The sequence below is a fragment of the Arvicanthis niloticus genome, chromosome 5 (genome assembly GCF_011762505.2).
Source record: "Arvicanthis niloticus isolate mArvNil1 chromosome 5, mArvNil1.pat.X, whole genome shotgun sequence".
Lineage (NCBI taxonomy): Eukaryota > Metazoa > Chordata > Mammalia > Rodentia > Muridae > Arvicanthis > Arvicanthis niloticus.
Window position 1 is genome coordinate 44,510,405 of NC_047662.1, and position 72,089 is coordinate 44,582,493.

The following is a 72,089-nucleotide window of genomic DNA, read 5'->3' on the forward strand; positions in this document are numbered from 1 at the left end:
CTGGTGGTATCCCATCTGTCCCATCTTTCCTGGCCCACTGATCTTAGAAGGGAGTGGGGAGATGCCAGCTCTAGACTCTCAACTGGAATATTTACCTATCTATCTCAACAATGTCTCTCTGAGAGGAGCTCACTCCTGGGGTATAAACAGCCTTTAACTTTTGGGTGCATAGTTTTCATAGAACCAGGCTGTACCATTCTCAGACAGGCCAGATGACTGCATTCTACCCAGTATAATAAGCTGTTATCAATGCAATATTATCAAACTGGGGCATCTGTGAGAACATTCAAGCAACTAAACTTAAATATTTGTGGGTGGGTTAGCATTTGTCAGTCTGTAATTATTTCTGTTGAAAAACTGATTTCAAAATCAAAATTCTTAGAAAATAAGAATAATATCTCTTGAACTTGAAATCTCCATAATGGTTATGCACCTATTATAATTGTTTTTTATTACATTTAGTTATTTGTGTGTGTGTGTGTGTGTGTGTGTGTGAGAGAGAGAGAGAGAGAGAGAGAGAGAGAGAGAGAGAGAGAGAGAGAGAGACATATGGATGTCAGAGAACAACTTGGCGAAGTTGGTTCTCTCCTTATACTATGTGGGTGCCAAGGGCTGAATTCAGGATGGTGGCTTGGCAGCAAGTGCCTTTACTCACTGAACCACTTTGCTGGTCCTTATATGTTTTCTAAAACTTACACATGATAATTAAATGAACATACTTTAATCAGTTCCCTCATTGTAAACTTATTTATTTGTACTCATTATTTTTCAGTATGGTCTTATTTTTCTATAAAACAAGTTATATTATCCAAGTTGTACTTTTAAAACAATTTCAATTTCACATCTTAAAAAGCCCTTCATATTTTAATTGGGAAAGTTGTTCCTACGTGTATTTCACTAATCACAAGCTTCTGAGAAGTTCTGCAAAACTACTATATTTGTCTTTTTAAAAAAATCTCTTTTTGTATTAAACTGTAGGAAACCCAAACATTTTCATGGATATCATTCATCACTTTGCCTTAATTTAGAAAATTTTCATGTGAAGTTTTAAATGTTTATTTCTTATATTAAAGGCACAAGATAATTTACATTTTATATGCCCAACTGTGCTAATTCAACGCACAGCTAGGCTTTAGTAATCAAGTATTTTTATTGTTCATTTCCTCTTAAAATTTTAATTATTATTATATCAATATTGTAATGATCAAATTAGAAGGAACAATGTGATCACCACTGTGTGTATAGTGTGAAACAACCAAATTAGGGCAGTTAACACTTCCAACTCAAACATCTATTTTCAAGATTTGACTCACACATGATTATTTGATCAAATAATTATACATATTTATAAGATGCAATGTGGTGTTTAAACACACACACACACACACACACACACACTCCGTGTATGCTGTGTATGGATCAGTTCATGGTAATGAGCACTTTCTCCTCTGCCACTGCCTTATCTTTGGATAAGCTCCTCTCTTCTTGTTACTGACACACAGAGTAGATAAATGTGAAATATGGTCTCCCCACTGTTCTCAGAGCACCTGGCTGTATTATTTTTGTCTAACTATGCTTTAGTAACTGTTACCCAGCATCTCTCTGCGTTCTCTCTTCCCTGCTCTTCTCAGACTTTAGTAGCCTCTGTTCCACATTCACATGCACTATTAGATTCATAGATGAGAAAGAATGTGTGATAATTGTCTCGTATTGTGAATGAGTTATTTAACAAGATACTCTCTAGCTCTACATACAATTTTGGTGATAATTTTATGATGCCATTTTTCTGAATAATATTCTATTGTACATATATGGCACACTTTCTCAATCTATTTGTCCATTGACGAGAATCTAACTGGAATACATGTCTTATTGTGAATAATACTGTAACAACATAGCACAGATATCTTTAATAGATTAATACTGTTTCCTTCGGATATTACCCAGAAACGGGCAACCAAATCACATAATCAATGCTACAGAGTGTCTCTTTTAATGATGATTTGACTGCAACTTTCTTTCTTTAGAAAAGAGGAGTTTATTTGGCTTCCAGTGTCACAGGACACAGCCCATGATGGTGGGAAAGGCATGACAGGAGGAGCTTGCTGCCCCTACTTACATGGTTAGAGGCAAGAGGCGGAGAGCACATAGAAAGTGGGCTACAACTCAGTTTCCACTCTCACTGACCCACCTACTCCAGCGAGCCTCCAACTCCTAATGTTTTCACACACTTTCCCCAAAGCACTCCCAGCTACTGACCCATTGTCTAAACACATAGGCCTATTACAGACATTTCAAATTCAGGCCATGACTTTTCATTCTGTTTTCCACAGACTCATGGGCATCTCAATATCTATTCATTCTAACTCTATGAGTAAATAACCATAGTCTTTACTTGTTCCAAAAACAGTTCAGAACTCTAGAGTCCCTAGTTTCTCCTGAGACTCAGGGCAACCTTTTATTTGTGAACACATGTGAAGTAAAGCTCAAGTTACATACTTCTAACATACAATGGCACATAGAAAGCATGTGTAAATGTCTCTTTTATTCTCCTGTGGTAATTGTTGTTTTGCAGCTTACAGCCTTTGTCTGCTAATGTAAACCTAGTCCTGGAAGCTTCTAGCTCCACCGATCTAATGCAGGCCTAGAATGTTTTCAGCCTTTGAGACTTGCTGCTGAGTAAGATCACCCCTTCCTTGCTCTTTATGATCTCTTGTTGGCTGATCAACTCAGCTGTTTGGGCTCAAACTCCTCTCTGAGCTGATTGATTCAACCTGGCTTTTCTTGGCTTTTCCTGAATTGCTTTGCTTGGCCCCATACTAACTTTCACAATCTGTTCTAATCTTCTGGCTCCTTCTCATTCTCAGGCTTCTACTATCTTCACCTGTGTCTAGCTTGTTCTTTCTGTAACCTGTCTCTGTTAAAACTCTCCTGGTAAAACTGCCTTCTTTCTCCTTTTTTCCCCCTGTTCTCTTAAGTAGCTTCCTTTTTCTCTCTCTTCTTGTGAGAGTTGGGCATATCCCATTCTATCAACTCTTTCTCTGATTTGTCTGCTAGTCAACTAGACATCACTTTCAAACATGGATGCTTCCTTCTACAAACTAACTTCACCTTCATGATTTGGGATTAAGGACATGTCTGTATTCTAGCCAGAGGGATTAAAAGTGTGTACTAAGGGTGAGCCACACCACAACTAGAAATAGCGTTTTCCAGTAAACAACACATTTTCAGAGTCAAACTGTGATCAAATATCCTGCAACAAGCATGCCCATTCGAAAATGAAAGAGTGAGTGTTGGGTGGTCAGGAAGTCACCCCATAGACTACACAAACACTGATCTCAGACAGGAATAGTTTTTTGAACATTCACCCTGGAACTGATTAATCAGGGATGCAGACAAGACTCAGGAGCTGACTTCAATCCCCAGCCAGAATTCTACAGAGTTTTAAGCCTGAAATCCATAAAACATCTGTGCCAAGTTATTCTACCAATAAGGATTTAAGGGTAAGGGTTTTCCTTAGGAACATATCTTTGTTGTACACTTATCCTGTTCCCATTGGTTGGGGTATTGAACCATGGTGGTGAACTTGTCTTGCCTAACATTCATGTCTATCCAACCAAGATGTCAGTTACCCATGTACATGTCTTTTGCTATCAAGTAGAATGTCAATTCCCAGGGAGGTCTTGGGAACTTAAACTTTACTCAACCCCTACTCAAAATGGAAGGTTTACTCCAAATGGCTTTACATATTGGTGCAGGTGTCTTTCTGTCTCTCTTATGTTGGGGTCAATCCCAGGGGCGGCTTACAAAGGCAGACATTATAAAATAGGTGCAGGAAGTGCTGCCGGGGGGTGGTTGGATTGGTCCAAGCTTTTTGTGGCTATCTCTAAAAAGCAGTTCTGACTGACTTCTATTGTGATTGGCTTCCAAGACCACCAAAGCACAAAACATAACAGAATCAAGTCAGGCATGAGAATATTTCCCTGTAACAGTAGTAACAGCATAAAATGCCTGGCTGTACAGGCAGCAGATACCCATGCCTTAACAGTGAGCATAAAACAGCCTAAACCAAAGCAAACCCAAACCTAGCAGAACAAACATCAAGTCCTGAAGTTTCATATTTAGCATCTAGGGCTTGTTTGGCATCATCTCAACAACAAAGGGTTTGGTTAGCCCTAGGACTCCACCTCTGCTGCCTGCAGCACAAACAGCCTCTTTCTTGATCCAGATTCATTCCTCACCTGCAAATTTCACAATGGATGCCACATAGCTTTGAGTAACCCAACATCCTGAAGTCTAGTGAATATTTCAATCTCTCTCTCTCTCTCTCTTGTGTGTGTATACATATGTGTATGTGGGTATACATGCATGTGTATGTATATACGTGTGTGTGTGTGTGTGTGTGTGTGTGTGTGTGTGTGTACTCTGTCACTACTCTCCAGTACAAAGTACACACCAATCCACTCAGAAACAGTTTCATCAAGAGACACTCCCCTAGTTCAAGGTATCCTGATATGAATTGTAGAATTTCAAGAGTAAGTAGCATAAAATGTTAGTGTGCTCTGTTTAATTTGTTCAACTTCTCTCTTCCCCATACAGAAATATAGGTTTATGATCTAGTCCTTCCTCTCTCCCTCACTGCCTCCCTCCCTGCCTCCCTTCCTCTCCCTTCTTTTGGTGTTTTCTCCCTTCCCTCTTTCTCACCCTCCTTTCCTCCTCTCCCTCTTCTCCTGCTTTTTCTGCTGGTTTTCCTTCCTTGTTTAGAATAAGTTGGCCTAGAACTATTACAGTCTACAATTTAAATAGAATATACAGCTATCAACCTTTACTGTAAATAGCAATAGACATTTTAATAGCTTTCTGTGGCAGTTAATTGAGTCTTCCTGCCTCACTGTCCTGAGTGCTAGGATTATAGATATATAGCACCAGGTCTGACAGCAAGCTTTATTTTTTATCATTGCAGTTCACTAAAAGTATCCAAAGTTGAGCCTAAATGGTTTTTTTATTTATTATATTGAAAGATAATTATATTATTATGAATAAAATGCAATAAAAATATATAGAACTCACAAATGGCCCAGTTGATTTACACAGTTTTGTTATTCTAGGCTCTCTTGTTTCCAAAATTCAGCTGCTCTTGACAAGAGGCAGCAAAGAAAGCTGAGGCCCCTACATTAGTAGTGAACATGTGTAGCAGTCACCCCCACCCCGTGTTACAGTGACTTTCTATTGGCTCTGTGTTAAAGTGTCTCTCTCTTGGTATTCTCAATAATTTTTAATAGCTGCAGATTATATTTCAGCTGTATAATGTGTCAGTGAGGTAGTTATAAATGTAGACCATGTGTCTCACAATCAATTGCACATATATTTATATATTAACATATATTTCTGCATGCAATAAAGTTACTGTTTTTACCTCCATGAAATATCCTATCAAATTTTAATTCATATTGCTATTATAAAAAATTTATATCTTTAGTATTTAACTTTTGGATTAAAGAAAAGATAATACTAGATAGTTTACCCATTTTCCAACCATCAAACTTGCCCAGAATTTAGCTGGATCCTATGAATTTGATGAAAAACAACTCTAGCCTTTGAAATAATCCATTTTTCACACAACCTGCCTTATTGATGCACATGGTGGTGATATCCATAGTATCCTTTTCTTTTGTGCAAGCACAAGTGAACCTTGAATTTAAATTGGTCAAAATTCATTTACCAGAAGAGATACTTGGTTTAAACAGAATGCCATGCTTCACAGAACATAGTTTCCATAGCTTCCTATGTCTACCACAGGCAGAGATTTTAAAATATTTTCTTCAAAGAAAACTACATTTTTAATAATGTTACCAGGATCCCTCTAAGGTTCTTGTGGTCACTGATAACCAAGCTCCTCTGGTGCATGAATGCTGCAAAACTTCATGGAAACATGAATGTTCACCACTAATTTTTCTGAGATATAGGCATTTAATATTTACTTTTTCATTGCACATATATTTTCAATTTTTACATCTGCTGAAATATTTATTCTAAAATATAACACATGTGACTTACAAGACTAAGACTTGTTTTGGCTTATGGTCTGAGGGGATACAGTCTATTGTGGAAGAGGAGGCATGGCAGAAGAGATTGACTTCAGTTGGGCTGCTGGGAGCTCACAGTATGACTTTCTTATACCTTACTGTATCAGGAAGCAGAAAACTTACCACAAAGGGACACTTTCTTTATCTGTGTCCCCTTCCCCATCAAAATCTCCACAACCTCCCATAACAGCACTACTGGGTAGGTACCAAGTGTCCAAACCCAAGAGCCCATGGAGGACATTTAACCGGTAAACTAAGCAAAATTTAATAATGAGGGTTTTTTGAATGTCTGACCTTATAGTCAGGAATGACAAAAAGATGCCATTCTCAATAGTTCTATTCAGTGTTATTCTGGAGTTATTAGATATTGTAACAAGGTAAGAAAAACAAATAAAAGCACAAATACTAGAAAATGAACATAAAATGCCTCTTCATTTGTACTTGGCATGATTATTTGCTGCAGGATATTTTCCTGTTACATTGTATTTGCAGTGGAGCTCAGTGATTGGGCAGTAGAAGATGTAGACAGAGTGAAGAGTTGAGAAGAAAAAGGAAGAGAAAGAAAAGAGAGAAGAAAAATAAAGAGAGTAAGATGGTTTGAGTCTTAGTTTAACAACTAACTCCCCTTGGTTTACTACCTTGATTTCTACATTTTTAGAACCCCTGATAATTTTGTTCCTGCCTCTGACTTTTGGCCCTTACATTTTAAATTGCTTAGTTGCTTTTTATTAAAGATCACATAGATACACTACAGTTGATGGTCCTGAGACAAGGATATCAAGAGCTAAGTACAGAGGGCCAGGGAGCTGCAATAGCTTCAAGATTGAAGCTTGCACAAAGAAAAGGGGGGAATGAAGAAGTCCGCTCAGGAATGGAGAGGCTAATTAGCATTCCTGGTCAGCTCAGGAAAGAGAAGCTAATTAAAATTCCCAGTCAGCTCAGGAACAGCTCCTGAAGAAAGAGGCTAATCAACATTCCTCAGACAACAGGGGAGAGAACCAACCTGTGACCTTTGGGTTGGGGCACATTCCACAGTATGACTGTTGGCCGTCCACAGGCAAGAGAAGCCCCTGCCACCTCATTCCCTAAAGGTGAATCAGTTTAAAAATCACACTGTTCTGCCAATCATATTGTGCCTAGTTGCTGGTTCTCTAGAAACTGCATAAAAGCTCATTGAATGAGCTGCTCAGGGGTCGTTGCCCCTCCTTTTGGATACAGGATGACCCCAACATGCTGGAATAATAAAATGCCTCTTGCTTTTGCATCGATTCCCCAGGTCTGCGTTGTTCACTCAGGGGATCTCCCATAAACTAAGGCTCGTCAGAGTCTTACATTTGGTGTATTGGCCTGGAATCCAACCTCCTGTGGAGACATACCAGAGAGGTGAATCAGAGGTCTTGAGCAGGTACCATGGTTTATTTGTCTGTCTTCTGTCTGTCAAAGTCTGTAAGCCTGTCTGAACATTTGGTTTGCTTGCAAGTGTCTGTGGAGCTCGGAAAGCTCATGGTGTCTGGAGCGGTCAAGAGCGGTGGGTAGACATGCCTTGCTGTCAAAATCACAGGAGCCTGAAGAACGCTTCAGGTCCCCTGAGGGGGTCTGGAGAACCCCACTCCTTTTGGAACCTGTTTGATTTGGTCTGGAGCAAGTGAGCCAAATCATTTGAACCTGTTAGACTTGGCTCTGGCATAGCGAGGACTGTCTGTATAACCTGGTTTCTGCACCCGTGGCAGGGGTGAACTGTCTGTGTGTTGATTGTCATTCTCTGTATTCTTAGACTTGGACTGCCATTAGTTTTGGACTGAATCTACCCCATTAAGCATCCTAGTTAACCATTAGAGGGAAGTTAGAGAAAGAGGAAAAAAATGGAGGAAGATGCTTGGGTCGCTAGCAGGTTTGGGCAGCAATTCATATCAAAAAGTTAGATATTGAGTAACAATTCTAATTGTGTGGGCATCTTGTGTATTGAGCATTTCCAAATATATAAATCCATTAGATAATCTTAAAGCATTAAGAGTCTTCATTCTACCGGGTACCACAAGCATGGCAGTTATTGTCTGGGGCAGAGAACCATGAGGGTGGCAGGGTTTGCCCAAGGGCCATGTTTTGGGGCATGGACTCCATGGAGCTGTTTGTTGGAACCAGCCACCATGTTAAAGTCTCGTGGGTCTAGCTGAGGTGCATTTGACCTCTGACCACTTCTAGTGCAGGAACATGGCAAGTGGTCCAGGTAGCTGCTGGACCATGCTGTAGCTTTTCAAAATATCACCCATTTCAATTATTTATATAAAACATTGAATCTTATGTGCTTTGAAAAATCTAATTTATGAATTTAACATTTATCTGAAAGTTGGTTCTTGGCTCTTACATACACTGACTTTACTAGGCCCCTATGAAGAAACCTCAGAGTAGGGCTGATAGTCCATAAAAATGAAATAATTGCTCAATTTCTATAATTTGCAAAATGCATTTATTCCTATAATTTCACATGAACTTAAACATCTGTTGAATCAGATGGGCAGAGATATTATCCAGATAATTCAACAGTTACCCAAACTGGGGGGAAATAGAATGAGAATTGGGGATCTAGGCTAGGAAATTGAATCTAGATTAATGACCTTAGAGTTGTGAGAAAATATTAAATGGAAATTACTGTTAAAATCCTTAAATCTAAATAGATGTCTGACTATATTCTAAGCTATTAGGAAGACCATATTTGCATTTAAACAATAATAAAATATACATTACATCTAGGGATTTAACCCATAGTCAAGAATATGACTAGGGTTAAGTCCCTAGTCATAGTTCTTGAGGAAAGAGAGATGGAAATTGGTATAAGAACTCTTGGATTAGTTTATAAATATGCTATACCATATGGCTTGTATTTATGTAGACTCTATTTTTTTTTTTAATCAGAGTGGTGAGACAGGTAACTTGTGAGTCTTTTGAAAAAGTTATGATCTCAAATTTTAATATGAGTTTCCTTTTATGTAATCTGCTTCTGTTGTTTTTTATTTCCCTTTTAATTTTAAAGATGCAAATATAGATCAATTGATTAAAATACAATGGGATCTTATTTTACAAAATATCCAAGGTTGAGAATGTAGAGTTATGCAAGCTAATATATTTGTAAAGCTACAAAGTCAACAATTATAGGGAAAGAACAGGTGTACTGGAGTGAGATTTGGGTTTAAATTTGAACAAACTTTTCCCCCATGAACTTTTATTTTTCTTTTGTTTTTTATTCTTTTAATTAATTAATTTCTGAGACAAGGCCCCATGCATCCAAGTTGGCCTCAAACATGCCATGTATCAAAGCTGACTGATCCTTCATCCTTGTCTCCCATGTGCTGGAATTATGGGGAGTGTTACCACATCTAGATTAATTTTAATTATCTTAATTGCAAATTAACAATGTTAACATCTCATTTATAGATATATATGAATTATAATTCATTCTGATTTATACAAAATCAGAATGAATGTAAATAAAATAATTGTTTATTAAGTTCTTATAAGAGAGCTGCTGTGAACTAGATGTTAATGCCCCTTCCCTCAGTTCACATATGGAGACTCCTGTTTTAACAGCTGGAGGTGGGGCCTTCAGTAGACAGTGTCATGAATGTGGGGTCCGGCCACGACACTAGTGCTGTTGGTACTTTGTTTTTCTTTCTCTTCTTTGTCTAACCCCTTCTGGTCTTGATCTCATTCTATAATCCAGACTGGAATCAACTCCAATAATGCTCTTGTCTCAGCCTCTCATGCACTAGAATTGTAGGCCACTGTGCCTAGCCAAGATTAACATTGTTGTAAGAGAAGATCGGTGTTTATTTGCTTCCCATCATGTGACAGCATAGAAGGCAGCCATCTTTAAAGAAAGCCTCATCAGAAACTGAAATTGCCAGGCTCCACAACTGTGCAGAATAATTGTACGCTAAAGCCATCCAGTCTGTGGGATACACTATAGCAGCCTGCATGAGATAAATATGTGTGTGTGTGTGTGTGTGTGTGTGTGAGACAGAGAGAGAGAGAGAGAGAGAGAGAGAGAGAGAGAGAGAGAGAGAGAGAGGAGCAGGAGAGAGCACTAGACTAGAACTCAGCCTGCCTGACCTCCAGGCTCATGTTCAACATGCCAGGCTCTGCTTTCCTCGCCCTGTGATTGTGTGAAAGGAAGTTCTGTTGGATTACTGGAGGTGTCTGGGAAAAGACAAACCATCTCTATGTGCAACCATTTTCTCTTTCCACAATGTGGAAAATTTAAACCTTTCGGCAGACAGCTTGCCTGCACACTCTCAGGAGGCACAGAGATCCTGGCAGCCTATGTGCTCCCAAATCGCCCTTCTCCAGTTACACTCCCCCAGGTTCTTCGATTAGCAAGCCCCAGCAGCTTCACTTTGCTGAGCCAGTCTGGGGTTGTGGCCTAATGTATCACAGGTGGGTCCTGGCTCCAAACTCATTCCAGATGGCCTCAGTCTAAGCTTTCCAGCAACCCATTATATTTTGGCTATCCTGGGATCATTAATGATGTTGAAGGACCATGAGTCTTGAAGATGGCAGGGGCATTGAAACCAGGACCTTCAAGAGGCTGTATATTGAAGCACCCACCATAGTATATGCATTTACCAGGAACCTTGACTCTCAAAGGTCATGGTGAGGGGCCCATGAATTTGACATTGTGAATGGTCTGTCTGCTTGGGTCACAGAACAAGTATAAAGAGATCATCTGTGCTTTTACAGAAAATAGCTCCATTGCCTCTGGGCTCTAGAGAGAGTAAGGATATACCCTTGAACCCCAGTAATTGCTCCACCAGTTATTTCTTAGGAGGGGGGCATGCTGGGGCAATTATTTAGGGGCACAAGGTGAACCTCATGCTTTTTAACCCTTTAATAGACACATCACTGTGGGCAAATTGTAGCAGTTTGTAAATTGCATCTTTAGACTATATTAAAGAAAAGACTCTTACTCTGCAAGAGAATTTTCAGCTTCTTTGGGGACTGGAAATCTTCCCAAGGCAGATGCTGGGAGAGACAGAGCAAACATCAGGCCGCTATTCAAGAGAGTTTTAAATTTACAATATGCTTCACAAAAAAGAAAAGTACCTTTGGAATTATCCATATTTTGTGTTCTTAAAGGCCTGGGCCAAACCCGTCTAATAAGTCAAAGACACAGTGTTAAAGTCACTCACTCTAGGATTTAAAGTTTGAGCTCATTGCTTTCAAGGGTCCCTGGGGAGTCCACTCACTGGCTGGCTTGTGACAGTCATTATCTGTGAAATGGATACTTCCAACACAAAAAGTGTGTGGCTTTTGTTTGCTTCCTTGCATTTCTAGGTTCAGCCCTGGTGGACAGTCTTTCATTTGGTCCTTCCCCCATGTGTCTGGTCTAGACAAGGAGCCATGCTGGATGACACAAACAACTTGGCATAGGATATAAACCAGACTGGACTCAATTCAACAAATACCAAGAACAGCATACAAACTCATGTCTGTATTCCTGGGGATCAGAGCTCAGTGGCTCTCAGGTTAGATATGCTTCAGGGCAATTATTGACGCAGGACTATGTTTTGATAACATACTGCTATCTGGACCATGGCTGGCATGGCTGACTTTGACTGGCTTTCCAAGGCCACGAAGGAGAAAAGGATCTGAATTCTGGGGAAGCATGGCAGAAAGAAGGATGAAAGCATTAACTCCCATCAACAGATGAGCTCCTATAGTTCCTTCAAACACTGTATCATATTAGTAAGATTCTCAAAACACAATACATCACTGTACCTATTTCCTCTACTATACATGTGGTTGCTACCTGAAATAGCAATTTTTAACATTTGAAATTTTGTTTACTCCTGAAAAAGGACAATAATGAACCCAAAACACAAGCATCATTGAGGCCGAAGTTCCTTTCAAGGACTGTGGTAGAAATTTCGACATGAATCTCCGGATTCAGCTTCCTGGCCCTCCTTCATGAGTAGAGCACTGATTTAATTCTGGCTAAAAGAATGCATTTCTTGGCCTTCCTTTGGCTGAGGGAGATGGCTGGGTTAACAAACAACAGGGGTTTCTGGATTTGTGTAGCAGGAGAGCTATAAGGTTATAACTGTCTGACATTGGACATAGACCTAAATAAATAGAACATGATTCTACCAGGAGCCTGGGTCTGCAGTAAGTGTATGTGTCAACTCTACATGTGTTACATTTTCACCTCAAAGCAAGCTGCTTCCTGTTTCCTCTATTCACTCCTCTAAGGCCACACAGTTCATTAGTGACAGGGTGGAGATTTGGGCTGTATTCCTTCCACTTCAAATTGGGGCTGACAAGAGTTGAGGAGCAGGCCTAACAACAGAATGATGCTCTCTGAGTACAGTTGGTGACGACTCCGTGACCCTGTCCTTCTTTAGTTTCTGGACTCCAGAAGCGTCAGGACAAACTTGTTGACAGTCAGCATCAGTTCTTTGTAGAGTGTGTATTGGGGGGATGGTTGATAGTTACACAGGCGTGGGTTGAGGGAAAGCAGTGACTCCAAGAACTTCGTGTTGGTAATCCTGAGAAACAGTGCAGGCTCGAGTGTTTATTTGGACGGCAGCAGAGCATGTGCTAGCATCTCATCACCTGGCCTGGAGAGTGGACCCCTTGATTAGGACCTGGTTTCAATACTCATTACGAAATCCAGCTTGGCCTGTGAGCCAAGAATCTCTCTTTTCTCTCCATGTTTGTCTTTGCAGCCTCTCCAACATACCTCTGGGCTGTCTGGGCTGCTGTACAATGTAGAATTCATGATCAAAAAGAGGCCTGGGAGTCAGCTACTTAGGCAGGACTCAAACAAGCTGCATATGTGTGGGACCCACACACACTTACACATATGTGATGTAACATTGGTCTTCATACCAGTTCAAGGAAAAACAATGAATAGGGAAGATCTGGGTTGGTATAGTGGCTGCTAGGTTCATATCTGCCCACTCTCCTGTCACTGCCTGCCATCGCTGTCACCTGGTTTCCCTCCAACACCCACATCATTCTTTCTCTGCTTCTCTGCTCCAAAGTCTGTCATCCTTCTTTCTGGAACACTGCCTGTCTACCTCTACTCCCTTCAGGACTTGGTTGCAGCTAAATGACCTCTAGATGACCTCCAACAGAGGTTAGAGACAATAGAAATGGGTACACACATTAGTGACTGCAATTTCATACAACAAATCCCTCCAAAAGCCAAAGCCGTATTATAAATATTTAAAGATAATGATTTTAATTATTGACATATGAATGTTAATAACAGTATTTCATAAGTGTCTAAATATGAAATTGTTTAGGTAAAATGAAATATTTAATACATTTCAAATGAGATTTTATAAGCATGAGAAAAATCAAGTTAAACTTAAAAATGTGTCCAATATGACATTCTAATAAATCAGATAACAACTAAATACTTTATGTAAGTCTATTTATAGCAACTAAATACTTTACACAAGCCTATTTATTCATATAAAATTGAAAATAGATCTGCATTTTAAAATGTATGTAAAAACCAGACTCAGTTGATTAGTTAGAAAGCATTTGATGAGAAGGTGATTATCAGTCTTATTGGGTCTCACTCTGCTACATAAAAGTCTGTATGAAAGCCAAGGCCTGGATGGCTTTAAGGTAAAGAGCTATTTATAACTAAAGACATTCATAGAAAAAAAGCTTCCTCTGGGAAAGATAGTTCTGTATTTGATTTTAAAAAACGTGTTGGGACAAGCCCTCAGTCTTTCATGGCTGCCACCTGTATATTTCCTTTGTGTGGAATATTCAGCCCTTACTCCAGAAGGGTTTCATCTGGAGTAAGACCATTTCAGCCATGTTAGTAAGGGCTCTAAGAGAAGCAGTAGAAGTGGTGTGAGGAGAACAGGAAGGGAAGGGGAGAGAGAGGGAGGGAGGGGCAGTAATTCTTAATAATGAAACGGTTCTTGCAGTTGTGGAAAACTCCGAGTCCACAGTGGGTCAGCTAGCCATCATTCGAGGTATTAGACATTGTGAGTCCCTATCTCAGGCATGAGATTCTTGATGCTCCAGCACCAGCAGAGTCAGAAGACAATGTTTTCTGCCTCTGCCTACGAGTCTCTTCAGGGCCTAAGTGGGCTGGCTTATCCTTAATCAGGACAATCAATTTCATTCAGTCTGATGAGTTAAAAGCTAATATTATCCAGAAGCATCCAGATGTAGACACACCCAAGAATCATGCTTTGCCATATATGTAGGGCCCTCCAAGGTCTTCTGAAGCTGACTCATGCAGTTAACCATCACATCATGCAGCTAACCATCACACCTACCCTCCCTGATGCTCCCTCAGCCTCTCATATTCTTTTTCATGCAAAACATCCTCTAGATTAAGGAGTCAAAGTACATATTCTAACTGACCGCAACTTAGATTTGAAATTTAAATGTAATATATAAGTGAGAACTGGAACCAATAATATATACATAGAAAGAGATTTATTGTGTGGATTGGCTCACACAGTTGTGGAGGAAGTCTGTAAATCCAGGAGATCTATAATCTGCCATCTGCCAGCTGCAGAACGAAGGGACTGATGGTGTAATTCAGTCTGAGCTTAAAGGCGTATGAGTTATGGAGTAGATGCTGTAATTTCTGTCATTAAGTCTGGAGGAAAAGAAAGAACATCAGTGTCTGAGGACACAGGGAAACGCCTTCTTTCCAGAGGAGAAAACTAAATTGCTTGTCATCTGTCTTTTAATTCTGCTCAGGCCTTTGGTGGACTAGATGATGCCAATACGCAGTAAGGAGGGACATTACCGTGACTGAGGGTCACCCTACTCACAACCCTGAATGTTGATCTCTCTCTCTCTCTCTCTCTCTCTCTCTCTCTCTCTCTCTCTCTCTCCACACACACACACACACACACACACACACACACACACACACACACACATTACCACCACCACCACCACCATCTACTGTAGTTAGTTCTGTCAACTTGGCACAATATAGAATCACTTGAGAAGAGAGCCTTAGTAAGGGACTGTCTGGATCAGGTAACCTGTTAGGGCAGGAAGGCATGTGTGCCTCCTGTAGGTAGAGGATCCAGGATGTATAAGAATGGAGGAGGCGAGCTAAGTACCATCGAGCATGAGGATATCACTGATGTCTTCTGATTTCTGCTTCAAGTCCTGCCACTTTGACTCCTCCTCTGTATTATTTGACAATTCCTCTGTCTGGAATTGTGAGATAAATAAACCCTTTCTCTCTTAGGGTGTTTTTTTAATAAGGCTATTTTATCACAGAAACAGGAAATGAAATTAAGTTATTTCATTCATATAGAAATAACTGTGGCACAGATTTCCAAGAACCAATATTACAAGCCCTGATACCTTACCCTTCTCTGCACAGGACTTGGCAGACTCACTTATGTGGATATTTACTGGATATCTCCAGGACCCAGTATATGCTGGACCACATATACAACAGGGAAAGAGAGAGGCTCCTTTTGCCTTACACAGTTCCCGCTGTTAGAGAAACGGGTGCAATTACATAAATGTGTGTCTTTAATTGTATAAACCTGGATGTCTGGCTGTGGAAGAATGTGGCAGGACACCTAATACAGGTCAAGAAATTAGTGGGAGCCTCTTGAGAGAAAATCATATAAACAGAAACAGGAGAGAAGAGCTGGAGTTAGCAGATAGATGGAGATGTGGATTGGTGGAAAAGAAATCAAATTTCTGCTTCCATCCAGAAGAGCTAATCCCTTTGAAGGTCCTAGGCATGAAGATGTTGTTTAACTCCTGAGGGGTACTGAATAAGGGCAGTTTTTTCTCCTGTACAAAGGTCTGCTGGGAAAAATGTTGTAAAAAGAAGAAGGGAGAGATGCTGGGGCAGGACAGACTGTAGAGAGGTCTGTGGAGCTTCTTTGCAAACTAGAAAAGGCTCCTGATCTGGGCAAATCAACCCCTACCACAGGCATGGTTAGGCAGACTGGGCTCAGGCTTTGTGATAAGATTCACCAGATGTTGGCTAGCATATTCACCAGATCAGGATCTAGTAACTAATGTATTATATTTGCTGGATTAAATAGCAGACACATATTATTTTGTGATTGAGCAAACTGTGAAGTCCAATATCAAGGTGCTGTCCAGTGCAGTTTCTGGTAGGTAAGGGCATTTCTTGTTCCTCCTCCTCCTCCTCCTCCTCCTCCTCCTCCTCCTCCTCCTCCTCCTCCTCCTCCTCCTCCTCCTCCTCCTCCTCCTCCTCCTCTTCTTCTTCTTCTTCTTCTTCTTCTTCTTCTTCTTCTTCTTCTTCCTCTTCTGCCTCTTCTGCCTCTTCTGCCTCTTCTGCCTCCAGTTCCTTTTTTCTACCTGCTTCTCCTCCTCCTCTTCCTCCTGCTCCTCAATCTTTTCCTTCTCCTCCTCCTCTTTCTTCCTTACATTGTGTTGTGCATGCCTCCCTGTGGAAATGTAGGAGAAAGACAATGAAAGAAGGGATAGTAAAGTAAGAGAAGAACAGAGAAAGAGAGTGAAAGAACATGATCCAGGAAGCATCCTTTCTTCCTTTTCAAGTCTGCAGGTCTTGGGTTAGGAGAGATGGCTCTGTGGTTAAGAGCACTGAGCATTTTCAGAAGACCTGGGTTTGGTTCCTAGCATCCACATGGCAGCTTACAACAGTCTTTAACTCCAATTCCAGAAGATCTAACACCCTCTTCTGGTCACCAGGCATGTACATGTAGTAAACACCTATAGGCAAAATTTAAAAAGATCTTCTAAAGACATGATTTTATCTGAAACCAATTACTACAGCAACCCCCAAAAGCCTCTTCTCCATGTACCATCACCCTGGGAATCAGTTCAACATAAGAATTTTGAGGGGAGATCATTCAATTCACAGAATATAGGGAAACCTGAAACCTGGCCTAGACTAGAAAATCCATACCCAAATGGATTCTACTTGGATGGATTGATGGATTTCCCAGGATGTAGAACTTCTGATATTGAGTCTGGAGAAGTCTAGGAGAATGGGTATGGCAGGTCTCCTTGTTCAGTCACATGTCTGGGAAATTGCTGATGGCTATCCATGAGAGACTCAGTTCCATTAAACAGAGGCTCTCCCCCATTCTTCACACCATTGTCCACAATATAAGCAACAAAGAAGCCCAAGAGAGAAGAGGCAGACACCACAGTAGTCATATAACTTGACAAGGAAGTCACACATTGCCATATCCAGTATAGTTTGTTGGTAATACAAACCAACTTTCATTTAATGTAAATAGAGTCTATGCAAAGTGGCCATATCAAGGCACAGAGATCAGGGCAGTCACCATGGCACCTGGCTGCTGAATCTCATTTCAAGAAGGGCAAGAATGGAACAAGAGGAGCATTACGAGACTTGAAGTAACATGACTGAGACAAGATGAGGTTTAGGCTGGAGTGACAGAAGTGATAAAGGAAAGAAAGGGATGTGATGTAATAGTGAAGTTTGTACCTACCAGGACCTTTCATATGCCTAGCAGCATATCTACGCTTTCATGTCCTTACATTTGAAATATTTTGTTATTGGTACTTGAATAAAACGCCAGTTCAGTTCATCTGTAGTAAGCACCTACTGTATGCTAAGTTCTGGACTGGGGGGTTAATACCTAGTTAATAACTTTACTAAAACAGGTAGTTACTTGGTGTTAAGAGGCTTATACTCATGTAGTATTTAGATTAATAGTTGTATTTTTCTCTTCTTATAATTTTATTTATTTTAAATGCTTCTACTTAGTTATCTACTCCTCATCTATCATCTAACTATATATCATCTATCTATCTATCTATCATCTATCTATCTATCTATCTATCTATCCATCTATCCATCCATCTCTCTATCCATTATCTATCATTCATCTATCTATCAATCATCTATTATCTATCTATCTCTCCATCCATAGCGCGCGCGCGCGCGTGTGTGTGTGTGTGTGTGTGTGTGTGTGTGTGTGTGTGGTGTGAATGGGTACTAGAGCATGTGAATTGGAGAATATCTTTCAGAAACTAGTTTTCTCCTTTCACTGTGTTGAAGTGGGGTTCATATTTCTGCCTGTACTGGATACTCTATGCTAGCCAGCCTGCAAACTTTCAGCCAGCTCCCCTGTCTGTGCCCCCATCCTGCTGCAGGAGCACTAGGGATCTGAGCCTCCACAGTTTGCTTTTGACTTGGGTTCTAGGGACTGAACTCAGGCTGTCCAGAATTTCAGGTATGTGCTTTTACCAGCTAAGCCACCTTTCTGGCCACTGAATTATTAACTGTTTTTAAAAATAAATATAGATATCCTTCTACTGTAAGAATTAATTTGGGTTTCCTTATGTTCTCTCTGATGCCCTTGTTTTCAAAGTGGGTCTTTTGGAGAACATCGGCTTTGTTCAGTGTTTCGAACACTGTGTGAGACAATAAGATGTTTTTCTCTTGTCTGTAAACCAAAGCTTTGATTAATGTCTCAAAGGGATTTAGAGCTTTGGACATGTTCTCTTTTTCTCTAGGGTATACCCCTCCTTCTACTCCAAGGAAGGATGCAAATCTCTCAAGTCTGGAGATAGGAACCCATCCAGGGCCCTTGGTCAGAAGACAAACAGTTCCAGGGGGGATCTTTGTATGTTTTTGGACTACATTTTTCCTAATGTATTCAGCTCAAATTTGGATGTTATTATATTTTCTTCCTTGTCCTATTTTTAAAAACTTGGAACAGTCAACTTTACACATTCTAATACCATGAACCACAATACATAGCAAGTAACTGTTGTTGCATTGTCCTACTTCCAGGAACCTTTCACATGTGCCCTCTTGTTTTCTTCCGAAAGTGTGGGAACAGGAAGAGCATCATTTGGCAGGTGCTCCTGGATCCAGGAAAGAACACAGGAACACTCTTAAAGGTAAGAGGAGGGCAAACAGGTGGAAGTGCGGTAGAAGACAGCAGGAGAGAGAAGGCACAGGCTACATTTGAGAAAAGCTAGGTAGGGGAGGAAGATTGGATCTCTCTCTGTGGCTCCGTCCTGCCCCCCCCCCCCCCCCGTGTTAGGTCATGGGAAAGAGTGTAGAGATGAGCTGACTCATGGACGAACAAGTTTTATTTACGATGACTCGCTGTGTGCTCTGAGTGGGATTCATACTTGGCATTAAGAGGCTGCAATGGGGATTTAGAATACTTTTTAAATTGTTTTCAGATGCTAATTTCATTTCTTCTGTTTATGACACTATTCCAGTGAGAATCATAGATTACCTCAGCTTCATATAAACTACATAAACACAAAATGACCTGAAACATTGTATCAAAACGAACTGCTATGCAGGCAGGTGCCCTTGAGACAAAGTCCTTTAAGAATCACTCTCGTCTTACATCCAATCAGGACATCCACTGTCTATGCAAACTGAAATAGGCAATAATGCAAATAAACCCACAGGAATGCATGAATAGTGCAAAGTCAGTATACAAGATAGGCAAAATCCTATCACAAGACACTTTTATTAAATTACAGGCTATGACAATAGATCATTTGATAAAGTGTTTGCCTTGCAAAAGTGAGATCTGAGTTTGATCCTCAGAACCCACACAAAATCCCAGGCACAGTGGTGCGTGATTTTAATTACAGCACTGGGAAGGCAGGGACAGGCAGAATTCTGGAATGCTTTGGCCAGTCAGCCCAGCCTAACGGACAAATTTCAGGGTAATCAAAGACCCTATCTAAAAACAAAAAGCAGATGATATTGGAGGATCCATCAGAGGTTGGACTTCACACAAGCATACATACACATCTCCTCATATACAACAGAATAATAAATAGTACACTTATACACACATACACACACATGCTATCATTCTTCACTAATCAAAAATAAGTGTTTGCACTTTTGAAACAAGTGTATCAGCTTGCCAGTTATTAGTATTTTACCTCGAACAGAATGTAGTTCTGGTCTATTCAGTGTCACAGAAAGTGTTCCTTCCACTCCATAGTAAACTGTCACAGTACTTCAGTCTTCAATTGGGACCATACAAATAATGATATATCTTATATTTAAAACTCAGAAATCTGCCTGCTTCTGCCTCCCAAGTGCTGGGACTAAAGGTGTGTGCCACCACTGCCTGGCTCAGAAAGATCTTTGTGAAGTTGCTTACACAATTACTACACCAGTGGGTGGCAGACTAGAAACTCAGGCCCCCTTCTCTCACAGAACTACCATCTGTCCAGTGGCCTAGGTAAGATAGGCTCATGGAAGCGTCAGCAACCAGTTAAGGGTTGGGGCAACCATGTGACTAACCAAACAAGAAAAGGTTCTGCAAGATTGGGGGAAATTTTCTTAGTTACTGCTCTATTGCTGGAAAGAGACACCATGAGTAGGTCAACTCTTATAAACAAACAAACAAACAAAATATTACATTGGGGTTGGCTTACAGCTTCAAAGACTTCGCCCATTATCGTCATGGTGGGGAGCCTGGCAGACCTGATGCTGGAGAAGTAGTTGAGAGCTACATTCTGATCCACAAGCAGAACAGAAAAATTTGAAATCTCAATGTCACCCCCAGTGGCATACTTCCTCCAATAAGGCCATAAGTCCTAGTTCTTTTAACCCTCTCAAATGGTGTCACTCCCTTACTCAAACCAGCACAGAAATGTGGAATTTTGCTTACCTTTGCCTGAGTACCTCCCCAGTGTGATGTGAAGTCAGAGGGAGACTGTTACATGCCCAGGTCCTTCTCTGGGATAGGAGGAGAAAGAAAGAAACTTCATTGAAACATGTAGGGTTATCTAGGGAGGCTGTCCTAGGTTCTAAAGGTCGTTTTCCCCTGCCTTGGAGGCCCACTGGGACCCTGGCACAGCTTGAAATGCAAACAGCTGTGGGTGTTAGGTTACCAACCCGGACAGTAACTTGCTAGTTAGAGAGGGCAAGAGATACAGTAGACAGCATGCATGTATTACTGAAAAATTGGTTCACAGATCCATAGCCCCCAAGAAGGAAGCAGAAGGAAAATGGAAGGAAACGGAGACATTTGTTTGTAGCTGTGACCTGGAGGAAACTGTGAGGAAGATGCAGTAATCCACGGAGGCCTCGTGCTCAGTAGATACTCCGATCACTCCCCCAGCTTTGCTAGTGCGGCTCCTCTACACAAAGCCCCAAGGGAGCTTCTTTTCCTCCAAATGCTCAATTTTCAAATGGATGGTTCTAATAGATAGAAAGATGTTCTTAAAGGGAAAAGCAATCTAACGGAAACAGATCCAGAGAAACACGGGGTTAAACTTGCTTGACAGGGGCTTCAAAATAACTGTCATAAAATGTGCTCAAAGAGTCAAAGGAAACAAAGAAAACCAGAGAGGCAGGAACTAATGAGACTGCAGAAGTCAAACGGTTGAAGACTAAGTCAACGGGAGAGCGGGGTCGGAGGAATTCTCTTCAATAGGCAGTTTCAGTTGTCTGAGATGAACAGAATCCCAGAGATAAATTATAGTGAGAGTAGCTAACGATAGGCATGTCCCTAATGCCACGGCACTGGATGCTGAAAACGAATACAATGGTGAGTTTTACATTATGTGTATTTAAAGCATCGTGATTAAAATTATAAAGTCACATAAACAAAAACAGATCCGAGACAGTCGCCCTTTATCAAGAGTTTGTATTTGTTGTTCTTTTTAGTGTCCTGGCATAAGTAGCAGTCAGGTAAGTTGGATGAAGGGGTTATTTCTTCAGAACCATGGGTGACAATATGTTCTGGGCGTTGCCCATTCATTCTTTGGAGGTGACTTTCTGCCTTGCTCCTGTCCAAGGGATGCCCCAGGAGGCCAACTGCTGTGAACCTCATGGCATTTCCTTTGTCTTCTGGCTTGTATTGAACTTTACCAATGGAAATCATTTGTTGATGATCTTTGCAGTTTTACTTTGTTGTTGGCTTTTGTAGTACCGCCTTGTAGGAGCTCTTTATACACCTAACTGGTGCAAAGAAATGTATGACCAAGTTATCTGAATTCTGCACTAGCTGGTGCCTCAGAAGTCAGGGTTGATAGCTCAGTCTTGTTATCTATAGCACAGTATCTTTTCTTTAGTGCTCAGCCTTTCCCAGGAAAGAAGAAGGATAGTCTAGGAAAATTTACTAGGTACTTTAATAGAACTAGATACCATGATGTTATTATTTGTGGTTTGTGCTCAAAGACTGTCTTTACTTTTAAGAAGTTGGTGGGTCACTAAGGGATACAAACAAGTAATTCCACAGCAAAATAGAGAATAGGCAGAACGTTAGGACTGGGATTGAAGGATGTAGACTAAACTCACAGGAGGAGAGCATGATAACATCTGTATGATACAGTCTTCACCTGAGTCCATCAATCATCCTGAATCAAACGCCATGGAAGGAAACTTATTTCCACACATGGTTTTGCAGATTTCATCCCATCGCTCAGGTAGCTTTGCTTTAGGCCTGAAGCAAGGCTGAGTATCATAGCACCTGAAGAACTGTGTCACAGAGAGATGCAAGAGGGCTGCCGACAAGATAAGCTCTTCAGAGGTATGGTCCCACTCTCTTACCCCCTCCAGTCAGGCCATCCCCCTAAGCTCTACTACCTACCAACAATGCCATCAAGTTATGACTCCATCAGTGGCCAACCCATTAAGGAAGCCAGAGACCTCCTGATCCAATCACTTCTGTCAAGTTTATCAAAAAGCAGGTAAATCTTAAACACAGGTGCCTTTAGAAGGGTCACTTCATGTCCAAACCGTATTATTTTTTTTAAAATGACCACCGTTCTTTCTGATATGAATTAACTCAATTATCTCTTCTCTCCTAACTACTAAGTAGAAGACTAAGGTACTAAGTGTGAACCAGGTTCTTACCCTTGCCTGTCGCAGCATGCCCTCAACAGCCCCCTCTTCTCGGCACTCTCCCACCATGAGGAAGAGGGCATCACCAGCGATTCTAGATGTCTGTTCTGTTTCCTTATGAGGAGACAGTGCATCTTTCTCTTTAAAAGGCCATAAAAAGGCCTTTGAAGCACAGGACCCAGGGACCCCAGCATGGCCCACTCCTCAGGACACCCTGCTGCCCAAGCTTGAGAATCTCTCCATTCCTTGTCCTATAGAGGCCTTGAGAACAGAGGTTTGCAGTCCCTCTGCTTCCCAGACTGACGTGGTTGACGATGGCTTTGATACTGTTGCAGTCTCATTATAGTGACACAGGATCCCCTATGTTGCTTAGGAGAGAGCCAGAACTTTTGCCATTTGCCTGTGTTTCAAATTGGTCTGTAGCCCTGGGACTGCTCATCAGCAGAGAAACATGAAAGTACACCAAATCTGACCTTCGATGCAGAATCCTGTGTTTACACTCAATGTTTAAAACTTGAAGGCTTTGGACTCTTGAGCCCTGGGCTGGGACCAAGAGACATTTATTCAGGTTTGCTGTATACTCAAGCATGGTTTAGCTCAGTTCCCAGCTCTATGAAGTAAAAAAAGTTAGGCTTTTCATCTTTTTTTTTTTTTTTTAATAGATCCCTCTGGAAATCTGATAAAAGCTGTGAATTCTCAGAAAATGAACTTCTCTCAGCCAAAATGGACTTTGTTTCATTTTTCTCACTATTTGTTACAATGTAACTAGTAAGATGCTTCCCATTGAGCCGATCCAAGATTTCAAGGGATCCATGGCTTTTCCATTTATGCTACATAACTATCAAGCTGTTGCTTACTACAGATTAAAATGCACATCTAATTTAGGGCTGTTGAAATGGCTTAGCAGATAAAGGTGCCTGTCAAGCCTGATGACCTGAGTTCAATCGCCAGGATGTGTGTGGTAAAAATAGAAGGAGAAACTGACCATGCCTACTGCTCACAAAATAAATGAAATATATGTATTTCCTAACTCCAAATGTTATAGTGACCTCTCACTTCCTGTTTTCCCAATTTAGGGCTGTTTATACAGAAGCTAACCTTCTTGAATAGAAGGCATAGTAGTAAAATGCCATGTTACTTCTTTCTACAGCTGACCGGGTGTTCTTTGACTGTGTCATTGGTTTGCAGTGGATGCTTTTCCCTAATAGGTTTTCCCATGCTGCTTTGGAGTTCCTTTCCTAGCACTGCCTGAATGACTGGCACTAGACATGTTCTCTTTACTTGTTGCTAAGCCTCTGCCTCAATTCTGGAATTTGTATTCACACACTTAGGTCCTTTAGATCTCTAGAAAAAAAATTCCTAAGGAGGCTTCACAGCATCCAAGCAAGAACCTCCCACCTCTGTCTCCTGCCTCCTTCAAGTTTAGGTCACATGCTGATTTCAGAATAGACCCTGTTCCAGGAAGTCATGGGCAGTGTTAGCTTCATGAAGAAGGCTGTAATAGTTTGACTGTAATTGGCTCCCATAGGCCCATAAAAAGTGGCAGGCACTATTAGGAGGTGTGGCCTTGCTGGAGGAAGTGTGTCACTGTAGGAGCAGGCTTTGAGGTCTTATATACTCAAGTTATGCCCAGTGTGGCTGACAGTCTCCTGTTGCCTGCAGATCAACATGTAGAACTCTCTGCTCCTTCAGCACCATGTCTGCCTCCACACTGCCATGGTTCCTGCCTTGACAATAATGGACTAAACCTATGAAACTGTAAAGCCATTTCCAATTAAATGTTTTCCTTTGTAAGAGTTGCCATTGTCGCCGGGCGGTGGTGGCACACGCCTTTAGTCCCAGCACTTAGGAGGCAGAGGCAGGATTTCTGAGTTCGAGGCCAGCCTGGTCTACAGAGTGAGTTCCAGGACAGCCAGGACTATACAGAGAAACCCTGTCTCAAAAAATCAAAAAAAAAAAAAAAAAAAAAAAAAAAAAAAGAGTTGCCATTGTCATGGTGTCTCTGCACAGCAATAAAACCCAAACTAAGACAAAGGGCTATACTAATTTTGTCTCTAAAAATCAAGGAAAAAATTTTCCAGCTCTTTCCAGTAGGCCCATGAGTATAAAATAAAGAAACTAGCATTTCTCTGATCATTCTGGATAAAAATAGAATATGACAGTTACATTGCTCTTCTCATAAATCTTCTATTTTCTGTATATCCCTGGTTATTCAAATTTGCTTTCTATTGCTGTGATAAAGACTTTGACCAAAAGAACTGAGGGAGGAAGTGGTTTATTATTTCATTTATTATTATTTGATTTTACAGCTTATAGTCCAATATGAAGAGAAATAAGGGCAGAAATACAAGGCAGGGACTTAGAGGCAGGACTGAAGCGGGGGGCCAAAGAGGAAAACTATACCCTGACTTGCTCTCCATAGCTCGCTCTGTTTGCTTTGTTATACAACTCAGGGCCGCCTATCCAGGTGTGGTACCTCTCATGGTGGGCTGAGTCAATAATTAATCAAGACAATGCCCCTCAGGCTTGGATGCAGGCCAGCCTGAGGGAGGCATTTTCTCAGTTGAGTTTCCCTCTTCCATGATGACTCCAGCTTGTGTCATGTTGTTGAGACCTAACTAGAAACCCATTCCTTTATCTTCCCTAGAGTCTGAGGGTCCTGGAACGGATTCTCTGAATTTCCTTTAGTATCTGTTATGTGAAATATGGCTGTGAGAGCGACATTATTATCGTGACATTTCTGTAATTGCAGAGACATCTAAGGCCACAGCCTCTTAAACTCTGTCTGTAATCCCTTTGCATCTTGTTTGAGGGCATCGTGCCAGTGAGTGGAGACCAGAGCAAGGGTGGTAGGGTCAGACTCGTTGATCCATCTTTTACAAATTTCAGCTGGCATCCCTGTATCCTGTGTTAGCTGGACATCGACTAATGTAACAGATGTTCAGAGACAAATATAAATGACGCATGATCTTTTCAAATACGCTGACCAGTTCAGAGAGTGCTCTGTGTTAGATAACATAGTGGAGAGGGAGCCTGAGAAACAGCCTATGTAACCATTAAAGGGTTTCAAGGTAAGAGGAAATGGCACTTGAAAGGAGACCCACGGCAGGCAAAGTGGGGCTTGAGTGACCATAGGTACCCCGGACAGATGGCACGGCATATGGAAAGCAGGCCTCATGATGGTCCTGGATCCAAGGTGAGGACAGAAAAAAGAACGGGAGCATGGAGCCCTTAGCTTTGCTCATGGGGTTCCTTTAGAATTTTCCAGTTCTCCATGGTGCTTATTAGAATTAACCTCAGCTTGGTGATGTCCACAGAAACCATTTTGGAGTATCTTGTGCTGAGATGAACAGTCCTGGCAATGAGGAGAAATTAGAAGTAGTAAAACTAGAAGAAAAAGTAAAAAAGAAATTGGAAATTAGAATTCAGCAGGGCTAAGCCAGAGGAAAAGTCTAACACGACTGAGGATTTGGGCTTAGAGAAAGGCAGAGCTGTTTCCAGAAAGAAAGAAAGAAAGAAAGAAAGAAAGAAAGAAAGAAAGAAAGGGAGAGAGAGAGAGAGAGAGAGAGAGAGAGAGAGAGAGAGAGAAAGAAAACAAGCTTAGTGGAAGAAATGACAAATGGTATGGAAGAGATGGATTGACGTGCTGAGGGGAAGATGCTGGGACAGCACTTGCGGTAGGAGGAGTGGGTGTGTGGCCCCACAGGGCTCTGCTCACTGACTGGCTTAGGCCACCTGCCCTCGGCCAATCCTCCTGCCTCATGCAGAAACACAGGAGCAGTGCTCAGAATCAGAGAAGAATAAACCAGGCACACAGACCAAGCGCTGGACTTTACTAGTTCAAACTGAAACCACTTCGAACACTGGTTCAGAGTTTATTTTGAGTGTATCATGTTGGGGAATAGAACCCAGGGCTTCGCACATGCTGGCATATGACAAACGTTCTAGCACTGTGATACACCACGGCCTTTGGGAGTTGTGAGACAGGGTCTCATTGTATAGCTCAAGCTGGCCTTGAATTTATAATGCAGATGAGGTTGTCTTCAAACTCACAGCCACCCTGCCTCTGTCTCACAAGTGCTGGGTGATAGGCACGTGTAGCTACTGTACCCAGTTTTTTTTCGGACAGTATGTCTCTGCTGAGTGGATGTTAGCAATACCTGATCAATTCTGGGATAGAGGAGGTAGCTCTTCCTGTTTGTCAATAGCACATTGAGAGTGATCAAACCTGAATCTGAACACAGCTGAGAGGCCAGTCACAGGAAACCTCAGGCCTCGGATATAGTAGGCAATGTGTGTATTCAGTTGTCCATATTACCTTCATGATTACAGAGCCCAGAGAGAAAGAGAATCTGAGCATTGTCTGGGGGAGCCATTTTCAGAATTAATGACAAACTGCAAGGATTATGGGGTGTGTGTGGCGGTTTGAGAAGAATTTCCTTCTTTGCTCCTAAGGCAGATGACTTGTTTGGTTTCCCCCATGGCACATATTGTAGAGTTTTTGGCCTGTGTGTGCTCACTTGTGACTTTTCTATTACACCAAGAGGAAGCTACTTCTATCATTTCTACCCCAGTACTTGGTGCACAGTATAGCACACATGAACACTCTGTGCTAAACAAATCAAGGAGCTGACAAGGCTGGTTGGGGAAATGGTCCTGGGATGAGATTACACTGAAGGTGAAGGAGACCCTGCCTCTGCCTTTAGTCTGTTCTTTATCCTCTTAATGCTACTAACTTCAGTGATGGGTCCCCCAACTCCTGGAGGAACCCCTACTCCTGGAGGAAGCCTTGGCCCTGGAGAGCTCCCTGGCCCTAGAGTAACCCCTGGCCCTGGAGAACCCCTTGGTTTGGAGGACTCCCTGACTCTGGAGGACCCCTAGCTCTAGAGGACTCCCTGGCCCTGGAGGACTCTTGGCCCTAGGGGAGCCCCTGGCCCTGGAAAACTCGCTGATCCTGGAAAACCCTCTGGCCCTGGAGGACTCTCTAGCCCTGGAGGACTCTCTGGTCCTGGAGGAACCTCTGGCCCCAGAATCAGCTCTTTGCTCATAGTGAGCTCTGTCTGCTGTTGTTTCTTCTAATGTGGATGAAGGTTTGGTGTTTATATTTTAGCCACTCTCGGCACAGTGTTTTACTGAAGAAGCCCGGTCTGAGCTTCTTTTCATGTACACAAACATGAGGGGAAGATAAACATCTTTATATGAGCCTTTAAACAAAGTTTGAAGAGATATTCTCTGATTATTCCTCATTTACTGGAGATGTTGGAAGCAGCACATGGTGAGCTCTTTGCAGTCACTGGGAGAGCCTGTGACCCAGTCACTCCATGAGCAATGGGTCATCTTCAGGGCACAGAGGATGAGACAGAGCTCAGGGAAAGGGAAGGGCTGGGAGGAGCATGAGGGTTATATGCAAGAAGAGGGAGCAGGATTGAAAACATGGTCATTTCCAAGGGTGAGTTGTCACAGAATAAATTCCAGTCAAGAGCTGTTCCACCACCACAGATAGAACTCAGGGTTGTCAGCAAGTCCACTTGCCATTTTAGCACTTAAGGACCCCACACTCTGGGGAAGAATATCCAGGAAGGTCATTGGCTGAAGACTAAGACTATTGAGATGCCTCATTAGCATGGAGGGGTGTTCCAGGTGCTGTACTATATGACTAACTGCAAGAGGTCACCTTAGTCACCTCAGTTAAGGGTCATGATTACGTGCTTAGAGGCAGGAGGGAACAGTTCTACTCATGCTGTCTCAGGTCTCTGAGATTCCTGGGGTTTGGGCATGCTTCCACCTCACCAGCCTCATGCCAAGGTCCATGTGCCTTGTGTGTGTGTGTGTGTGTGTGTGTGTGTGTGTGTGTGTTTGTCAGAGGTCAACGTTTTTTCATAGCACCCCACCTTGGGTTTTTTTTTGTTGTTGTTGTTATTTTTGCTTTGTTTTGTTTTGTTTGCTTGAAACAGAATGTCTCCCTGAACCTGGGGTTACTCATTTCAATGAGACTGGGTTGGCCAGATACATGGGACCCCATATCTCTTTCTCCCCAGCACTGGGGTTCTAAGTTTGTGCAGCCAGAACTTTACATGCATGCTGGGGTCTAAACTAGGTCTCCATGCTTGCACAGCAAGCAGTTTACCCACTGACTCATCTTCCCAGTCTCTGGGTGTGAGATTTGAACCATTAAGAAAGAGTCACTTCTGTAAGTGGAGGACGTTCATAGGATCAGGAGATCAAAACCTCCTGAGGGATCCACCTAAAAACACTCCTATACTTAAACTTCTAAATAGTCTAACATTGCTCTGCTGGGGCATCATCAAAAATGTACAATTTTACATTGCTTGTTATTCAGTCTAGAGCAGACCCTTTGGGTATAGTGTAGTTTATCTCCAGAACCCAAAGTAAACTATCACGTATCATGTTTCCTTCCCTTATGGCAGGGGATGTTAGAGACAATGTCTTTTCTTTACTTTACAGGGGGAAATGCCAGAATATCTTTTGCCGTTTGGCTTTTGTAAATACTTTAGAAATGACAAGCCTCTGAATATTCGGACGTATAAAGATCAGAAGAGATAAGAAACCCAGTAAGGTATGCAGAGGGCAGTGGTTAATAGTGCCGGCCATCCTGACATGCTCCAGACTCATTTAAGAAACAAACCTCTAGGCATGCCTATGAGGGATGAGGTAAGGAGCTCCCCAGATGTGAACAGCAATGATGGTGGTACCCTTAAACTGTGGGCCAAACAAACCCTTTCTTTTTGCTTTTGTCTGCTCCTTTATCTCTCCTCTATGGCTCACTTCCATTTCCAGGAGCCAGAAAGTTCTCAGCAGTACCCAAAGGCAGCTGAGAAAATTGCATATTGTATCAAAGTGGCTGCAATGTATTCATATGTTGTGAGTTTCTTAGGCATGGGTGTGGTCAGACGTTCAAGAGAATATAGATCAGAAGAACAACAGTAAGGCACAAAAGTCTTTGTTCCAGAATCAAAGCACACCATCTTGCTCTAAATGCCATTCCTGGACTTCTAGATACTGAATGTCTTCTGGTCCTATCTCTAGTCCATTTCTGCTTTGCTTAGCGACTTTCCAAAAATCCACCCCTTAGACTGATAGCACTCACCTTCTATACTCCCTTTTGGGTAACTCTGTACTGAGGCTGTCACACTAGTGTGACCAGTGCCTAGATGATCTCATGAGATTGTCACTGTTGCTGGTGAAGAGTGAGACTGTCCTCTTGGAGTGGCTAATTAGACCCCATGGCCACTTCTGAACCCCACCTCAGTGTTCTCCTGGGAGCGACTTAACCTATGACCCCACTGGTTACTTCATTAGGTGAATAGGAACTCTGGTTTCTCAAAAACAAAACCAAAAACAAAACAAAACCAAAAATATCTTTAGGCAACATGAGAAATGAGAAAATAACATTCCCTGGATATATAGACTCTATGAATCAGTCGATGTCATAATAGATAACAGGATGCCTACAGGCTTTAAGATCTTGCAGACAGAAGGGCCATAGGCAGTCCGAGGCTCCTCCAGAGGGAAGGAGCTGAGAGTAAGGGCCCTAAACATTACTATCTTTCTTCACTTTTATTCTTTCTAATCCCTGAGTGACCAGGCTTAACGAGATGTTGGTGTGCAGGAGAGCCCATGGATGTGGTTCGTAGATGTCAACTCTAAGACAAAGCAAAACAGGAACGCTAGAGAACAGATCTGAAAAGGCCCTGGAAGCTGTCTTGCACAATAGCAGGATGGTCAGGAGAAAATGTCGACTGACAATTAGAGGTATTTCAAATGAAAATCTGGTTTGTGGTAGTCATACCCACCATTTAATGGCCCCAGAAGAAGACTGTAAAACATTTCCTGAGGACTTCTATGTTCGTTGGAAGCCAGACATTATGTTAAATAGAAACTCCTTTAGGCTACAGTTCTTTCAACTATTGGTCCTAGGTACCAGTTTTTCTCATCCACATTTGCTAGATAAAGAGGCTCCTCCAGGCAACGTAGCTGAACAGTGGCTAATTATGTGACTCTGTCTCGAGAACCCGTAGTAGCTCTGTTCTAACAGGAAACCTCAGCAAAGTGTAACCCACGCAAATCTGGCTTTTCCAAAAATCCAGAGGGTGAGCTTACTTGAAATGGGGAAGGCTGAGCTGACTTACATATATGTGGGAAGAGAACTAGTGAAAGGAGAAACCCTGCTCTCATCTGACTCCATGAAGAAAAACACAGGAAAACGCTGACACAGCTCACTCGCAGAAAGCCAGAGCAGAGCAACTTCTGCCTGTTGGGGTCCGATTCATGTGGTCAAGTGCATTCTGTAGTGGGTTATGTGGTTGCTTCCTTGGGTCATAAGAGACTGAGCCACCAACAACTCTATTCTCTTCTCTACTGACGATTTTAATTTTGCTTCGTGTTATTAAATCCTCTCTTCCATCACAGGTTACAACCACACAGGCAGTAGCTACAGTGAGAACTATGGGACAGCTAAAGGCAATGAAAGAGTTTGGGTTTTGAGTATTGTTTATGCAAGGAAACATGCTGGGTGCTATTTACGTTAAGCAAACACTAAACCATTGCTTGATCCAACCATCTCGACCAGTATAAATTCTGTTAGCTTTGTTTTACATGAAAGGTAACTCTGAGGTTTAACTGATTTGCTTAAGGTAACACACTGGTTGACATAGTATATGGGGTTGAGTTTTGGCCCAGTTTCACTAGATACTTGAGACCACCAGTCTGAGCCTAAAGTCTTAGAGAAGCAGTTGTAAGGGGGATGTGCCAGACAGGGAGGAATCAATGTACTCCCAGTGGCTGACCTTTTATAACTTGCTATCATAGTTATGGCTATCAACTTGACACAAATCTGGCAAACAGGAATCTCAACTGAAAAACTGTCCTACTTTCTAATTGGAAGAGGAGGGCCCACCCTACTGTGAAATTGTCACAGTCAAGACACTGGCTTCTACCAGAACAACTGCCTCAGTGAAACAGCCTAGAAGCACAAGTGAATTCTTACCCCTACCTCTGGCCAATAGGAGACTGTGAACAATTTCTTCCGTATGACCTCTCTGAAGAGCAAGTGGTCTATTTTAGCTTACAGCCTATGTCCATCACCAAGGGAAGATAGGCAGGAACTTGAGGCAGGAGCTTTGAGAAAAACCATGGAGAAATTCTTCTTACTGGCTTGCTTCCTCTTGTGTGCTCATCTCTCTTTCTTACACACCCAGGCCCACCTGTGTAGGGATGGCACTGCCCACAGTGGGGTAGACCCTCCTGTGTCAATTAGGAACTAAGAAAATACTTCACAGAGAAGAAGTCCACAGGCCAACCTGAGAGATACCTAGAAATAAATACTGATACTATTTATGGTTGTGCATATAAATATTAGTGGAAACTATTATACAAATGTTAACCACAAAAGGATTGAAAACTGCTTACACATATTGTACCAGTTATCTTTTATATTCTCTTGAGTAGTTTTTATTGTGATAAAATGCATAAGCCATAAAGTTGGCCATTTTAACTATTTAAAAACAAAAAATTAAGTTTATATATATTTTATGTTAATAATATATTAATAATATATTTATATGTTATAGAATAATTTTATTATATATTGTATAATATTATATCACACACACACACACACACACACACACACACACACACACACACATGTCTCAGCATGTGTCTATGCAGCATAGATGTGCCTTGTGCTTGAGGTGGTCAGAGGAGTCTTCCGATTCCTTGGTATTGGAGTTACAAATGGCTGAGAGCTGCCATGTGGGTGCTGAGCATCAAGCCTGGATCCTCTAGAAGAGCAGTCAGTGCACTTAACTGTAGAACCATCTCTCCAGTTCCAACCCCACCCCATTTTTTTTGAAATGGAATTTTGCAGTGAAGTTTAGGTTGACCTGAAATCAGAGACCCCTCTGCCTTAGCCCCCTGAGCACTGCCATCGGAAGTGTGTGTCACTCTACCTGGCTCATTCTAACTATTTTAAGGAACAAAGTTCTAAGGTATTTATCCTAAGGTATTGCCTTCACCTCACTGAGCCCCATTGTTGCAGCACGTCTCTTGGGGAGGCAATGTCCACTTTAACTGCATAAATCTGGCACCAGCAACCACAGCATGAGGATGTCAGGGAAGCAGCACTGACAGGTGGGAGCCTGCTGAGATGCACTGTGAGGTCCAAGGCTTCTCTGGGAAAACATTACCCATTCTGGACGGCACATAACTAAACTAAGTATTGGTAGTATTCAGTTAGCTCTGCTGTGTTAACACCACTAACACATATGGATTATGGGGACAATGGTTGTCTACATGACCTTCCTGAGACTTGAAGGGTTTTCTTGTTTGAAACCACCGACTTCACTCCATGTATGCAGGTGAGCAGTGAGTGATGTTTTTACCCCCAAATGCCAAATTCTCCACTTTTGGCTCATGCCAACACCAGCATTTTCTAGCTACACATCCATGGTTTTATTTGTGTAGACCACTGACAATTTCGCCTCCAGCCACCTTCCTTCAGGCCTTAAGTCAGTCTGTTTATTTTTCTTTGGCCACCCTGAGAACTTTATCTCTTGTAAAACTCATGGCCTCGGTGATTGGCACACTGCAGTCGACAAGTGGAGCGTTTGATCCACCTCCCTCCTCACTTGACTGAGGCACCAGCTTCACATGGTTCTAAGATCTCAACACCTCCTCGTTGTTTTCTGCCTCAGGTCTTTGGATACTTTAGGGTCGTGTAGGGAGCAGGGAGTCCGTGGGTTGTCAGTTCAGTCAGAGAGTCTGTGGGTACTTATAGAAGTTCAGGGGGTCTGCAGGTGCTCTCAGAAGTTCAGGGCTCTGTGGGTGCTCAGTGTAGTTCAGTATATGCTGACTCAGACATATAAAGAGAGGATGTGACAGAGAACCCCTCAGCATTGGGGAATGGAGTCTGTGGATATAAGCGCTCTCTTCCATCCATTAAATAGGCACTGGGGTGCACTGTGCAGGTCCTCGGAGATACCTGTGGGACTGAGTCCTGTTGGTCACAGTATCAGTAAACTTTATAGTTATACAATTATCATTATCACCTTATAATTCCTTATTTTTCTCCCTCCCTTTCTCCATTCTCTCTTTTCTGAAATAGCTGCCCCTTATCATCCACCTGTGCTTTCTAGGAGAGCCCAGGGTAAGAAAAACTACATATGCCTATCTCCCTATAACTATTATAAGCTTCTCTGTCCATCATAAACTGTGCAAACATTTTTAATGATGGTAGCATAAGACAGATTCTGGAGCCACACTGCCTGTGAAATGACAGCTGGTTAAGTAATATCAGATAAGTTATTCTACTCTTGGTTGTCAGTTTTCTTACATGTTAAAATAGTGATAATAGTAACAAGCTTATATGTTAGCAAAATAATTAATGTTATACAGATGAAAGTACTGTGTACTTTTCCAGGCAACAGCACTGATAGCACTTCATTTTGTTTGCTGCGATTTTTCACTATGACAATAAAAATAGACTAATTATAATTTCTGCAATTTTTCTAATGTTAAATAATACATTGCTTAAACTACCTAGCACAAACTGGGTTGGCCATGTGTTTACTATGTGGCTGATCTTTGTAAACTGTGTCTGCATTTCAGATTTCCTTAGACCAGTTTCTGAGCCCATATATCCTTTGACTCTGGCTATTATAGCACTTCCCACTTCCCACTGTGAGGCTTAGATTACCCTTTCCTAAGATAAAAGTTCTCAGGTTAAGGGCCAGAGCCCCTTGTTCTTCACAGTATCTATAGTAATTAACATATTAATTAAGTCTCTTCTATGTATCAGTCTCTGTACTTAAATATGAAATGACATCATTACAACATATTTCTAGTGTGTTTACCAGAACAGGAGGTATGTCTGTTACATAGTTCAAATGAGCTTGTAAATGCTATTAGATGCCTGTACAAATTGATCGGCACATGTGAGACATTTGGTTAGAACTCACACAAGTCTGGGTCGGGGTTTGTAAGAGCTGGTACTCATAACATATTGCTGTAATATAAACTCACTCATCCATCCCCATTAAAATAAGTAAACATGCTTCATATTCCAACTGTGTCAATAACCAAAGGGCAGAAATGGATCCCTCAAGAAAACAAACACTTCATAATTAAAGTCAGTATTGGATGAGGCTCCAAAGGCAAGGCACTCACTTGGTCCCTCTTAGGTCATGCCTTGACCATCCGTCCCTCTCCACCTTGAGAAAAGCAGCTGCCTTGTCAGGACTCACCTGGTTAGACTTTTTCATGAAGCGTGTCCTTGGTGGATGGGGAGGAAGCCCAGTCAAGCAAAACTGTGCAAATTAATTTGGTTTTAAGTTACCAAATGTGTATCTTAACCACTTGTTCGCAAAGAAGGGAAAATGAAACATCAAATGTCATATGAACAGAAAAAAATAATTGGCCACCTTTGAAACCGTAAAATTAGTCCTTTCTGAGAAATTAAATCTAGAGTTACAAAAGGAGACCAAGTGTAAATAGAATTGACGAAAACAGACACAAGAGAAATAGCTATCAATCTGAATGTGCGGGGCTGTTTAATATGTATCATGGGCATCTATGTACATGTTATAGGGATAAGTATTCGAGACTTGACAATGAAGATGTCCTGTCTTCTACCAGGATTACATGTAATATAATGCATGCAATAGCATTCAGTAGGAACATACAGAGTAGTAGGGGTGATGGAAACACTTCAGTGTGTGTATATGCATGTGAGTGCATGTGTGTACATGCATGTGTGTGTGTTTCCAGGTATAATAATAGATGTGAATATATTTATCATGAACACGTCTATCAGAAGCTGAGACACTCGTCAACCTTCTAATCTCCTTAGGATTCTTAACTAGAAGTGTCTGGGGGAGGTTATATTTTTCCTGATTCTGAAGCCTGAGGGTTTCCAAGTAGTATAATGAGTTGGGCCATTTTATCCATCACCTGGCTTTAATACTTGACACCTTTTCCCAAGTTGCATCATCCCCACACACTGAAGTCTACCCCATATTTCATGCTCCCATTACACCTGACAGCAGCTGCATCCTAGGGGACTTTGCCCAAATAGGCTGATGATGAACCAGTCTCAAAGCATAGCGTCAATCACATTAACTCAAGTATAGTTAAGCAACACAGAAGGATTGAGGTATGTTTAAAATGAAGTTTTGTGGTGTGAGCACCATGAAGGATACTTATATAAGCCTAAATGGCGTAACATATTATTGTAAGCTAAAGGGTATGGTATATAAATAGAGCATAGCCTGTTGCCCTGGGGCCATGATGAACAAAACATTAAATTGCATTTAGCATTCAGGAACATGATGTGATGAAGAGACTAAGTAATCCCGAAATCTTGCTGTTGGGGTTAGACGCAAGATATTCTTCAGAAAATGTATTTTTAAGGGGTAGGTAGGAGTATATTATAAAACAAGAAAATACTACAGAAGAAATATATATATATATATATATATATATATATATATATATATATAATCATACTTATTGTTCTTACCAGGTATTGCATAGTGTATGTAATATAATATACTAGAATTTTATATGACTGGTAGGTAGTTCAGAAAACTGGCTAACAACAGCACCACCACAGACACACTGGTAATGTGTGTGTACCCACACTAATAGCTATGGGGTCACTAAAAGAAGGGTGCTTTTAACAGCATTGAGGTTATGAGGCCACTGTTTTACCTGTGACCCACTGATGAAACACAGCCAAGTGGCACATGACTGTTTAGATATCCTTAAATCTTTTACAAACTTTTAATCACTAAGGATTTATGGCTGTTCAATTTATCTTTTACTTTCTTTTCTCTTGAGTTGAATTCTCACTGTGGTTTTCCTCCAAATCTCTATTCTTGTAGCCAAATGTCTCTATCTTAAAATGCTGTTTTATTTTCTTCTTATCAGATTATCACCTTCTTTCCCATTATGGTTGCTTCTTGAAAAAACAGAGAGATTTTTTTTTGTTACTTGCTTTAGATTGGATTGGTCCAGTAGGCCAAGGAACAGAGTGAGGCAGGTCAGAAAGAACAATGTTGTGGAGTGAAAATGAAATGTTCCCCAATGGCTCATGTGTTTGGACACCTGGCCCACAGTTGGTGCTGTTGTTTGAGACAGTTATGGAAGCTTTAGGAGGTGCAACCTTGCTGGAGGAAGTGTATCTCTGGTGGTGGGCTTTGATGTTTTATTGCTTGCCCCTCCACTTCCTGCGCTCTCTCTCTCTCTCTCTCTCTCTCTCTCTCTCTCTCTCTCTCTCTCTCTCTCTCTCTTCCTCTCTCTTTCTCTCTCTCCTTCTAGAGTACAATTGAAATGTTATCACCCAGCTTTCTACTTCCAGGCTGGATTCACACTTCTGCTGCCATGCCTTCCCCACCATTATGGACATTATGGACCAGATCCCCTCTGGAACTGTCAGTCAAAGCCAACCCTTTCTTCCCTTGCTTTGTGTCAGAGTACTTATCACAATAACAGAAGGACAACTAATTTAAACAGCTTCCAAAGCTGGTCTCTTCTGCCTGGACTATATAACTGTGGGCAAGTTAGCAATGCCTGAACCTGTTTATCTTCAAACTGAAAATGAGGCAAGACTGGGTAACTTACAAAGAAAAAAGTTTTATTCTGGTTCATGGTTCTGACCCAAAACCCAGGGTCCCCAGTTGGTGATGAGCTTAATTCTGGCCCTGGGTGTCTTGGGGCCTCACTTGGGAAGGGACAGAGAGTCCAAGGTGCCAGAGCACTTGTAGGAGTAACACTGGAGAATAAATGCCAGATCCATGGTCCCAACGTGCCCTCTAGAGAACTAATAAGAATTCTCACAGCACCACAGCACTAATCATGGGACAGGGTGCTCTGATTTAAGAGCCCATGAAGATCATACCCCTTACCTGCTGCACTGATCGATCTAGTCTGAGCATGTCATGGTGTGGGCAAATCATCTCCAAGCCAAAGCAAGATCTAAAAGTTTGGCCTAATATGCCCCTGGCAACATTGGGTTGGGATGTAGTGATGACCATCCCACTATGCTGGGTTAGCTACAACTGTTTATGTGAGCTGAAGGTCCTTCCATCCTCAGCGTGATTCTGGGGACTATTCTGCCCAAAGTAAAACCTAAAACATGTGGTTTCGTGACCATGTAGGTGAAGATGACAATATCAATAATCATTGATATTGTTCTCCCAGTGCTCATGAAATACATAGTTTCTAGAGGGTTGTTAAATGTCAGTTTAGGCTGGAGAGCACAGGCTTAGAGGTAGGTGAATCTCAGCATTACTTTAGTGGAGTGGCTTGGGCCAACTGGTCTGCTTAGTGCAGCCTTTACAGCAGCAGGGGCCCTGGTTTCTAGTTTCCACAACTCTATATGCTCCTCCTCACCCTGTTTCCTCTTATCTTATCAAAACAGGGTTTCAGGAGCTCTAGAATGCATGTAGGTAGGGACCCCTCTACCCATTGATTCTTTCCATATGTGAGTTATTTCATTTTGCAAGGGGCCCCAGGGTTTGGGAAAACTACTTGTCCAGTGTAATCACCTGTGAGCTAGTGTAAACTCAAGCTTTGCTGTAATTTCTTAGTCACTGACATGCCAGAAGGAAAACAAGTTTAAAGAAACCAAGAAAACAGCCCATTGAGGGATTCTAATCTGAAGTTCATTTGAACGTGTTTGGGTGTTAAGACATCAGAACAGCAGTCCGACTTCCATCAGTATCCGTGAAGCGTCCTTCACAATGATGTGTTAGAGCTGATATGGTGTGAATGAACCCACACTACCCAAGAGGTCAATTTCAAAATCTATGATGCAAGGAATAGTGGTATTTGAATCTCTCTCATGAGAAATTAAGGTACAGAGCCTGTGCTAGCCTTATTATATAAACTCCAAGTTGCTAAAATATCTTTGACAGTTGATATGCTGTGGAGCAGATGACTTCTCCTCTGTAGTCAGAACAGCCCCCACATTTGTGCTGGGGAGTTTCCTAAACATCTCCAGTCCTCACCTTGAGGTCAGAAGGTATAAGGCAGAGCAGAATCTCACTCATTCATCAAGCCATCGATCTGGTATTTGCTAGGTGTGTGACACAGTGGAAAAGACCCCTTGTTGTCATGGAGCTTAAAGATTGGCAGATTAGAGAGATAACATACATCTGAGAAATTAAAAGGACTGGGTATAGTACAGTAATTTCTCTGTATAGCTGTGGTATTATTCTCAAGTTCCCTAGGAATACCCAAATCCAAATCTGTCCGAGTCTAACATAACATGTGTACCTTAGCATGTAACTTACGCACATGCTCCTATATACAGACAGCTCTCTGTCTCCATGGGTTACACAATCATGGAATCAGGCCATGTATGATTGAAGCTTTCTATTGCCATTGTTCTCTAAGCAATACGCACACTGCACTATCACCATGAATAACCTAGAGAGAATTCAAGTATATAGAAGAATGTTTGAGGTTTATATGCAAATATGCCACTTGTTGTAAGGGGCTTGAGCACCTGCAGATTTTGTTATTCTAGGGATCCTGGAATTTATCACCCCATGATTATTTTTTTAATTTATTTTTTATTGGATATTTTATTTACATTTCAGATACCATCCCCTTTCCTCATTTCCCCTCCTTAGAAAACCCCTATCCCATGCCCCCTTTTCCTTTTATACAATTTTTTTAAAACGTTAATCAAAGGCTTTATAAGTTTGGTAATGCTCAATCGGAAGTGTAACCCAATACCCAACCTAGACATATCAACTATCTTTGACTGATGGAGACACGTGAACATCTGCCTCCATGCCCCCCCTCTTTCTCTCTCTTTCTCTTATTTTCTCTCTCTCATCACCTAGCTTCTCCTCTCCTTCTTCTCCTCCTCTCCTTACTCCTTCTCTTCCTCTCAGTACTCCTCCCACCTTAGCTCCTCCTACATATAACCCTTCCTGTTAAAATAAAACTTTTCTCTCAAAATACAATTAGAGCATAATTATACCAATTTGTACCAGTGAGGTACAAGATAGTCCTAATTCCCAGTCCATCATTTTGTTGACTAACCAGAACCTCTGTCATCTCTTCTAACTAAAACACTTAGTTCTGAACCTGGCTTTTTTCTTGGCTTTAGAATGAATGTCAGCTGAAAACCATCCTAAGAGACTGCTACACTCTAAATTACCTCTGGATTACATACACTATCAAGCCCAATGGCACATATTACTTCGCTTGTGCAGATGCAGAGGGATACTTGACATATAGCAATCTCAAGTTTAGCATTTGGGACTTTTTATAATTAAAATGAACATTTTCAGGTTTCAGTTTTCAGGCTCCAGGGTTACACACCCATGGATACAGAGGCTGAGTGTACAGAAGGGAAGTCTATCACAGCCACGTTTAATCTGAGCTGGCAGACACTCAGTAAAGAATTCACAAGTAGGCAGAGCTCTTGAGTGTAAGCAATTATTCAAGATGCAAGACAAGTCATGGGAGTATCAACTTGAGCTGCCAGAACCTAGTCCCTGAGGAGTGAATTTGAACCAAGACTCTACTTACCAGCTAAAGAAATGTTGCATGTGTAGCTGGTCATCTTGCTGTGAGGCTTTGGCCTTGTCATTCTTAAGGCAAATGACTGGTTGGCCTAAATTTGTTTGTTGAGCTGAGGAGAACAAGATTCTAAGGATTTAAGAAATAGAAGTTAATATAATTTCTGAGACTAGACTGTAAGAGAAATCTATAAATCTTAGGCATTTATTTTTATTGATTACTAAAATGATTTTAAAATATTGTCTCCTTCCTGAAAATGCAGAAGTGTCCCACAGCCCTACAGCAGCTCGTGTGCATGAAGCCCAGTGTCTCTGGTCTGAAGCCCTACTGTTCACACCCTGAGCCTGTCTGCCAGCTGCATCCGTGGTAGAATATTGTGGGTAAGAATCCATGCCTACTGCAGGATCTCTCATTCCCATCAATTGGGTCACCTTTCCAGCAGTATCATGTTCTATCTCCTTATTCTCCATCCTCTGACTATTTCTTACTTCTTGAAGTCATTTAAGATAAGAACAGAGTAGATCTAAGTAAATGTTGCACATTGGCTAGCTCCAGAAGCACTAGTGGAGAGGGAATGATGGCTTTGGTAAAGTAAATCCAAACCCTTTCCTAAGGAAATGGTCAGTATTTTTGATAAAATTTACTTCATATCATCTTTGGAAATATGAGACAACTAGCACTAGCCAGGCATTAGGCTGACAGGCCTAGTTCTAAGAGAAAATGCCAGGTCAAAGTTGTAGTTAAGATAGTCTAGGGATACATAGATATCACATATTTACTTACTGTGACCATTTGTTGTAGTAATTAAAAATGCCCGCTGGTCAAGCCGACTATCTAAGCTTTGGCGGCTCTGTCTAGCTCAGCCGCCATGTTCTGTGGCCAGAGGCCACGTGCACGCTGCAGCTAGAAACAGCCAGCCAGAAACAGCAGCTCTGCCACCTACGAGACGCCAGTGTGGGAGATGGCTCTGCCAATCTTCCATGCTGTCTCCATAAGGCTGGGCATTGCCCAGACCATCCCACCATCCATGCGGGTCCAGTAAGAAAATGACACTCTAATGCTTAAAGATTAATCAAAGGCTTTATATGTTTGGTAATGCTCAATAACAATATGCCCAAACAAAGAGAATTGTTTTCCAATTAGCTAACCTAAATAAAAGTTGTTACCCAGGACTGCTCTCCATACCTTCGTGGCTCTCCATTGCTCCGACATCTCTGCTCTCCCTAGTTTCTGCTCTTCCTTTTTCTCTTCCTCTCCTTACTCCTCCTACAACCATTTAAGACCAATCACCACAACCAGCCGTTGTCTTATGCTTCCTTCCTGATCAGACTAGGACAGATGAGAGGGTGGTGAGGTCCTGCAGGATAGTACTGTGAGTCTCAGGCAGGTAACAACTTCACGAGGTACACAGCAAGAAGACCAATGTGGAAAATAAAGAGGCCTTTGAAATCTGGTCCTCGGTCAAGGTCAGCTTTGTTTCTCACTGAAATGTAGTAATTAAATGAATATTGAGTGACTCACTTAACTTCTTAAAATCTCAGTTTCAAGACTTGACAAAAGAAATGGCAGATTCTTCTTCCACACCTGTTGAAGGGCAAAACACCTGGTCTCTGTTTTGATCTTGTTGGCATGTCTGCTCTCACTCTGGGTCTCTAATCAGAAGCAGAAGGGGAGTTCTTGTGGAAGCCATGATGTCAGATGTTAAATGTTAACCTTTGTTGCCTCCAGAGTGCTGAAGTATGAATGCAATGATTGCATCTATCCAACCTGGGGTATGGATGCTGTGATTGCATCTGTCCACCACAGGGTATGGATGCTGTGATTGCATCTGTCCACCACAGGGTATGGATGCTGTGATTGCATCTGTCCACCACAGGGTATGGATGCTATGATTGCATCTGTCCACCACAGGGTATGGATGCTGTGATTGCATCAGTTCATCATAGGGCAAAAGAGTTGTGCTTTCACCTCATTCTATCTTGTGATGTTGGCTGCTGTCTCTGTTCATGTCCTATTGCTATCACAGACTTCCTGAGGTGAAGAAAGAAAGAGGTTTATTTAGCTCACATTAAGAAGTAGAAATTCCAACATCAGGCAGCCTCTCTCTTTCAATGGAGTAGAGCACCCTCGGCTGAGCTACAAAGAAGCAGAGAAACAGGAAAGAACTGACTACAGTGATTGGATCACATTATGTCACAGGAACCCAGAGGGCTGGGAAAGGCACATTTGGTTTGAGTGTGCCCCCTGGAAGGTCACAAGTTGGGAGCTTGATCCACAGTGTGGCCATGTGACATGTGATAAAGAATAAAAGAGGTAGGATCCCCTGGGAGGTAAGTGGGCCATTGAGACATTACCCTTAACAGAGATTAATCCTGGAATCTTATGAAAATTTCTCTGAAATAGAGTTTTTATAGAGAGCAATGTGGGCAAATGGTGAGTGTTGCCCAGCCTGGTTCTCTCTGAAACACAGCTTCTTTTAGCTGGTGAGAGCATTTGCTGTCTATTGTCCACTAGCCGAGGATTCAGAAGTACCCAGAAAGTCCAACTCACCCTCCTGGCAGCAGCTATAGTTTGGATTTGGTTTGAGTGTGTCCACTGAAAGGTGATGTGTTGTGAGTTTGGTCCATGTATGGCACACATAGTATGTGACACAGTCCAGGCACAGGTTCTCTAGTTCCTGCTTAATCACACTGGAGAAACTCAGAATACACCTATGGGTGATGTGAACAAGACCCTCCACTGCTGCGTCTGACTCAAAAGCAGTAAGAAGTTCTAATTTTCTTCCTGTCTTGTCACCTGTTGTAAATTTTTCTTCCTTTTAACTTTAACAAATTCCAATAATAAAGATGCACCTGGGTTAAAAATTCAAGGCTATAGTAAAATTCAGGGATTGAGGTGACTTGCAACATTGCAGGGCCACAGCCAAATTATTTGGAAGCTATATTAGCCCCTGGAATGGTGATTTATTACCCACTTCTGGTTTTGACCTAACTTCTTGGTGTCTCTTAGGTAAATCCTCTTGGAATATATGACTGACCTCTCACTGCCTTCAACTCCAATGCTAAGTACATCATTTGATAGTTCCTGATACCTAGCGCAGAGCTTCTCCCATTTTTACTGTAGTCTACCTACCTGACACTTCCACTAATGCGTTTCAGAACATCTTGATTTATGATAGTCTTTGTTATAAAAACTTCACAAAACTGTTACAACACTGGTGTATGGTATCTGGGGTAATCTAAATCTATGTTTTTGGATCATGGTCACTTATATCTGCTCCAAAATAAACTCTCTAATTCCCTTTGAGGTGAGAGCTGTGTTTCTTTGTGTTGACATTCACTTTGGCTAAACACTTCTGCTCTGTGGGTGTGAATGATGACTGGCCAACTGGGAAGAGTCTTGGGCCCTGCCTGATTACTATGCCCTTGCTGGGTAATGGTTGCTGTGTTTAAACACATGCAGTAATGATGATAGCAGTGGTAATCAAAGATGCCACACTCTAATGTGTAGGCTTCAATATATTCCATTATCACATTGTCAGGATCATGATGATCATGATTAACAGTAGAAATAACTTCTAGAATGGCAATTTCCCCTCTGCCTGCTGTGTGGGTACCAGGAACCCAAAGAGATCAACAGTCATTTTAAGATGAGCAGATCTCTTAGTGTGCTTCCTAGGGGCAGTATCTCACACAGGAGCCAGCACCCCTATTCCTCAAAACTTCATGTTGTAGAGTATCTTAGACTCCCAAATAGGTCCTTGGGATGACAGAGTGGCAGGCATACCCACTTCTCCCTCTTGGATCTAAGCTGAGATATTGAACTACTGAGAACACAGCACCATATAGTGGATGTTGGTTCTAGATGAATATGGCATCCATAAGGGCAGTGTCCCCTTGCCTGTATACAAGTCTTAAAATTGGAGATTAGTCGCTTCTTTTCATTTATTTATTTATTTTACTGTACGTCTCTTTCACAGATCCTATCTCCTCCCAGCTTCCCCACATGGTCCCTGTCCCCATTCTCCCTTTCCTTTTCCTTTTAGAAGGAGGAGGCATAGGCTTGGATTTTTTTCAAAACTTATTGTAATTAGGGTTTCTAAGCACTTCAACCTCCCTTCTAGCCCACCAACCAGAGGTATTGGACAAAAGAAGTAAGGGGTGAAAGGGGGTTATAAACCTGTTTAGAAGTAGTTCTTTGGGACATTCCAATCTATGTTGTCAGGATATCAGCAGTCCAGTTCAATATCAAATACCAAACACAAATCAGTAGTAGCAGCTCAATCCAGCAGGACACTCAAAGCTCCAAGTCAGTGGAAGCAGCGAAGACCAGCAAAGACCAGAGAAATGTATGGCTAGTGAAAAGCAGTGAAGTATTACAAGGCATAGCAATGTGAGAGTGTCCTCTCACTGCTTGTGGAGTTATATTTATATTCTTTCTAAACATCACGTGCCCTCTCAAGAGTCTGCTCCAGCAAAAACATCATATGCCCTCTCATGTGTCAGCTTTAGCAAAACATCTTCTCAAAAGACAGCTTCCAGAAAAATATCACGTGACACAACTGAGTTTCCAAAGAAACCATAAATTTCCACATCAAGGAGGCCACGCCTGGGTACCAACCTACCCTGGCACATCAAGTCACTGATGGATCGAGCACATCCTCTCCCACTGAAGTCAGACAAGGCAGGCCAGTTAGGAGAACAGGATGCACAGGCAGGCAACAGAGTCAGGAACTTTCCCCTGCTTTAGCTGTTGGGGAACCCACATGAAGACCAAGCTGCATTTCTGCTACATATGGGAGCGGGGCTAGTCCCAGCCAATGTACTCTTTTTGGTTGGTGGTTCAGTCTCTAGGACCCTCAAGAGTTCAGGTTAGTTGACTCTGTTGGTCTTCCTGTGGATGTCCTATTCCCTCTGGGTCCCTCAATCCTTCCCCCAGCTCTTCCACAAAAGTCCCTGAGCTCCAATGTTTGGCTTTGGGTTTCAGCATCTGTTTCAGTATGCTGCTGGGTAGATCCTTTCAGAGGACAGATATTCTAGGCTCCTGTCTGCAAGCATAACAGAGTATCATTGATAGTGTCAGGGATAGGCTCTTGTCCATGGGATGGGTCTCAAGTTGGACCAGTCATTTGTTGACCATTCCCTCACTTCTAAGGAAGTAGTTTCTCTCTTCCATCAGATCAGCAGCTTCTGTGTGGTATGCTATATGGGAAGATTGATGGGCTCTGTGGACGTGTGGATTTACCCTTCACTCACATATCAAGTGCCTCAGGTCAGGTTTCTGTGCAGCATTGAGGCAGAATTTTAAGGAGAAAGCTTTAAGTCAGGGGTGGGAGTACGAAGGGTGGAGTAGGGGTAGGGGTGGAGCTCTGCAGAGGAATCAATAAATGTTACAGTTTCGGATGTGGTCTATTTTCAAATTGTCCTGAGCTCTGGAACATAAATTGTATCTTTGAATCATCCCGTCGGGGACAGAGGACTTATCCTTTGTATCTGGGCATCAGTTTCAGGTTCCTATTCATTCCTGGGGACAGCATTCCTAGATGTGGTTTGCCACTGTGTTTTGGCAATTTTTGGGAGCAGTGTGCATGTGAATGACTGACAGCTCACACACTTAGCTGGGGGAAGGGCATGCTGGCACAGCAAAGGGTAGTATACAGCCTTAGCAGTGAACTCTGTAATGTTTTTAACATGAGGGTTGGGATTATTCTAAGAATGAGAGGCACCCTCTCCTAACTTACAGAACTAGGAAACTAAGCCAGCTGTTGGACAAGAATGTTTGAGATTTTTTTTTTTTTTTTTTTTTTTTGTCTCCGTCTAGTAAACATGCTTGCTACATCATTACTGTGATCGACATTAGTGATAGGTTTTGGGGATGTGGAAATAAATCAAATAATCTTGTTCTTAAAAGCACTATATTTTCAGCATTTTATAGACAGTTTTAGCCAAGATTTTTATGTAGCAACACAAGTTCCCTAGCCTACCTTGCCATGAGACTATTTATCAGAGAAGGACATTACGTCTCTTGTAGCCACCAGATGTTCTTATATCCTGGCTGATAACATCTGCCTTTGTCTGCTTTCTGGCCTCTCTGGTTATTCTGGATGGTTCTGACTCCTCTTCCAAAGCTTTTCCACCGACAATGTCAGCTTTAAAAGTGGTCATAATAACAACTTACATTTGGGGACACTTTAAGTACTTTAAATACTTAAAATGTTAAATATAGTTTTAACATAGGAAGTAACTTGTGAAGTCTGGCCAGTTCACATACCTGGTAGTACTTTAAAAAGCAGATTTGTGGGTCCTGTTCCAGAACTACTAAGTCAGAATCTTTATGGCTTTTATGGCCTAAGAATCTGTACTTTTAGGCACACCTGAAATCATGCACAGCAAACATGAGAGTTGATTGCTAAGAAAAAAATAGATCATGCATGCCTCTTTTCTCCATGACTGATCAGGAAGTGGCTTTGGGGTTTCTTAAGCCACACTTGTTAATAGACAGCAGGGTCAGGGCCGGCAGTATTAATCTGTAGGACAGGTTTTTCCTAGATTTACACCATTGACATTTTGGATCAGAGAATTCTTAGTAATCGAAAAGCCATCCTAGGCGTTGGATGTTTGGTAGTGTCCCTAGCCACTACTCAATAGTGGCACTAATACCTTTGTAATTTGTGGCAACAAAACCTATCTCTAGCCATTGCCAAATATCCCTCAGGGTATGAAACCATCATGGGTGCCTACACCATAGCCATCGGAGTACGGAACCATCATGGGTGCCTCCACCATAGCCAAAAGACACTTGTACTAGAGTATATTTATCCTTTTATTTTACTTATTTGTTTGACTTTGAACTCATAGAGATCTGTCTGCCCCTGCCTCTCAAGTGCTGGGATTAAAGGTGTGTGTCACTTTAATCTTAATTACTTTTTAAGTTTTCTCATCTGCTGAGAACTTCTGTCCAGAAGGGGGTTGTTCTCGGAACTTGGAGCCTGTCATGCACGTGCCAGCAAAGCAGGCTTCCGAGCCATGCAACACTGGAATTTACAAGAACACAATGTAACAGCCAATTTTTGAGGAAGGAAGATGGCCACCCACTTAAAGGGACATCAGCCCTATCATACTCATATCATATCATCCTATGAGGGTCTCCTGGGAAATCCAATTGAAATGTGACTGAGATCAAGAGACCTTACTCTTCACTTTTTATTTTTTTTTAAAAAATGTAAATTTTATCATAAACCCCTTGTAAGTAAATGAGAACATTACACACCAACTAAGCAGACTCAAAGTCTATACAACTCAGTGAACTTCCATACGGCTAGAGCAGACATTCAGAACGAAGCGGTGCAGCTTCAAGCTTCACTTTGGTTCATAAGCAGTAGTTGTATATTACCTTCGCTGTCAGGATCTAAATTCTGATATCATCATTTATTGGATGTCTAACATTAAGGATAAAATTAATCCCTAAATATGTATAAGAATCTTGAAAAACAGGTGGACTTAAGGGGGGGAAATGAACCTTCCATTAAGGAGGCTCTTTTAGGGATGGCAAAGGAGCATGTTTCCTAGGGAGGAAAAGTGTCTACTCTGCAAAACTTGTCAGGTAAGCTTTTTGGATCTCAACTACCCTTCTGTAAGATTTATTGCCCACGAGACCCTAGTAGGATTACTGAGTATGATAGGGCTTGTGTCTCGTTAATCGGGACACTCCAGTGTTACAAGGTTCAAACTCTTGCTCTGCAGGCACATGCATAGCAGGCTGCAAGTACTGAGAACACCCTCCTCTGAACAGTAGTTTTCAGCAGAGGATGATGGGACTCAGGATAGGTGCTCGGGTCTTCTGTTCCACAATCAGGGTTGCCCCAAGTTGTATGTACCATACCATGTCTTCTAAGATTAAGCTCCAGTCACCTAAACTACTTGAGACAAAACTGAATCTTAGACTCAAGACCTGCATCTGTGTGGTGGTTTGAACACCTTGAACACTTGTTCACTTGTTCCCCATGTGATGGCATTGTTTGAGGGGTTATAGAACTTTGAGGATGTGGGGCATTGTTGGAGGAAATAGGTCATTGGAGGTGGGTTTTATGGTTCATCTCATTTCCAGTGTGCACACTCTACTTCCTGTGTGTAATTGTGATGTGATCTCTTGGCTTCAGGCTCCTCCCACTTGCTGTCATTCCTCCCTGCCATGACGGACCCTTTATCTCTTTGAAACCATTAGACAAAATAAACACTTTCATCTCTAGGTTGCTTATGGTTGTGGTATTCTAACACACAGCAATAGAAAAGTAATTAATACGTGGAGAAAGCCAAAGTAGGGCATCAGGTCTCAGAGAGTTTGGAAAGTGTCTAAATCACTGTCTTCTAGCTTACAATGGAAGTAAAAAATCAGCTTCTAATGGCAGGAAGATCGCTCAGTTAAGGTGCTTGGAATTATGTTGTTCCTGTTAATGCTATGGCTAATGTATAAGTGATTCATATAAGGAAGGAATCGCTATAGCATGGAGGAGAGCCTAGGTGTTTTGCATGTCATGTATTTCAAGGGTGTTTGCCCTTGGGTTGGTTATCAGTTGCTGGAGAGGTCATATGCATGGGAAGACAGCGAAAACTTAGATTCAGTCTCTACTGTCTATGCAGCAGAGTTTGTCAAGCTCCACAGACCTCTGCAAGAATTGTCATCTTGTCATATAACTCAAAAACAAAACAAAACACAAAACAAAAAAACATGACGGGTACGCTCTCCAAATCAGGATCCATGGACTTTGTTAAGACTTCCCCAACTGTTTTAAATTTTATCAGCCTAAACACAGAAAAGCCTCTTCAGCAGATGGGTTGCGTCAGATTCTGTAAACACTGTAGTGGTTTGGCGGGGTTACTGTTTATGCTGAAAAATGCAATTTGTAAGGTACACACAGACAGCCCATGTCCCCCAGTGCGTACAGTGATAGATTGTGTGTGCTGTGGCCCCATCTTGTGCCTTCTGTCCAGTGCTTTCTAACTTATCAAACACAAAATCAAACAACTGTCATTTCAAGCACGTGACAGCTGCTTCTGCCCTGCTGCCATTTCATGGGATCGTGAGAGATGAAATAAAGCACATCCTTGGGCATTTCTTCTCGGCTTACTCAACGAAGAAAGGGCCAGGAGGACAGCCAAGCCACACAGTGTTGTAATAAAACCGGGCCTTTAATTAGGTGTGGGCAGAGCAGATATTGTCCTTTTCTAAAAGATAAGCATCCTGAAGTTTAGATGGTTTCACAGTCATTGCCTGAGGAAGTGCACAAGGATGCTGGCCAGCTCACCAGGCGATCCCTCAGCTTGTTCTGGGAATGAATGAGCAAGCTTGGGAAGACAGCATCTTGACTTACACAATCTCGTTGGTGCCTTGATTTCATAGAGTATCTTATTGCTAAAATCAAGGAGAAAACAAAGTTTGAGCAAATCAGTCTTAGGCCTGTTTCCAATAGGAGGAAAGGCAAACACAGGTCCACAGAAAGTTCTGGACCAAAGCGGGGAGCCCTGTACTGGAGATTTCAGAGCATCTGGAGAACATGTGACTGAAGGCCTTTCCTGTGCCAGACTCTAGGTTATACAGGCTACTTAGAGAACTTAGGCAGCAATGACTTTAAAGTGTAAGAATTAAATGTTATAAATATATCATTTTTGAGACCACATACTCACAGAATATAGGATACAACATCCAGTCCAAAGAAACAAGAATGGGATGAGAATTAGGGGAACAAAGAAGGAAAAATTAAGGATAGGGCATTACTAACCTGGTCACAGTTCCTAGAACTTTAAAACTGGTCTCTTAAACTCAGGATAATCCCCGGGAAAGGTACAAAGACCCACTGAATTTGGTGAAGCACAAAATACCCATAATCCTCTCCCCAGCTAGTCCAAGACCTTGGAGATGTGAACTCTTCCACATTTCCAGAACTGGATAACTCTCTCCTGTTGTTTAGGTCCTCTGCTATCATGATAAAGTCAGATCATGGTGCTACTCAGGACTCTCACCTTCAGGAAGAGAGATGAAGGCCTAGCAGAATGTCACCCATGTCTGTGAGTGAAAGGGTTTTAACCCCAAGCAAAGTTAAAAGAGAAGGCATAGCTGACTGCCCTGGGCTTTACCCACAGGTAGGAAGATCTGGCCAATGGAGTAGTTTTTAACTGAGCCCAATCTAGTAAGGGGCTGAGGATTTTTCAGTCTCGGGGGAAATGAAATGGAGAGAATGCAAAAGAAGCCAAATGCGTCTGAGCAGTTGCACAAACAAGCCTAGCCTCTGCTTGTATTTCCACACCACGCATTTCATTACAGCATTGCTGAGCATATAGCAAACGTTCCTGCTCACATGATCCGAGTTGCATAGTTGATATGTTGCACCAGTCATCATTTATGCAACATTTAAATTCTCTAGTGCTATCTATCTATCTATCTATCTATCTATCTATCTATCTATCTATCTATCTATCTATCTATGGCAGGTTTATTGAGAAACTGTTCACTGGCCCCAAGAACTGAAGCTAGGGAAGTTGCCATGGGAATAGGGGGGCAAGGAGGAAGAGTAAAAGAGAATGGGCCCATTTGCAGAGAGAGAAGGAGAGTGACAGAGAGAGAGACAGAGAGAGAGAGAGAGAGAGAGAGAGAGAGAGAGAGAGAGACAGAGAGAGAGAGACAGAGAGAGAGACAGAGAGAGACAGAGAGAGACAGAGAGAGAGACAGAGAGAGAGGGAGGGAGAGAGCAAACATTTAACTTCTTAATTGGTTTCTGAATTAGTCAATTTATCTATGAAGACTGTAAATTGTCAGAAGTCAGCTTGTACTTATAGTTTTAGTCAAAAGATGCACGTAAAAATACATAATATTTGCAACTTGGAAAACTACAAACTCTTATATAATACAGACATCAGTTATTAGTGTTTCTATCTTGATTACTTATTTTTATGTGTTCTTTAGCTACTTTTTTAAAACAAAATTTTAGTTTCTTAAATTTGTACTTATACTTGGCATAGTAAGAGCATATATTTGTGTTATACAATGTGCTATTTCCACACATAGACATATATGTTACAGAGTGATCAATTAAGCTCATGAACACACCTGTCACCTCTCATTACTTTCATTTGTTTGTGGTAGAGATATTTAAGATCCATTCTTATAGTAATTTTGAAATACACACTATAATTTACCCATGCTGTTAGTACTGTAGCCACTGTAGCAATAACGCTGTTCGGTAGACAACCAGGGATCATTCCTCTGTCTAAATGGAATGTTGTGCACCTGATCACATCTCCTATCACATCTCCTCTTTAACAACCTCCCACCTGCCTCAGCCTGTGCTAAACATCACTATTCTTTAAACTCTGTGAGACAAAAGCTTTAAGATTCTATATAAGTCAGAATATGGGCTGTTTTTTCTGTACCTGGCTTATTTCACTTAGCTTTATGTTGGGATCATAAAGGTCTTTGTACCCACAGATTACCAGGGGCAACAAGAAGGTTAAATATGAAGGGTTGTCTTTTCAAAGGAAAAAACTGTACAACCTGCTTTTTTGCCTAGAAAGCTGGGAATTGGCAGTAGTTAATAGCCTGGTCATCTGTGCTATCTGAAGGGCCAGGGCATATCATCAAGCTCATGCAACCAGACCTGAAGATACAATCGTCTAGATAATCCTTACATTATCTGTTTAGCCAGGGGGCAGCCCCACTCTCCCATAACCAGGACTAGAGGTGGCTAACAGCTCAAATGATCTCAACTCTATCTGTATGACCAAGACCACACCAGATCATTCCCTAGACCCTTAAGATAATACATACAGCCTATCTCTAAAACCCATCTTCTTGAAAGAAATGACATGCACTTTGAGTTGAGGTACAATTACGTCTCCTTGTGTGCCAGAGATTGTATTGCCCTAAGAAACAATATTTTTTCCAAAATTGTGCTGTGTTTAAATATGCTTGCAATAAACCACCTGATGTCAGTCAGACTCCAGGAGTTTGAACCAGAGCAGACTAAGCCAGGCTGAACTGGGTTTTCTTCTTGCCTCTCACAGTTTGCTTCCCTGCTGGCCACAGGGATCCCCTGCAACTTTATTTCTTCTGGATTTTCCCAAGGTTTGCAAATGGAAAACTTTTCTTTTTCAAAGCTGAGTTTTCAGGTGAAATCTTTAGGAAATTTTTTTTAAAGATTCTTTTAAAAAATGGGTTTCCTTCTATTTTCTAAATTATAATTGTATCATTATCCCCCCTTCCCTTTTCTCCCTCTGACCGATTCCATATGCCCCTCCTTGCTCACCTTTAACTTCATGGCTCGTTTTCATTAATTGGTGTGTGTAAATTATGTACCGCACTGGCTGTCAGTAACTTCTGAGGCTAAAGATCCTGGAGTATTTACCCACTAAGCAATAGTCATTATATTCTGCCCCCAGAACCTTGCTAATTTTGACAAATAAAACTACCTCATGAGTTCCACAGTACCCTGAGAGAGGTGTCAAGATAGTCCCTGCTGGGGTCTCTGTTTACATTCACTGCATCCCACCACTGTTGAACTCATGATGCTGAGGCTCACCATAGGACCAAAAGGCCACTATAAATGCTGGCACACAGTGGCAAGAGGTTTCTGGTGATCACTCTGTGGTCAAACTATGAAAGAAGTAACAACATGACTTGTGACTCAGTTAACGAACCATAGCTTCTAAAAGTCACGATGCCTTGGATGTGTAAGAGGTCAATCAAAAGGCTTTGGGGTCAGAGATGTAGACTTAGGTCTCATCAATGCACAGATTTGCTCCTTTATATTTCAACATCTCTGTCTGCTGAGTGGGCATGTTGCTAACAAGTGCCACATGGGATTGTAGATTGGCCCAACAAAGCTTGGTGGGTGAACATAGAAGTTTTCACCATTAAATTATTTGTTTCTCTGTGGGCTGTTAGGAATTTCTGTATTAGGAAGATAAAAATGATGTCCAATAGGTCACACCACATAGAATTCAAGTTTTCCCATTGGATTTTTTTCTCATAATCTAGATTTATAAACTCCAGCCTGCATGCATGTGAAGGGAGACTGTAGTGTGTGCTCATTGTTCTGAACATGTGGAAGGTTTGGGAGCAGTCTCCTTGCTTTGTATTTGTGAGGCTCTATATTTCTAAGTAGTGACTTTGTTATGACTACTCTGTACTTTGCTGCTTTGTTCTTTTTTAACGTCTTAGTACTCATGAAGAGAAGGCTTGAACAAACATATGCGTGTCTGTCCCACTAAGTTTAAGATCATCTCATCGCCGACCAGACCTGAGTTAAGCTCCTATGGTGAAGGCAGCTGGTTTTCATCATCCTTTGTGCCTCCAAGTCTTTGACTGGGATTTCTATTGTGGTATAAATATCTGAGGAAAAACGTTCATGATCTTCACTTCCCAGAACCATAAGAGCACCAGTTGCGATCACCATTGGTCCTGGGGGGACAATTTGTGTGTGAGCAACTGATTAGTCAGCTGCTCTGTCCGTGTTTACATGAACTTCATGTCAGACGATGCCTCGTATCCTATGAGGGGCCTTCCATTTCCATTTTGGGAGTTTCAAGAATTTGGTATCTCACATAATCTACCTTCTGCGCATGAAAACAGTGGGTAATACTTTCCATCCTTCTCACTGATGAGCCAAAAAATCAAGGTGCAAATAGGATTAGAGTTTTAAGACAAATTCCATCACACTTCATGTAAATATCCTCTCTCCTTCCCCAGGAGAGGACAACTTGACCCATAACAAAAGATACTATTCTCTTAGCACTCAAGCCTCTGCGACTTTCCAGATATAATGGGCTATTTGCTATGCCCAACATCATTTATCATACCTCTTTGCATAGAGCCCCACGCTCCAACCCTGCCGTGTTAGTGGTATTTGTGGAAGACTAATCCAAATGATGGCCCTAAGAGAGGATGTCTCACCAATCAATCTACAACAGAATTTTAAAAATTCACTTAGCAACCACTCAAAGGTGGGAAAGAAATACAATTAATAGACTAGGAGAGAAACATATGCTCAATTAAAACACATGCTCAATTAAAACCAGTGTAAGTAGAAAGATAAAATGAAACAAAGAAAGAAAGAAAGAAAACTAACAGAAAATAGTGAAATAAAATGTGAGAGATATTAATCCAGTTGCCCATCATTTTCAACATCAGTGGTTCAAATGTACCTGTTTATCTTGATTGAATATCGCTGGCAAAGTCGCCTTTGGCTGCACTGTCCACTCTAAATTTATCTCTTTCATTGAGTCTTGTGATTATGAATAAAACTCCCAAATCTATAACTTTGAACCTACCATTTCATGTAAGACTTATGCAAATAGTAGCCAAGCATAATCAGATAACACACACTCGTGCGCGTGCGCACACACACATATACACACACACAGAGACAGACAGACAGACAGATAGATAGAGACAGACAGAGAATGAATTTAATTTTTATTTATTAAAATGAAAGTATAGGCAGTCTAGTTTCCCATAGGAGAGAGTGGTCTCCTTTCAAAGTGTTGTTTAAGCTGCTGCTGAGTAGTGAGTGACCATGGGTTTCAACTGTCCAGGGCAAGCTCTGTTCTGTAGGATTTCTCAAGTTTCCCCATAACTGAGAGAGGCCTGGCAACAGTGCACTTAATAGAAACAGAGAATCTAGGGACCAACCTGGCCATAACTAGAGAGCCTTGGGATAACTAATCTTTCTCCATCTCTCTTTTTTGGTCTGAGTATTTATATTTAAATTGGGTTTGTAGACAACAATAGTTGTGTCTTGCTTTTGTTGTTGTTTTATCTGCTTTGACAGTCTGACTTTTAATTGGCAGCTTCAGAGCATTTATGTTTTAAAAATTAATTGACATTTATTCATTGGGTTATGTATGTGTGTGAGCATGCATGCATGTTTGTGGCGTGTAAACATATATGTGTGAGCGTATGTATATGTATGTATGTATGCCACTACATGCATGTGGAAGTCAGACTACAGCTTATAGGAGTAGGTTCTCTCCTACCTTGCCTTGGGTCCTAGGAATTGAACTCAAGGTGGCCAAGCTTGGTGGCAAGTACCTTTACTCATTGCACCTTCTTTCTCAGGACAGATCTGAGGCATAGCATCTGGGCTCGTAGGTTTGCTTGTTCATTACATCTCAATATCTGAAATTCTTTGCTCTCTTCTTGCTTGCACCATTTCTGAAGGAAAGCCTGTTCTTCCTCCTCTATGACACTTAGTCCTTGCTAGGTCTGTGGCCCTGGGCTGTGGGCTTCACACTGTTGGGCTTTCTCCTTCTGCTAAGATAAGACAAGAAGGCCACAGTATGTGGGAGCATAGCCACTCCTTTGCTTTTTAAGTTCTTTGCCCTCTGCCCTGGTGGTGTGCTGGGCGCTTCGGTTACCACCCGTTCGCTCTGTGTGGACTACATAAATTGAACAGAACTTTGTATCCTGTCTCACAATGGTTTCTCTATCTCTTCACTTCCTCCCAGAAGCCTTATGGTCTTTCCTCCCATCTTCACTCAGATAATCTGTCAATACCCCCTGAGGTAAAACTCCCCCAAGCATAGCCACATCTTCTCCTAGAACACTATGTATGGTGAGTCTCCACCAGTGTGTAGTCAAAATGAAACTTTTCAACCTGAATGTCCATCCCCATCCACCCCAGTGAGTCCTGCTAATGGGCTTCTGCCCTGCTAAACTGTTGCTCTCTGTAACTGTTTGTATGGCTTTCTGGTTGGGGAGGTGTCTGTCATGTGACCCTGGGGTCTCTGATAGATCTGAAGGCAAGGCTGGCTGTCAGTTTGCTCTGCTTATTTCTACTTGTGTGAATAGGAGGGGTAAATTCTATACTCCTTAAATATACTCCCAAATCAGAATCCCCCACCCAACCACCCTTTTAGACCATGTTTCCATTCATTAGAAAGTGCAACTTACCCAAAACCAGCCAAGGTTTGACATGGGCAGATTAATTTTTAAAATCTTATCTTCCACTGAGATGGGTTGATACAAGCCATTTTCTGTTCTTGGAGCCAGACTGACTTCAACCTACCTGAACTTCTGTTCTGGGATGATCTGCCTTCTCAAAATAGGCTACCTTCTTGGTTAGAAAAAAAGAACAAAACCATTTCCTTCATACCTCTAAGGCACTATAAATTCTAAAAATAGGAGCAAAAGTCAGTCCAGTAGCACTGGCTATAGTTATAATTTCTCAAAGGGAGGAGATGGCCTTGGACAAGAGAATAGCCTTGATCAAATGCACTTGGTGCGTGGGTATTGGCATTCTCCTCTTGATTTCATTCAGGCAACTTGTGTTTAAGCAAGAGAAATTCTTCGCCTGAGATCTTCTGAGGCAGAGCAACATGATCTGACAGCTTCTGGTGAAGGGGAGAAGGGGACGAGGGGGACAGCTTGGACCCCACATTTAGAAACATAGCATTTTCCTGGCATTAAGTGGTCTCACAATATTTGGTATCTACTGAGCCAACGAAAGGGGACTGAGTTTCCTTCTGGGAAGCCCAAAGCCATGTGGGGACCTTAGGGCTGAGTGCTAGTGTTCTGATCTTGCCTTTGTCGTAGCTAGGACAATTGAAAAACAAGAGTGGATCCTCAAAGTCTCAATGAGCCTGTTACTTGATTGTGGTAACTGAGCAATAGAGAGGCAGTCCTTGGGTAGATTTCCAGAGTAAGCTCAGTAGAGAAACTTTGATGGGTGAGCAGAAGCAGACATGGCCAAGTAGCTGTGTATAAGAACTGTCACTTGAGATTTCTGTTCATTTGTGTGGCCTGGACAGGGTGAGAAGTCAATGTACTCCTAACCTTATTGCTGGCACTTTACCTGTGACCACAACACTGTCCTTAAGACTGCTTTGTGCCTTCGGATTCTCTGTGCCCCCTGCAGCTATCAATGTTCCCCACACAAACTCTAGGTTCTATCTTTAAATATTTCAGTTTCCTGTACTCTGCTACAAATTTTATTTACTCATTAAAAATGAGGTTCCCCTGGAGCCCAGGCTAGCCTTAAATTCACTCTGTAGCTCAGGCTCGTGAACTCCTGATTCTCCTGTCTTTGCTCCCTGGGTACTAGGATTGCAAGTATCTGTCACCATGCTACCTGTGCAGTGTTGATCATTGAACCCAGAGCCTCATGCATGCAAGGCAAGCACTCTACTCACTGAGCTACACTGCCAGCCCTGAAATAATCCATGTTTGATGTCAAAACAACTAAAATGAATAGACAACTCAAGTTGAAGGCTCACTAACACAAAGTCACAGAAGAAAAAAGTCAAGGAGTTTCCTTCTCATGCAACTTTCCACCGCATCAACAGGAGCTGTCAGATGTAATAGACATGGGAGTCATGAAGAGTTGCATTATAGACATTCAAAATAACAAACATGACAGTCAATCTCATCATTAACTTGTCTTGGCCATAGAGTATCTAGAGATGGTCAAGATGGTTGTGTCTTAGATGGTGCTTTGCATAAGATTAACATTTGTTAAGTTGGCAGACAGTGTCACAGAATGCCATCTCCCATGTGATGGGCTTCATCCAATTATTTGAAGAGAGGAAAATGTGGACTCCCTTCTTGTGAGATTGGGGAACTCCTTAGTGCTTGAGCTGAAAATCTGTCTCATTCATTTAGACCTGGACTCATGTTAGGCTTTAAGTTTATTTATTGCCCTTAAACTAGATTTTACTATTGGTTCTTGGTGCTCAGAGCTTTGTAGCTTGTTGGATTTCTGCAGTTTTCCTGTATCCCAGTTGTCTATTGCACACCTTAGTTTTCTGTTTCTATATGTGAAGAAACACATATTCACATATTCTATATTCAATCCAACAAGTCTATCATCTATCATTTATACTTATCAAGCTATCAATTAATCTATCTATCATCTATCTATCTATCTATCTATCTATCATTTATCTATCTTGTATCATGTCTCACACCCTCTGTTTTTTCTGGAATACCTAAAAAATTCAATCCTTAAAGTGTCATTTGGTCATTTTCTTGCTTTATAGAAAGAACCTAGATTTGCTAATAAGACTTAACTATTTGTTAAGTCTCTCTTCCCAGCCTGGGCTTATTATATCCTTGACTATATCTGAGAAAAATCTTTTGCTTCAATATGCTTTCAGGGAAGGAAGCTTTCATTGATCTTGGAGCATCCCAGGGCCATGGAAGGTGTGAAGAAGTACTCACTAGAAGTTAAATTCTCAGCAGACTCCCAGGGATGAACAAAGAAAGCTTTACAAACAGAGGTAACAGCTTGACCTGAGGCTCAGGATTTACTATTTCTGGCTTCTGGCATACTCAGGGCATCCTGGCCATAGCTGAGTCTGGAAAGACATGCAGTGAAAATGAAGGGGACCCAAGGCTCTAAAATCAGAGATGAAAGCACTTCCCTACCAGGAGGCAAAGACTGTCTTTAAGCATGGAGTTTTTAACTTGGCTCCAAGATTGCCCCTCACATACCAGCCTCATTCCTACACCTCATTTCTTCTACATCCCTGATGATTGACATGGGGGTAATTTTTACCCAGGTTCCAGGATCAATGGAAGCTTGCTTCTCTGAACTCAAATTGAATCAAAAACTTTTCTTCAGATTCTTTTATACAGTCAAGAGTCAACACATGGTACGTAAAGGTCATGGAATCCTTTCTCCTTGACAAGGAATTTGACATGCTTATTACGGGAAAAACTCTGGAGAATATCAAGACTGGGTATGTAAAAATGTTTAGCTGGACTGGGCAAGGGAACTGTGTGTGGCTTAGTGGTAGAGTGCTTGCCTAGCAAGTATAAGGTCCTGGGTTTGATCTTCAGTCTGGCAAAGAAATAAAGTGTATATCATTACTCTAGATTAAATTTTTAAGGAGTCTCTTATCAAAGAGTAAAGCTTGAATATTTAGCCCTTATGAACTGACTGTAAAGATAAGTTAACCTCAACATTTGTTTTCTGAAATCTTCCCAGCTATGTTGAGGCCTCCCTTCCCCCAAGCCTCACCAGCTAATATTTACCTACAGTGTCTATAGCCCAGATGTCCCCTATTCGTCAAATAAGCACCTCTGTATGATTCATCTGTTTGCCTTAAAACCTTTATATGGGCGATAAGAGAAATGAGTCAGATTTCCATGGAGGTCCATAAACTTCTTATAAGTCTTACGACACCTCATGTCCCGAGAATCTATTTAGTCTTTCTCAAATGCTTTTACCAGCTGCTCGTCCTAACTCTGCCTGGCAGAAATAAATCACTGGACTGGAAGAGCACATGGCCACATCTCCGTGGAAACTTGAGCATACAAAAAGTGGGAAGGCAGAATTAAAAAAGCAAAAGTCAACATCTTCCTAAGAACTTTCTGACACCAGACATCAGGAGACTCAGAAGGTTTATCCCCCTAAATTCTGTTCGCTGTCAGATTCATACTACTGCTCTTTAGGCAGTTTGGAGGGATGTCCTTGAGCAAGCTAACGGCCTGAGACTGAAGGCCTTGAAATGTTTCAATTAGGCAGGGCACCTGCCTGGATTCAGCTAAACATGAAATCACTATGTAGTCCTCCCACTGAAGAGGTGACCAGAAAGTGGCTATGGCACAGGTTCCAAGGAAAGGTTCTCTCATCTTACATGGAGCTGTTGACTGGAAAGAGCCACCACTGCCTTATTATAAAATTCCTAAACCTTCAGAACTGAAACATTTAGAGCAGTGCAGTTGGGATGATCCGTAAATTGAAAAGGATTTGCTTTTAATTCATGCTCCATAGTGATGGGAACACCCTGTCTACGGAGGGTTCAGAGATGGCCACCCACCACTGAGTGCTTATTCAATGGTTGATGACTGACTTGCTGTACAGGGCTCGCCATTTGTGCTGAGCTCATAATGTACAAATTAAACACAGATGATCTGTTGACCAAGCTATATGATACAAGGTTTATTGTGGTTTATTTATTTACTTTTATTTATTTATTTATTGGTTAATTTGTTTGTTTTGAGATACAGTCCATCTGTGTACCAGACTGATCCGAAACTCAGAATCTTCTGCCTGGGCCTTTAACATGCTAGGATTACAAGTGGATGCCACCATACCTGACTTAAGCATACATGAATGTTGCTATGTCAGACTCATTTATCAGCATCTTTATTTGTAAAACTGAGAAATAGCTTTTGGCTTGTCTCCAGAATGCAGAGCTATTTGCCTTTTCTGCACAAGGAAACATCAGCCAGGTGCACCTTCCTCTGTACCAGTCCGTTCTGCTGGTACGAGGCAGCTGACTATGACAGAGGACAATGGGTTCTAGTGACCATTAGCAGGGACCTGGTATTTTGTCTGGCAAAGATTTCAGCCTAAAGAATTGAGCCCCTGATGTGTAATGGTTCCTCACATTCCTTGAACTTCACTTGCTCCATATTTAGAATCTCTTGCCCTATAGGAAAAGGATGCTCCAGGGAGAGGTGCCTGACTCTATGCCAGTGTTAATCCTGAGATGCCCTTGAAGCATCCCGATGGAGGGAGGAGAACTGTAGTACGCAGATCTATGGAATTAAAAGCAGTTTTCCCAAGCGCAGTCATGGTTCAATGTTCTTTTAAGATGGAGGCAGGAGCAAAAGCTTCACTAGTCACTTCTTTTAAAAGGAGGTGGCTTTACCTTCCTTGTGATGGGAGAGATTAAATTGTCAGTTGCCATGACAGCTCTGTTCTGGAGAAGGACTTGGCAAGCATGCACCAGAAATAGGGCTTGGAAGTAGATGGTTCAACAGTTAAGGTCATTTGTTGCTCTTACAGAGAACCAGAGTTAGTTTACCAGCACCTATATAGTGACACACAGCAATGTATAACTCTATTTCTATGAGATCCAATGCCTTCTTCTGGGCTCAGTGGGCCCCAGGCATGCATGCTGTGCACATGCATATAGGCAAAATACCCATTCATATACAATAAGAAAAAAACAACTTCAAGAGGGAAGAAACTAATGGGCCTTCCAGGAGTTTGGGAGCAGCTCATGCAGGCAGTGTTCCTACTATGTCTGCTGCTGGCCCAATAGAGTATAAGGACATAAGAAAGTAAGTGTCGCCTTTTGGCTGGGCAGACTCCTAGCTAGTCTGCTCCTGTGAAGACACCATATCCTGAGACACACTAAAGGAACCACTGCACTCAGAGCAGCAGGTAAGAACCCCCTCCCACTACCCTACACCCAAGAGCTACAATTGAGAGCCTAGGGAGCTCAGGACCCATCAGCCATCCAAACCCACCCCTCCAGAATACCACTCCCCTTCTGCCCCTCGCTTCATCTTTTTGGCTGGGGCAGACACCTAGCTGGTCTGCTCCTGTGAAGACACCTTATTCTGAGCCATTCTAGAGGAGCCACTCCACTCAGAGCAGGGAACAACTAGCTGGTCTGTTCCTGTGAAGACACCGTATCCTGAGCCATCCTAGAAGAACCACTGCACTCAGAGCAGCAGGATTTCAGGATCCCAGAGGCTGCCTGAGTCCCAGCAGTTCTTCTACCTAGGAGCTCAGGATCACAGAGAAATAACTCTGTGATAAACTCAGGGCTGAAATCAACCAAGTAGAAACAGAAAGAACTATACAAAATATCAACAAAATCAGGAGCTGGTTCTTTGAGAAAATCAACAAGATAGATAAAACCTTAGCCAGACTAACCAGGTGGCACAGAGACAGTATCCAAATTAATAAAATCAGAACTGAAAAGGGAGACATAACAACAGAAACTGAGGAAATTAAAAAAATTCATCAGATCCTACTACAAAGGCCTATATTCAACAAAACTGGAAATTCTGGGTGAAATGAACAATTTTTTAGACAGATACCAGGTACCAAAATTAAATCAGGGGCAAATAAACCATCTAAACAGTCCCATAACCCCTAAAGAAATAGCAGCAGTCATTAAAAGTCTTCCCACCAAAAAAAGAGCCCAGGACCAGATGGTTTTAGTGCAGAATTTTATCAGACCTTCAAGGAAGACCTAATACCAATTCTTTTCAAACTAGTCCACAAAATAGAAACAGAAGGAACACTATCCAATTCATTCTATGAAGCCACAATCATGCGCATACCTAAGCCTCACAAAGATCCAACAAAGAAAGAGAGCTTCAGACCAATCTCTCTTATGAATATTGATGCAAAAATACTCAATAAAATTCTCTCAAACCATATCCAAGAACACATCAAAACAATCATCCATCATGATCAAGTAGGCTTTATCCCAGGAATGCAGGGATGGTTCAATATTCAGAAATCCATCAATGTAATCCACTTTATAAACAAACTCAAAGGAAAAAAAACATGATCATCTCACTAGATGCTGAGAAAGCATTTGACAAAATTCAACATCCCTTCATGGTAAAAGTCTTGGAAAGATCAGCAATTTAAGGCCCATAGGTAAACATAGTAAAAGCAATATACAGCAAACCAGTAAAGTAGCCAACATCAAACTAAATGGAGATAAACTTGAAGCAATTCTACTAAGATCAGGGACTAGACAAGGTTGCCCACTCTCTCCCTACCTATTCAATATAGTACTGGAAGTCCTAGCTAGAGCAATTAGACAACAAAAAGAAGTCAAAGGGATACAAATAGGAAAGGAAGAAGTCAAAATTTCACTATTTTGATATGATATGATATCATAGTATATGAGATGATATGATAGTATACTTAAGTGACCCCAAAACTTCCACCAGAGAACTCTTAAACCTGATAAAGAACTTCAGCAAAGTGGATGGTTTTAAAATCAACTCAAACAAATCAGTAGCCTTCCTCTACTCAAAAAATAAACAGGCTGAGAAAGAAATGAGGGAAATGATACCCTTCACAATAGTCACAAATAATATAAAATACCTTGGTGTGAATCTAACCAAGCAAGTGAAAGATCTGTATGACAAGAACTTCAAGTCTCTGAAGAAAAAAATTGAAGAAGATATCAGAAGATGGAAAGATCTCCCATGTTCATGGATTGGCAGGATTAATATAGTAAAAATGGCCATCTTGCCAAAAGCAATGTACAGATTCAATACAATCCCCATTAAAATCCCAACTCAATTCTTCACAGAGTTAGAAAGAGAAATTCTCAAATTCATTTAGAATAACAAAAAACCCAAGATAGCGAAAACTATTCTCAACAATAAAAGAACTTCTGGGGGAATCACCATCTCTGACCTCAAACTGTACTACAGAGCAATAGTGATAAAAACCTTCATGGTATTGGTACAGAGACAGGCAGGAAGATCAATGGAATAGAACTGAAGACCCAGAAATGAACCCACACACCTATGGTCACTTGATCTTTGACAAAGCAGATAAAACCATCCAGTGGAAAAAGGACAGCATTTTTTAACAAATGGTGCTGGTTCAACTGGAGGACAGCATGTAGAAGAATGCAAATCGATGCATTTTTATCTCCTTGTACAAAGCTCAAGTCCAAGTGGATAAAAGACCTCCACATAAAACCAGATACACTGAAACTAATAGAAGAGAAGGTGGGGAAGAACCTTGAATACTTGAGCACAGGGGAAAAGTTCCTGAACAGAACACCAATGGCTTATGCTCTAAGATCAAGAATTGACAAATGGGACTTCATAAAATTGCCAAGTTTCTGTAAGGCAAAGGACACTGTCAATAGGACAAAATGGCAACCAACAGATTGGGAAAAGATCTTTACCAATTCCACATCCGATAGAGTGCTAATATCCAGTATATACAAAGAACTCAAGAAATTAGACTCCAGACAACCAAATAACCCTATTAAAATGGGTTATAGAGCTAAACAAAGAATTCTAAACTGAGGAAACTCAGTGAAGCACCTAAAGAAATGTTTGGCATCCTTAGTTATTAGGGAAATGCAAATCAAAACAACCCTGAAATACCACCTCATAGCAGTCAGAATGGCTAAGATCAAAAACTCAGGTCATAGTAAATGGTGGTGAGGATGTGGAGAAAGAGGAACACTCCTCCATTGTTGGTGGGAATGCAAGCTGGTACAACCACTCTGGAAATCAGTCTGGCGGTTCCTCAGAAAATTGGACATAGCACTACCTGAGGACCCAGCTATACCACTCCTGAGCATATACCCAGAAGATGCTCCAACATATAACAAGGACATATGCTCCACTATGTTCATAGCAGCCTTATTTATAATAGCCAGAAGCTGGAAAGAACCCAGATGTCCTTCAACAGAGGAATGAATATAAAAAATGTGGTGCATTTTCACAATGGAGTACTACTCAGCTATTAAAAATAATGAATTTGAGAAATTCGTAGGTAAATGGATGGAACTAGAAAATATCATCCTGAGTGAGGTAACCCAATCACAAAAGAACACACATGGTATTTACTCACTGATATGCGGATATTAGCCCAAAAGCTTGAAATAGCCAAGATTCAACTAACTGACCACATGAAGCTCCTGAAGAAGGAAGACCAAGTGTGGGTGCTTCAGTCCTTCTTAGAAGGAGTAACTAAATACTCAAAGGAGCAAATATGGGGATAAAGTGTGGGACAGAAACTGAAGGAGGGGCTTTCTGGAGACCATTCCACCTGGGTATCCATCCCATGTGCAGTCACCAAAGGTAGATGCTGATGTGGATGTCAGGAAGTGCATGCTGACAGGAACCTGATATAGCTGTCTCCTTATAGGTCAGCCAGATTCTGACATATTCAGATGCAGATACTCACAGCTAATCATTAAACTGATCAAGGTGTTCCTAAAGGAGGAGTTAGAAGACTGAAGGAGTTAAAAGGCTTTGCTGTCCCATGAGGAGAGCAACAATACCAACCAACCAGAGCTCCCAGGGTCTAAACCACCAGCTTGGGAGCACATAGGGAGGGACCCATGGCTCCAGCTGTATATGTAGGGGAGGATGGCCTTGTCTGGCATAAGTGGGAGAGGAGATCCTTGGTCCCATGAAGGCTGGATGCTGAGTGTGGGTGAATTTGAGGGTGGGGAGGTGGGAGTGTGGGGTATGTGGGGGTACATCCTCATAGAAACAGTTGGAGGAGGGATAGGATAGGGGGTTCCTGGGCAGGGGGAGGAATGGGTTAAGGGGATAAAATCTGAAATGTAAATAAAATATCCAATAAAATACAAAAAAAAAAAAAGAAAGAAAGAAAGAAAGAAAGAAAGAAGGAAAGAAAGAAAGAAAGAAAGTAACTGTCTCAGGTGTGCATCCCTGACAAGAGATGGCCTTGGATAGATGATGCCACTAGTCTATAGCACCTGAAACTGAGCCACCACACAGAAGCACTGCCCTGCCCTCAAGGCCATTACCCTCATTGCAATGCAGCTTAGCCCATGCTGCAGAGACTGAACCTGCCATGGAGGAAGAACTCTTTATTAGGCACACACGCACATGTGTGATGACTTGCAATGCATTTCATCTTCTTCCCGGGCGTTGATTTCCCCGAATATGAAATGACCAGAAGAGTACCACAATGGTGGCTGTTGTTCTCTGAGCCAAGAACTTCATGCTCCCACCTCTTTCAACAGCCAGTCCCACTAGCTGAGTCCTCTGGTCTTTATTTTACCAACTTACATTTTATAGGACTAAGAGAAATGGAGTTGCCACGGATAGAACTTAGGATTTGAACTTGGATGCATTTGGTTCTAAGTCCTGGAACTGGGACTGAGGAAACGGCTCAGAGAGTACAAGGGATAAGGGCCTGAGTTTGAATCCCCAGAACCCATGGACAAGCCAGATATATTGCAGAAGTGTCTGGGATCCCAGCACTATGATGGGAAAGATGGAGGAGGGCAGAGGTGATGACAGAGACTTGTCTCAAACAAGGTACAAGGTAAAGACTTGTTCCTGAGGTTGTGCTTTGACCTCTATATGTACACAATGGCATGTATGCACCTATAATTTGCATACATGAATGCACACACACAGAGACAGATAGACATACACACAGAAAGAGAAAGAGACACACACACACACACGCAGAGAGAGAGAGAGAGAGAGAGAGAGAGAGAGAGAGAGAGAGAGAGAGAGAGAGAGAGAGAGAGAGAGAGAATTTGAAAAACAAATTCTGGAATCTTTTCACTTTATTATACCACTTCTGTAAGTTTTGCTGGGTTGTTCATCTGTGCCCATCAGTTTGCTTATTGTACTGGGTGTTCACAATCAGGCAGCTTAGGGAAATGGTAGTACAGTAGGAGATGTTTCCACTGCTGTCTGTCTCTCATCCACTCGGTTCTCCACCATAGCATCAGTCAGTCAGTTTCCAGTCTGTCCATTTTTCCTTTCCACACAGGTAGCCTTCTAGACGAATCTTTCTAAGTTTCCCTTCTTGCACTTATTGTATGCCACGGACCTTCCAGATAGGGACTCAAGGAAGCATCTTCTCTGTATCCTGGCTTTATATCATTCCATCAGATGGATGTGTGTGCTTCAGTTTATGTTTTCAGTACTTTAGGGGAGAATACTCATTTTCTATTTTTTTTTTTTTTTTTTTACAAACAACACTATAACAAATATCCTACATGCTTTTATATGCTGCACATGTTTGGTTTTGAGTAGGCAAATTTAGGGTTTAAATCATTTGTTCAAAAGTTAAGTACATGAATACACTTTTGGAGACACTGTCAAATTGTCTTCATGGAGATTGAAATAATAGTTTACACCATCCCCAGAAATAGATAAAGTTACAGGTTAGCCCACATCATTGATTATCTAAGTTTTCAACTTTTCCCCATCTTAGAGATAACTAATAGTGCACCATGCATTTAATTTAGATTTAACTGATAAACACTACTAGAATCTTCCTGTGTGTTAACTATTTCTATTTCTTCTCATGGTGTCCTGGCTCTTGGAATACAGAGGGTATAAGGGTATGTTTTCTGTCCAGTTTTTGACCTTGTTTTTTATTAACTCAGTGAAGCATATCATATTCCCTGAAAAAATTCCCCTTTGCTTATATTTTGAGTTTCAAATATTCATAGGTTTTCATTTACATTGTTCACTTTGAAGCCAAAGTTTCTTAACTTTCTATTGTAAATTTAGCTTCATAATTTTATGTTAAAATTGGAATTTAGCTGCCTCAAAGTTCTAAAAATAATTTCTCCAATGTAGTATAATATTTTCATATTTTGAGTTATTAAATACTTTGACCTGTCAGAAATGCAGAAATGTATGTCTGTCTCTACAGCAACTCAAATCTTCTTTAGGTCTACATCTTTCTCCCCTTCTCCCCTCTACCCATCTTTTCCTCTCTCACCTTCTCATCTCTTACTTCTTCCTTAAGTGAGAGCTGAAAGCAGAGCCTTGTGCATAATAAGCAAGCACTTTACAGCCAAGCAGTGTGGCTAGCCCAGCTCCTCTGCTCTACCATTTTCCATTGAATTTTTTATCTATGTTATTTGCTGTCCCAGTTTCTAAACATGTATTTTTGTTTTGTTTGTTTGTTTGTTTGTTTGTTTGTTTGTTTTGCAGTTTTGCAGTTTTGCAGTTTTGCCTGTATGACCTGAACTGTCTCACACAGAGGAAGGGGTTGATAATTCTCATCTTTGGTGCATGCCGGCAAATAATCACTAGTAGCTTTAAAGGGTGGCAGTATATTACACATTTAATTTTTGCTTTAAGGGCCATCATGAGTTTCTAACAATTCTCTTGTTCTTCTCTCTCTGGCATAAGAATGTCATGTTCCAGTAAAGGCTTTGCCTTTTGCCTGGATTCAACAGACCCACTCCATAGCCATCAAGAAGGAATGAGAATTGGAAATAAATATTTACTGTTATAAACTTCTGAGAATTTAGTTGTTTGTTACTTTAGAGATGACTAGATCATGTTATTAATCATATCTGTTTATCTTGCATATAATGAAACAAGACACATCCAAAAATGGACATAAGTGTTCCCTACCACGGATTACTTCTAAGTTAGATCCCATGTGACAATTCCAAATACCATGTTGCAGGTTGGTAAGCAAAATGTTTCCAGCTTCAGTAACTGCACTGGGCCTTTTTCCCATCAAGTCCTGTCTTAGTTACATTTTTATTGTTGTAATAAGACTCCACAACCAAGATAACTTATAAAGAAGGTGTTTATTTGGTGCTTAGGGTTGCAAAGGGAAAGAATCCACGACAATTATGCCACGGAGCATGGCAGCAGGCAGGCGCAGCGCTGGAGCAGTAGCTGACAGCTTACATTTTTGAGACATGACCACAAGGCTGAGAGAAACACTTGGAATGGAATGGATTTTTGAAAGCTCCATGTCTACCCTATGCCATGCATCTTCCAGCAAGGCCATACTCCCCAATCCTTCCCAAACCATCCCTCCAACTGGAGACCAAGTGTTCAAATGTACGAGCCAATGGAGGTCATTCTCATTCAAATCACATCTCAAGAGCTGAATGGTGGCCCATCAAAGTTTCCATATTTTATCAACTGAAGATGTGGCTATGTGTGGGCAGAAGGTCTTTAAAAGGGCCATTTATTTAAAATGAGGTCATTAGGGTGAGCCTTTGTCCAATATAACTGACATTCTTTTAGGTAACAGACACACACGGAAGAAAGAGGGTATGAGAAGGCACAGGAAGGAGATAGCCATCCACAAGACAAAGAGAGTGGCTTACAAAGAACTCAACTCTCAACGCTGTCAAGTTCTTTAACTCTTATCAAAAACTTATTGATTGAGAGTTGAGAGATCATAGAATTATGTCATTTGGGCCACATGTTATGGGGCACTATGCTATGGGCAACCTTAACAAAATAATACAGACAATATGGTGAATTACTCTCTACCTACTAGTGATACCTATAATCTGCTTTCTTCCAAGCTATCAGCTTGGTTTCTGGTCTTCAAAGGAATTATGCCATGTATGCATGTCTGTACATGTGTGTGATTATGTGTGTTCATATATATGTATGCATGTGTGTGTGTGTGCATTTGTGTCTGTACATATGTATATGTGTATGTACCAGTTTGTCTGCATTATATTTATGAATCATCACTTTTTATATAATAATAATAATCTACAGTGCATTTTCTGTTTTTTAGACTTCCAGATTGTTTTCATTCTGGGTCTACTATGAATAATATTGCTATTAAATTATCATAAATATCTTTTGTGTTTATATACACATTTTCGTTGATGTGAAAGAGTAGACCTGTAGGGTTATAAAGTATATGTGTATTAAGCATTAGTTAAATTGCATCACTTTGGCAAAAATACCTCACAGAAACAAGTTAAGGGAGGGAAGCTTGGTTTGGGGCCATAGCTTTTGAGGCTTTTAGTCCATCATGATGGAAAAGGCATTGTGAGACAGCTCAGCTCACATGGTGGCAATGTGTGGCAGAGGCTCATCACATCATAGTGGACCAAAAGAGAGGATAAGAAGAAGGAGCCAGAGATGATACAACCCCAAGGGCCCAGCTTTTGTAACCTACTGCCTTCGGCTATACCATTCCTCCCAAAGTTTCCAAAATCTTGTAAAGTAGTGTTCCCAGGTGAGGAACAAGAGTTCAAAACCTGAGCCTGTGGGGGACATTCTACCCCTGGCTACAAACGGTTCATAGCCGCTACATAATACAAATATGTTAAATCCACCTTCAAGAGTCTCTATAGTCTCAGTGATTTCAGGATTGTTCAAAAGCCTGAGTCTAAAGACTGTATTGAGACTTGAGACAATCATTTAGTTGTGAGCCTCCATAAAATAAAAAAAGAAAGTTGTATGCTCCGAACATACTTAGAATGCATAGAGCAAGCATTCCCATTACAGAAGAGAAGGTGGAAGATAAAAAGGATGGATGAGGACCAAAGATATTCAGCAGTACAGATATCAAATTCTGTAGATTCAATGTCCAGCATCTGGGCATAGCATGGCATGACGTGCCCTCCAATGGGCTTGGCTTATTCTAGCCTTAGGCCTTGCACATATGCAGGCCACATAGCCTCTCCCTGGGGATTTTCCCCTTGGTAGCTGGAGCTTTTTATGGCAGATGTTACATGTTCCTAATGCTTCTACATCTTTGAGCCTCTACTGCAGGCTTCACCCTCACAGCATCATATAATATCCTGTCAGGCTTTCTGCAGGATTCTGTTCCACATAATCCAGATTCTTAGGCTTTCTTCAACATCTTGGTGAAAGTGCAGTGTTCTCACAACTCTTGTATTTATCATTCCTGCAAATTCATCATTGCTTGGATAATGTCACTTGCTGCTGCCAGCTGGAGATGATGTAGCTAAGAACTCTTGGACCACGGCTATAGTGGCCCTTAAATGCCTTGATAGCTAAACTTGGAAAAATAGGTAGCCTTTTGAAAATAGAACGTTCCAGTAGTTCTTTCCAAAGAAAAGATTTTCAAATGGGTTACAGTCTGTACCTTGGAGCTTTCCTCAAGCAAGGGCTAGTCAGTTTCTGAAATGTCCTTCATGCGCCTTCCCTCTGTCCACCTGCAAAACAGATGGTTTTCCTTTCCTGACTCCAATCTGATAACTATGACCTCTTTGTCAATAGCTTATGCAAACTCCTTTTCTGGACAAATTGTGTGTTTTCCAAATGTTTATGCCTGATTCTTTTGCTGCTGATTCTTACCATAAACCCAGCTGAAAGTAGTAAGCAATAACCATCCCACAGCCTGAAAATGTAGTTCTAAATGTTTCCTCTGCCAATGACTGCATTGCATTTTAATTCAGCCTCATTCAGTTTTCCAGGATGTGAGCAAGTGTAGATAAATTTATTGTCAGAATGCAACACAAATGGAAGGAAAGTAACCCAGTTCCAAATAGAGTCCTTATTCTCACCCAAAACTGTGCGTTTGCCTATAGACACTCTGGTCATCTCGACTCCTACCAGAATGGCTCATCAAGCCCTGATTACAGCATCCTAAGGTTTCCTTAGTCTGCATCTCCATACTTTTCCAAATTCCTGATACCAACTGGTTCCAAAGGCTTGAGAGCCACATAACTAGATTTAGTCATGACAATGACCACCCCTCCCTCTGGTACCACTTTCCTGTATTCTTTATTGTGAATTTCTATGACCAAAGCACTTAACAAAAAGAACCCACAAGAATGTTTGGCTCAAGCTTTCAGAGGATTTTGGTCATCCTATGAGGGAAGGCATGGTGGCTGAGCTCAGACACTGGTCGTGAGAGCATGCTCAGATGACGTTCATGGTGTAAAAGATCAGAATGCATGATGGGAAAGAGTCAAGAATCATAGAGCTTCAGGGATCTTCCCTTAGTGACAAATTTTGTTCAGCCAGGTCCCATCTCCCAAAGTTTTCAGAACAGCCCAAAAGTGTGCCCCAAGTTGAGTACCAAGTATTCAAAGCATGGCACTATGAGGGAACTCCGAACTCAAACCACAACATTTTCCAAACTGGCTTAACAAATTATGCCTTCATGAGTATCTCAAAAGTCACCCAATTGCTTGACAATTTTTTCAACATTTGTTACCATCAAAGTTCTTAATATTTTGTCATTCAAGGACATAAAATGATTTTTCACTATTGTTTTAGTTTGCATTTCTGAAAAGTAAATTTTTTTTCATATATTTATGAGTTATTAGAACAGCCTCTTCTAGACTCAACATTTTAACATGCATGCATTCCCATGCAAACACTCAAGGTTTAAAAAGTTTATAAAATGAACACTTTGTTAGCTATATGTTGAA

At 41.5% G+C, this 72,089-nt stretch overlaps 1 long non-coding RNA gene across 1 annotated transcript; it reads left to right on the top strand.

The window, feature by feature from the left end:
- Positions 1-7,360: 7,360 nt before the first annotated feature.
- LOC143442219 (uncharacterized) lies at positions 7,361-40,830 on the top strand. Its single transcript, XR_013110229.1, has 3 exons — positions 7,361-7,491; positions 18,859-18,968; positions 40,721-40,830. It is a non-coding gene; the product is annotated as an uncharacterized LOC143442219 (long non-coding RNA).
- The last annotated feature ends 31,259 nt before the right edge of the window (positions 40,831-72,089 follow it).